At 44.6% G+C, this 72,089-nt stretch overlaps 3 protein-coding genes and 1 long non-coding RNA gene across 8 annotated transcripts in view; 1 reads left to right on the top strand and 3 right to left on the bottom strand.

Annotated features, from left to right (window-relative positions):
- Nucleotides 1–19,136: 19,136 nt before the first annotated feature.
- LOC133118800 (uncharacterized) lies at nucleotides 19,137–19,901 on the bottom strand. Its single transcript, XR_009706444.1, has 3 exons — nucleotides 19,770–19,901; nucleotides 19,643–19,684; nucleotides 19,137–19,226 (listed from the first exon to the last, which is right to left on the bottom strand). It is a non-coding gene; the product is annotated as an uncharacterized LOC133118800 (long non-coding RNA).
- A 1,257-nt stretch (nucleotides 19,902–21,158) lies between these two features.
- On the bottom strand, nucleotides 21,159–38,527 carry LOC133118797 (protein bicaudal D homolog 1-like). Of its 4 annotated transcripts, XR_009706442.1 has the most exons (8): nucleotides 37,632–38,527; nucleotides 30,564–30,776; nucleotides 30,272–30,439; nucleotides 29,615–30,001; nucleotides 26,796–27,881; nucleotides 26,134–26,285; nucleotides 24,984–25,156; nucleotides 24,564–24,695 (listed from the first exon to the last, which is right to left on the bottom strand). XR_009706442.1 is itself a non-coding variant. In XM_061229043.1 (7 exons), exons 1-7 carry the CDS (start codon nucleotides 37,845–37,847, stop codon nucleotides 23,981–23,983), a joined length of 2,877 nt encoding a protein of 958 aa, XP_061085027.1. In that variant the 5' UTR covers nucleotides 37,848–38,514; the 3' UTR covers nucleotides 21,159–23,980. The 4 variants fall into 4 exon arrangements, 3 of the variants coding, with proteins under 3 accessions (XP_061085027.1, XP_061085029.1, XP_061085030.1); XM_061229043.1 differs by lacking the exon at nucleotides 24,984–25,156 and having other exon boundaries at nucleotides 21,159–24,635; nucleotides 37,632–38,514; XM_061229045.1 differs by lacking the exon at nucleotides 24,984–25,156 and having other exon boundaries at nucleotides 21,159–24,635; nucleotides 30,287–30,439; nucleotides 37,632–38,505.
- Nucleotides 38,528–38,961: 434 nt separating this feature from the next.
- Nucleotides 38,962–46,486, bottom strand: LOC133118798 (protein FAM180A-like). 2 transcript variants are annotated; one of them, XM_061229047.1, is made up of 3 exons: nucleotides 46,372–46,486; nucleotides 41,675–41,763; nucleotides 38,962–40,258 (listed from the first exon to the last, which is right to left on the bottom strand). In XM_061229047.1, the coding sequence occupies exons 1-3, from the start codon at nucleotides 46,460–46,462 to the stop codon at nucleotides 39,932–39,934; spliced, it is 507 nt and encodes a 168-aa protein (XP_061085031.1). In that variant the 5' UTR covers nucleotides 46,463–46,486; the 3' UTR covers nucleotides 38,962–39,931. The 2 variants fall into 2 exon arrangements, with proteins under 2 accessions (XP_061085031.1, XP_061085032.1); XM_061229048.1 differs by lacking the exon at nucleotides 46,372–46,486 and adding an exon at nucleotides 43,481–43,756.
- A 16,338-nt stretch (nucleotides 46,487–62,824) lies between these two features.
- LOC133119333 (muscarinic acetylcholine receptor M2-like) overlaps nucleotides 62,825–72,089 on the top strand; it is a 14,030-nt gene continuing 4,765 nt past the window's right edge. Inside the window, exon 1 of the mRNA XM_061229868.1 lies at nucleotides 62,825–62,959. The gene's annotated coding sequence lies outside the window, so the exon portion shown is untranslated. The remainder of the gene's footprint in view (nucleotides 62,960–72,089) is intronic.

Here is a 72,089-nt window from a genome sequence, read left to right on the forward strand (position 1 = left end):
GTTCAATCATTCTTTGTGTGTGTTTCGTGTGGGTGTTCAATCATTCTTTGTGTGTTGGTTCAGTTGTGTTTCGTGTGTGTGTGTGTGTGTTCAATCATTCTTTGTGTGTTTTGTGTGTGTGTGTGTGTTGGTTCAGTTGAGTGTTGCGTGTTGGTTCAGTTGAGTGTTGCGTGTGTGTGTGTGTTGGTTCAGTTGTGCGTTTCGTGTGTGTGTGTAATCATTCTTTGTGTGTTGGTTCAGTTGTGTGTTTCGTGTGTGTTCAGTCATTCTTTGTGTGTTGGTTCAGTTGTGCGTTTCGTGTGTGTTCAGTCATTCTTTGTGTGTTGGTTCAGTTGAGTGTTTCGTGTGCGTGTGTGTGTTCAGTTGAGTGTTTCGTGTTTCGTATTTGTTTGAGTGTTGGTTCAATCATTCTTTGAGTGTTTCGTGTGTTCAATCATTCTTTTTGTGTGTTTCGTGTGGGTGTTCAATCATTCTTTGTGTGTTGGTTCAGTTGTGTTTCGTGTGTGTGTGTGTGTGTGTTCAATCATTCTTTGTGTGTTGGTTCAGTTGAGTGTTGCGTGTGTGTGTTGGTTCAGTTGTGTGTTTCGTGTGTGTTCAGTCATTCTTTGTGTGTTGGTTCAGTTGAGTGTTTCGCGCGCGCGTGTGTGTGTGTGTGTGTGGGTGTTCAGTCATTCTTTGTGTGTTCGTTCAGTTGAGTGTTTCGTGTTTCGTATTTGTTTGAGTGTTGGTTCAATCATTCTTTGTGTGTGTGTGTGTGTGTGTGTGTGTGTGTGTGTTCAATCATTCTTTGAGTGTTTCGTGTGTTCAATCATTCTTTTTGTGTGTTTCGTGTGGGTGTTCAATCATTCTTTGTGTGTTGGTTCAGTTGTGTTTCGTGTGTGTGTGTTCAATCATTCTTTGTGTGTTGGTTCAGTTGAGTGTTTCGCGTGTGTGTGTGTGTTTTCAGTCATTCTTTGTGTGTTGGTTCAGTTGAGTGTTGCGTGTGTGTGTTGGTTCAGTTGTGCGTTTCGTGTGTGTGTTGGTTCAGTTGAGTGTTTCGTGTTTTGGTTTGAGTGTTTCGTGTGGGTGTTCAATCATTCTTTGAGTGTTTCGTGTGTGTGTGTGTGTGTAGTCATTCTTTGTGTGTTGGTTCAGTTGTGCGTAGTCATTCTTTGTGTGTGTGTGTTTGTTGGTTCAGTTGAGTGTTGCGTGTGTGTGTTCAGTTGTGCGTTTCGTGTTTGAGTGTTTCGTGTGTGTGTGTGTGTGTGTGTGTGTGTGTGTGTGTGTGTGTGTGTGTGTGTGTTGGTTCAGTTTAGTGTTTCGTGTGGGTGTTCAGTCATTCTTTGTGTGTTGGTTCAGTTGAGTGTTGCGTGTGTGTGTTGGTTCAGTTGTGCGTTTCGTGTGTGTTCAATCATTCTTTGAGTGTTGGTTCAGTTGTGCGTTTCGTGTGTGTGTAATCATTCTTTGTGTGTTGGTTCAGTTGAGTGTTGCGTGTGTGTGTTGGTTCGTGTGTGTTCAGTCATTCTTTGTGTGTTGGTTCAGTTGAGTGTTTCGCGTGTGTGTGTGTTTTCAGTCATTCTTTGTGTGTTGGTTCAGTTGAGTGTTTCGTGTGTGTTCAATCATTCTTTTTGTGTGTCGTTGTGGGTGTTCAGTCATTCTTTGTGTGTTCGTTCAGTTCAGTGTTGCGTGTGTGTGTGTGTTGGTTCAGTTGTGCGTTTCGTGTGTGTTCAATCATTCTTTGTGTGTTCGTTCAGTTCAGTGTTTCGTGTGCGTGCGTGTGTGTGTTCAGTTGAGTGTTGGTTCAATCATTCTTTGAGTGTTTCGTGTGTTCAATCATTCTTTTTGTGTGTTTCGTGTGGGTGTTCAATCATTCTTTGTGTGTTTTGTGTGTGTGTGTGTGTGTTTTCAGTCATTCTTTGTGTGTTGGTTCAGTTGAGTGTTGCGTGTGTGTGTTGGTTCAGTTGTGCGTTTCGTGTGTGTGTGTGTGTGTAATCATTCTTTGAGTGTTGGTTCAGTTGAGTGTTTCGCGTGTGTGTGTGTGTTTTCAGTCATTCTTTGTGTGTTGGTTCAGTTCAGTGTTTCGTGTGCGTGCGTGTGTGTGTTCAGTTGAGTGTTTCGTATTTGTTTGAGTGTTGGTTCAATCATTCTTTGTGTGTGTGTGTTCAATCATTCTTTTTGTGTGTTTCGTGTGGGTGTTCAATCATTCTTTGTGTGTTGGTTCAGTTGAGTGTTTCGCGTGTGTGTGTGTGTGTTCAGTTGAGTGTTTCGTGTTTGTTCAATCATTCTTTGTGTGTGTGTGTGTTGGTTCAGTTGTGCGTTTCGTGTGTGTGTGTAATCATTCTTTGTGTGTTGGTTCAGTCATTCTTTGTGTGTGTGTTCAGTTGAGTGTTTCGTGTTTGTTCAATCATTCTTTGTGTGTGTGTGTGTTCAATCATTCTTTGAGTGTTTCGTGTGGGTGTTCAATCATTCTTTGTGTGTTGGTTCAGTTGAGTGTTTCGCGTGTGTGTGTGTGTGTGTGTGTGTTTTCAGTCATTCTTTGTGTGTTGGTTCAGTTGAGTGTTGCGTGTGTGTGTGTAATCATTCTTTGTGTGTTGGTTCAGTCATTCTTTGAGTGTTGGTTCAGTTGTGCGTTTCGTGTGTGTGTGTGTGTGTAATCATTCTTTGAGTGTTGGTTCAGTTGAGTGTTTCGCGTGTGTGTGTGTGTTTTCAGTCATTCTTTGTGTGTTGGTTCAGTTCAGTGTTTCGTGTGCGTGCGTGTGTGTGTTCAGTTGAGTGTTTCGTATTTGTTTGAGTGTTGGTTCAATCATTCTTTGTGTGTGTGTGTGTGTGTGTGTGTGTGTTCAATCATTCTTTTTGTGTGTTTCGTGTGGGTGTTCAATCATTCTTTGTGTGTTGGTTCAGTTGAGTGTTTCGCGTGTGTGTGTGTGTGTTCAGTTGAGTGTTTCGTGTTTGTTCAATCATTCTTTGTGTGTGTGTGTGTTGGTTCAGTTGTGCGTTTCGTGTGTGTGTGTAATCATTCTTTGTGTGTTGGTTCAGTCATTCTTTGTGTGTGTGTTCAGTTGAGTGTTTCGTGTTTGTTCAATCATTCTTTGTGTGTGTGTGTGTTCAATCATTCTTTGAGTGTTTCGTGTGGGTGTTCAATCATTCTTTGTGTGTTGGTTCAGTTGAGTGTTTCGCGTGTGTGTGTGTGTGTGTGTGTGTGTTTTCAGTCATTCTTTGTGTGTTGGTTCAGTTGAGTGTTGCGTGTGTGTGTGTAATCATTCTTTGTGTGTTGGTTCAGTCATTCTTTGTGTGTTGGTTCAGTTGTGCGTTTCGTGTGTGTTGGTTCAGTTGAGTGTTTCGTGTGGGTGTTCAATCATTCTTTGTGTGTGTGTGTTCAGTTGTGCGTAGTCATTCTTTGTGTGTTTCGTGTGTGTTCAATCATTCTTTGTGTGTTGGTTCAGTTGTGTTTCGTGTGTGTGTGTGTTTGTTGGTTCAGTTGAGTGTTGCGTGTGTGTGTTCAATCATTCTTTGTGTGTGTGTGTTCAGTTGTGCGTTTCGTGTTTGAGTGTTTCGTGTGTGTGTGTGTGTGTGTGTGTGTGTGTGTGTGTGTGTGTGTGTGTGTGTGTGTGTGTGTGTGTGTGTGTGTGTGTGTGTGTAGTCATTCTTTGTGTGTTGGTTCAGTTGTGCGTTTCGTGTGTTTGAGTGTTGGTTCAGTTGTGTGTTTCGTGTGGGTGTTCAATCATTCTTTGTGTGTTGGTTCAGTTGAGTGTTCAATCATTCTTTGTGTGTTGGTTCATTTGTGCGTTTCGTGTGTGTGTTCAATCATTCTTTGTGTGTTGGTTCAGTTGTGCATTCAATCATTCTTTGAGTGTTGGTTCATCATGGTCTTTTATTGTACACAGTCCTGAAAGCACCAAAACACAAAATAGACATTTTATACAAATTAGGAATATCTTCTTTTGGAGTCAGACAACACGCATGTGTACTACATCACTACTCTATATGCATATGTTCTACATTCACAATGCCACGTGTATTAAATCACTACTATATAGGCTTACTGTACATTCACAATGCCGCAAGTGTACTACATCACTACTCTCCAGGCATACTGTACATTCACAATGCCACATGTACTACATCACTACTCTATATGCTTATTGTACATTCACAATGCCACATGTACTAAATCACTACTCTCCAGGCATACTGTACATTCACAATGCCACATGTACTACATCACTACTTTATATGCTTATTGTACATTCACAATGCCACATGTACTACGTCACTACTCTATAGGCATACTGTACATTCACAATGCCGCATGTGTACTGCATCACTACTCTCCAGGCATACTGTACATTCACAATGCCACATGTACTACATCACTACTCTATATGCTTATTGTACATTCACAATGCCACATGTACTACGTCACTACTCTATATGCTTACTGTACATTCACAATGCCACATGTATTAAATCACTACTCTATATGCTTACTGTACATTCACAATGCCGCAAGTGTACTACATCACTACTCTCCAGGCATACTGTACATTCACAATGCCGCAAGTGTACTACATCACTACTCTCCAGGCATACTGTACATTCACAATGCCACATGTACTACATCACTACTCTATATGCTTATTGTACATTCACAATGCCACATGTACTACTCTATAGGCATACTGTACATTCACAATGCCACATGTACTACATCACTACTCTATATGCTTATTGTACATTCACAATGCCACATGTACTACTCTATAGGCATACTGTACATTCACAATGCCACATGTACTACATCACTACTCTTTATGCATATTGTACATTCACAATGCCGCATGTGTACTACATCACTACTTTCCAGGCATACTGTACATTCACAATGCCACATGTACTACATCACTACTCTATATGCATATTGTACATTCACAATGCCGCATGTACTACATCACTACTCTATATGCATATTGTACATTCACAATGCCACATCTATTACATCACTACTTTCCAGGCATACTGTACATTCACAATGCCACATGTACTACGTCACTACTCTATAGGCATACTGTACATTCACAATGCCACATGTACTACATCACTACTCTATATGCATATTGTACATTCACAATGCCACATGTATTAAATCACTACTCTATAGACTTACTGTACATTCACAATGCCGCAAGTGTACTACATCACTACTCTCCAGGCATACTGTACATTCACAATGCCACATGTACTACATCACTACTCTATATGCATATTGTACATTCACAATGCCGCATGTGTACTGCATCACTACTCTATATGCTTATTGTACATTCACAATGCCACATGTACTACTCTATAGGCATACTGTACATTCACAATGCCACATGTACTACGTCACTACTCTATATGCTTATTGTACATTCACAATGTCACATGTACTACATCACTACTCTATAGACTTACTGTACATTCACAATGCCGCATCTTTTACATCACTACTTTCCAGGCATACTGTACATTCACAATGCCACATGTACTACATCACTACTCTATATGCATGTATTGCATCACTACCCTATAGGCATAGTGTTCATTCACAATGCTACATGTGTACTACATCACGACTCCAGGCATACTGTACATTCACAATGCCACGTGTACTACATCACTACTCTATTTGCATATTGTACATTCACAATGCCGCATGTGTACTGCATCACTACTCTATATGCATATTGTACATTCACATTTGCTTTCGAGGTTATTATGATTATTGATTCAGAATGACAGTAATTATGATTTCTTATGGTATTTACCCTTTAAGAGACCTTACCTGATCTAGTGACGTCATGCTTACCTGTGTATATGAATGGCTACTGACGTGGGCGCAGGAAGAGACCCGGGAAGCAAAAAAGTTTTCTACCGCACAAACGCATGAACGCATGGCAGCAAGAGTATATGTTTGTTTTAAATGGAAGAAAGGAATACATGATTGTTGCATTCATCCTCGAATCAAGAACTCTTATTTGGAAATGCGAGTACACTTTTAATATCCCAGGTCCAGAGTGACTATCATCTTTTTGACACTGTACAATGACTGTACATTCACAATGCCGCATGTGTACAACATCACTACTCTATATGCATATTGTACAGTCACAATGTCACGTGTACTACATCAATACTCTGTAGGCATACTGTACATTCACAATGCCACATGTACTACATCACTACTCTATATGCTTATTGTACATTCACAATGCCACATGTACTACGTCACTACTCTATATGCATATTGTACAGTCACAATGCCACGAGTATTACATCACTACTCTTTGTGCATATTGTACATTCACAATGCCGCATCTGTTACATCACTACTTTCCAGGCATACTGTACATTCACAATGCCACATGTACTACATCACTACTCTATATGCATATTGTACATTCACAATGGCGCATGTATTGCATCACTACCCTATAGGCATAGTGTTCATTCACAATGCTACATGTGTACTACATCACAACTACAGGCATACTGTACATTCACAATGCCACGTGTACTGCATCACTACTCTATATGCATATTGTACATTCACATTTGCTTTCGAGGTTATTATGATTATTGATTCAGAATGACAGTAATTATGATTTCTTATGGTACTTACCTTTTAAGAGACCTTACCTGATCTAGTGACGTCACGCTTACCTGTGTATATGAATGGCTACTGACGTGGGCGCAGGAAGAGACCCGGGAAGCAAAAAAGTTTTCTACCGCACAAACGCATGAACGCATGGCAGCAAGAGTATATGTTTGTTTTAAATGGAAGAAAGGAATACATGATTGTTGCATTCATCCTCGAATCAAGAACTCTTATTTGGAAATGCGAGTACACTTTTAATATCCCAGGTCCAGAGTGACTATCATCTTTTTGACACTGTACAATGACTGTACATTCACAATGCCGCATGTGTACAACATCACTACTCTATATGCATATTGTACAGTCACAATGTCACGTGTACTACATCAATACTCTGTAGGCATACTGTACATTCACAATGCCACATGTACTACATCACTACTCTATATGCTTATTGTACATTCACAATGCCACATGTACTACGTCACTACTCTATATGCATATTGTACAGTCACAATGCCACGAGTATTACATCACTACTCTTTGTGCATATTGTACATTCACAATGCCGCATCTGTTACATCACTACTTTCCAGGCATACTGTACATTCACAATGCCACATGTACTACATCACTACTCTATATGCATATTGTACATTCACAATGGCGCATGTATTGCATCACTACCCTATAGGCATAGTGTTCATTCACAATGCTACATGTGTACTACATCACAACTACAGGCATACTGTACATTCACAATGCCACGTGTACTGCATCACTACTCTATATGCATATTGTACATTCACATTTGCTTTCGAGGTTATTATGATTATTGATTCAGAATGACAGTAATTATGATTTCTTATGGTACTTACCTTTTAAGAGACCTTACCTGATCTAGTGACGTCACGCTTACCTGTGTATATGAATGGCTACTGACGTGGGCGCAGGAAGAGACCCGGGAAGCAAAAAAGTTTTCTACCGCACAAACGCATGAACGCATGGCAGCAAGAGTATATGTTTGTTTTAAATGGAAGAAAGGAATACATGATTGTTGCATTCATCCTCGAATCAAGAACTCTTATTTGGAAATGCGAGTACACTTTTAATATCCCAGGTCCAGAGTGACTATCATCTTTTTGAAACTGTACAATGACTGTACATTCACAATGCCGCATGTGTACAACATCACTACTCTATATGCATATTGTACATTCACAATGCCGCATGTGTACAACATCACTACTCTATATGCATATTGTACAGTCACAATGTCACGTGTACTACATCACTACTCTGTAGGCATACTGTACATTCACAATGCCACATGTACTACATCACTACTCTATATGCATATTGTACAGTCACAATGCCACGAGTATTACATCACTACTCTTTGTGCATACTGTACATTCACAATGCCACGTGTACTACATCACTACTCTATAGGCATACTGTACATTCACAATGCCGCATGTGTACTACATCACTACTCTACAGGCATACTGTACCTTCACAATGTCACGTGTACTACATCACTACTCTGTAGGCATACTGTACATTCACAATGCCACATCTATTACATCACTACTTTCCAGGCATACTGTACATTCACAATGCCACATGTACTACGTCACTACTCTATAGGCATACTGTACATTCACAATGCCACATGTACTACATCACTACTCTATATGCATATTGTACATTCACAATGCCACATGTATTAAATCACTACTCTATAGACTTACTGTACATTCACAATGCCGCAAGTGTACTACATCACTACTCTCCAGGCATACTGTACATTCACAATGCCACATGTACTACATCACTACTCTATATGCATATTGTACATTCACAATGCCGCATGTGTACTGCATCACTACTCTATATGCTTATTGTACATTCACAATGCCACATGTACTACTCTATAGGCATACTGTACATTCACAATGCCACATGTACTACGTCACTACTCTATATGCTTATTGTACATTCACAATGTCACATGTACTACATCACTACTCTATAGACTTACTGTACATTCACAATGCCGCATCTTTTACATCACTACTTTCCAGGCATACTGTACATTCACAATGCCACATGTACTACATCACTACTCTATATGCATGTATTGCATCACTACCCTATAGGCATACTGTACATTCACAATGCCACGTGTACTACATCACTACTCTATTTGCATATTGTACATTCACAATGCCGCATGTGTACTGCATCACTACTCTATATGCATATTGTACATTCACATTTGCTTTCGAGGTTATTATGATTATTGATTCAGAATGACAGTAATTATGATTTCTTATGGTATTTACCCTTTAAGAGACCTTACCTGATCTAGTGACGTCATGCTTACCTGTGTATATGAATGGCTACTGACGTGGGCGCAGGAAGAGACCCGGGAAGCAAAAAAGTTTTCTACCGCACAAACGCATGAACGCATGGCAGCAAGAGTATATGTTTGTTTTAAATGGAAGAAAGGAATACATGATTGTTGCATTCATCCTCGAATCAAGAACTCTTATTTGGAAATGCGAGTACACTTTTAATATCCCAGGTCCAGAGTGACTATCATCTTTTTGACACTGTACAATGACTGTACATTCACAATGCCGCATGTGTACAACATCACTACTCTATATGCATATTGTACAGTCACAATGTCACGTGTACTACATCAATACTCTGTAGGCATACTGTACATTCACAATGCCACATGTACTACATCACTACTCTATATGCTTATTGTACATTCACAATGCCACATGTACTACGTCACTACTCTATATGCATATTGTACAGTCACAATGCCACGAGTATTACATCACTACTCTTTGTGCATATTGTACATTCACAATGCCGCATCTGTTACATCACTACTTTCCAGGCATACTGTACATTCACAATGCCACATGTACTACATCACTACTCTATATGCATATTGTACATTCACAATGGCGCATGTATTGCATCACTACCCTATAGGCATAGTGTTCATTCACAATGCTACATGTGTACTACATCACAACTACAGGCATACTGTACATTCACAATGCCACGTGTACTGCATCACTACTCTATATGCATATTGTACATTCACATTTGCTTTCGAGGTTATTATGATTATTGATTCAGAATGACAGTAATTATGATTTCTTATGGTACTTACCTTTTAAGAGACCTTACCTGATCTAGTGACGTCACGCTTACCTGTGTATATGAATGGCTACTGACGTGGGCGCAGGAAGAGACCCGGGAAGCAAAAAAGTTTTCTACCGCACAAACGCATGAACGCATGGCAGCAAGAGTATATGTTTGTTTTAAATGGAAGAAAGGAATACATGATTGTTGCATTCATCCTCGAATCAAGAACTCTTATTTGGAAATGCGAGTACACTTTTAATATCCCAGGTCCAGAGTGACTATCATCTTTTTGAAACTGTACAATGACTGTACATTCACAATGCCGCATGTGTACAACATCACTACTCTATATGCATATTGTACATTCACAATGCCGCATGTGTACAACATCACTACTCTTTGTGCATACTGTACATTCACAATGCCACGTGTACTACATCACTACTCTATAGGCATACTGTACATTCACAATGCCGCATGTGTACTACATCACTACTCTACAGGCATACTGTACCTTCACAATGTCACGTGTACTACATCACTACTCTGTAGGCATACTGTACATTCACAATGCCACATGTACTACATCACTACTCTTTATGCATATTGTACATTCACAATCCCACGTGTATTACATCACTGCTCTATATGCATATTGTACATTCACAATGGCGCATGTATTGCATCACTACCCTATAGGCATAGTGTTCATTCACAATGCTACATGTGTACTACATCACTACTTTCCAGGCATACTGTACATTCACAATGCCACATGTACTACATCACTACTCTATATGCATATTGTACATTCACAATGCCACATTTACTACGTCACTACTCTATATGCATATTGTACAGTCACAATGCCACGAGTATTACATCACTACTCTTTGTGCATACTGTACATTCACAATGCCGCATGTGTACTACATCACTACTCTACAGGCATACTGTACATTCACAATGCCACATGTACTACATCACTACTCTATATGCTTATTGTACATTCACAATGCCGCATCTATTACATCACTACTTTCCAGGCATACTGTACATTCACAATGCCACATGTACTACATCACTACTCTATATGCATATTGTACATTCACAATGGCGCATGTATTGCATCACTACCCTATAGGCATAGTGTTCATTCACAATGCTACATGTGTACTACATCACTACTCTGTAGGCATACTGTACATTCACAATGCCGCATCTATTACATCACTACTCTATAGGCATACTGTACATTCACAATGCCGCATCTATTACATCACTACTTTCCAGGCATACTGTACATTCACAATGCCACATGTACTACATCACTACTCTATATGCATATTGTACATTCACAATGGCGCATGTATTGCATCACTACCCTATAGGCATAGTGTTCATTCACAATGCTACATGTGTACTACATCACTACTCTGTAGGCATACTGTACATTCACAATGCCACATGTACTACATCACTACTCTATATGCTTATTGTACATTCACAATGCCACGTGTATTACATCACTACTCTTTATGCATATTGTACAGTCACAATGCCACGAGTATTACATCACTACTCTTTGTGCATACTGTACATTCACAATGCCACGTGTACTACATCACTACTCTATAGGCATACTGTACATTCACAATGCCGCATGTGTACTACATCACTACTCTACAGGCATACTGTACATTCACAATGTCACGTGTACTACATCACTACTCTGTAGGCATACTGTACATTCACAATGCCACATGTACTACATCACTACTCTATATGCTTATTGTACATTCACAATGCCGCATGTGTACTACATCACTACTCTCCAGCCATACTGTACATTCACAATGCCACATGTACTACATCACTACTCTATATGCTTATTGTACATTCACAATGCCACATGTACTACGTCACTACTCTATATGCATATTGTACATTCACAATGCCGCATGTGTACTGCATCACTACTCTATATGTATATTGCACAGTCACAATGCCACGAGTATTACATCACTACTCTTTATGCATATTGTACATTCACAATGCTACATGTGTACTACATCACTACTCTACAGGCATATTGTACATTCACAATGCCGCTTGTATTACATCACTACTCTATATGCATTTTGTACATTAACAATGCCGCATGTGTACTGCATCACTACTCTATATGTATATTGTACATTCACAATGCCATATGTATTAAATCACTACTATATAGGCTTACTGTACATTCACAATGCCACATGTATTACATCACTACTCTATATGCATTTTGTACATTCACAATGCCGCATATGTACTGCATCACTGCTCTATATGCATATTGTACATTCACAATGCCACGTGTATTAAATCACTCCTGTATAGGCTCACTGTACATTCACAATGCCGCATGTGTACTACATCACTACTCTATATGCATATTGTACATTCACAATACCGCATGTACTACATCACTACTCTCCAGGCATACTGTACATTCACAATGCCACGTGTACTACATCACTACTCTATATGCATATTGTACATTCACAATGCCGCATCTATTACATCACTACTCTATAGGCATACTGTACATTCACAATTCCGCAGCTATTACATCACTACTTTCCAGGCATACTGTACATCCACAATGCCACATGTACTACATCACTACTCTATATGCATATTGTACATTCACAATGGCGCATGTATTGCATCACTACCCCATAGGCATAGTGTTCATTCACAATGCTACATGTGTACTACATCACGACTACAGGCATACTGTACATTCACAATGCCACGTGTACTACATCACTACTCTATTTGCATATTGTACATTCACAATGCCGCATGTGTACTGCATCACTACTCTATATGCATATTGTACATTCACATTTGCTTTCGAGGTTATTATGATTATTGATTCAGAATGACAGTAATTATGATTTCTTATGGTATTTACCCTTTAAGAGACCTTACCTGATCTAGTGACATCATGCTTACCTGTGTATATGAATGGCTACTGAGGTGGGCGCGGGAAGAGACCCGGGAAGCAAAAAAGTTTTCTACCGCACAAACGCATGAACGCATGGCAGCAAGAGTATATGTTTGTTTTAAATGGAAGAAAGGAATACATGATTGTTGCATTCATCCTCGAATCAAGAACTCTTATTTGGAAATGCGAGTACACTTTTAATATCCCAGGTCCAGAGTGACTATCATCTTTTTGACACTGTACAATGACTGTACATTCACAATGCCGCATGTGTACAACATCACTACTCTATATGCATATTGTACAGTCACAATGCCACGTGTATTACATCACTACTCTATAGGCATACTGTACATTCACAATGCCACGTGTACTACATCACTACTCTATATGCATATTGTACATTCACAATGCCGCATGTGTACTACATCACTACTCTAGACTTACTGTACGTTCACAATGCTACATGTGTTTTGTGTGTTCATTCAATCATTGTTTGTGTGTGGGGGTGTTAAAATCATTGTGTGTGTGTGTTCATTCAATCATTGTGTGTGTGTTGTTTTCAATCATTGTTTGTGTTCAATCATTGTTGTTGTGTTGGAGTGTTCAATCATTGTGTTTGTGCTGTGTGTTTGAGTGTTCAATCATTGTTCAACATTTAAAAAAGGTACTAAATATAAAACTGAGGTATGATTATTACTATACTAAAATATCTGGCATCTTGGACATTTTAGCTTCTAGTGGATATAAGGTCCTGCTGCACTTTTACTCTTTTGCAAAATCTCTTGAAGTATGATTGTAATCAAATCAGTGCTGCCATCATTTTATTTCATAGCCAGGGGTGGTTTAATGGAAACGACAGCCTATATTTGGCCCCATGGCCAGAAGACGGGAGAATGGTTGAGAGAGAAGGTACGGTCAGACCTTCTCTCTCAACCTCTAATACCAATTAATTAAATGTTTAATCTAAACCCCTTTTTATTTCATTGATATAACTGATGGTAAAATCAATGTATGATCTTTGCTCTTAGTAAGAGCAAACAAGTTTTCTGCGTTTTTTCTGAATTCAGCAGACGCCTTTTTGGCGAAACTTTTTAAAACAAACGAAGACATCGACAAACTCCTACGGTCTCAAATATTAAACATTTGATTGAAAATGTGAAAGTCAAATTATAATCTTTCATAGCATCTAAATTAAAACTTATGGTCAGCATGCTGAAGCTTAACTTTTACTGACAAAAGTAAAAAAAATTATCAACAGGAAGTAAATACTGTAGTTATATTCATTTAAATGGAATAGCCTAATTACAAGGTTTGTTGAAACCAAATTATTTTATTTCATTTTACGCACACAATATCGGCTCAGAGTTCCTACTTCTTCATTCAGCCGTCTGCTAAATCAATAAACAATTTTCCAGCCCCTAGTTCTTATCGTTTTAACCGGCACATATATATAAAAAATAAAATACACTTACCACAGAATGAAACGTGCGTCTTTCCCGCTTGCTTCGTCCAGCCATTGCTAAGGGAAGGTGCGCGCCTGGGAGACGCGCTTTATAGCACGTGTGTGTGAAATTCACTCGAGACGTTTTTGAAAGACGAGAACACGTTTAGTGTTCAATTAATTACGTTCTTTGTCATTAACACTAATTGTAGGCCTCATCATCATCTCCTGTTCAAATAATACCAAACAAAAAATATATATATATAATATGATGCCGTAATGTCGTCGTTCGGCCTACGTAGCTTTGGCAGTGAAATGTGAATATTGGCTAGTTAGTTCGGGAGGAAGAGTGGATCTGTAGAGAAACCGGACCAGCAGAAAAGGTAGCTCAGTTGTCACATTAAGACTCCACCCTGGTAAAACGTCTCTGTGACCTGCTCCAGGGTGCCCTTCAAATTGCTTTTCACGGGGATTGGTGTTGCCGCTGGTATAGCCTTTTGACTTGGAATCCAAAACTGTAAATAGGGTGACTGAGGGTGTGTTTAATCGGCCACGTCAGATTTATGATATTTCTGCATTTCTTTTTAATAATATCAAACATTCTAGGATTGCATGAACCAATAAAACTTATGGTCAACATGTGACTGACAAAAGCAAACTCATTTTAAATAACCACAGGCTTCGAACAAACCCACAGCTATACAAGTTCAATGACGCTACACATCACCAGCACAAGTGATCCAGGATTTTAAAAATTATTATTATTTGTCCATGCAATGCAATCACTGTGCTCTACACTAAATACCAGGTCACATAAAATCTAATTACACAAATAAAACTTATCAGCCATGGATACTGCTTTAAGTTATGTATAACAGGTTTAGCTACTTTTCAAATCATTTTCAATCCCTTCAAAATGCGCACATGCAGAAATGCACGATTTGTACCTACACAGAATAATAAAATAAACTACACATTCCAAGAAAACGAGAAGGGATTCTTGTCAGAAACGTAGTGTTGGCCTCATTCATTCATCTACAAAATACTTGGCGACAGATACAGTTGTTCTGGAAAAGATTACTTTGATTTTTCACAACCGCTCATTTCTATTGAAAATAATTTAATTTAACATAACCTGTCCGCTTCCCCAGTGAATGATCGTGAAAAATGTTAGCCAAATTAAATGTCAAAATAAACGAATAAACTGCTCACGTTTTGGCTAGCGAGTAGCCAACTAACGCCAAGCTAGCTAATTCGCTTATCTGAAATTCAAAGATGCAGTTAGCTAACATTAATGTCATGAACCTATTATAGCTAGCGAACACCATTCACGTCAGTAACTAGCAAACGTTATATGATTAAGGTTAACCTTAATCTGACATTTAGACAAGTACGAATATTGTTACCGAGCTAACGTTTGTTTTACTCAGCAAAAGTAAGAGCAGACCTAGGCAGGATTTTTGGTTATTGTCGTTTTCCAAATGTTAGAACGTTCTTACCTCGGAAGATGAGGTAAGAACGTAACGCTCACTTAAGCGATCAGTCAAGGTGACTGCCGTTGGGGTGGGAGGCAGCCGTTAGCGACATCTTGGTGCTTTCCCGTAACTTAGTAGCTTGAAGTTGAGCCGCCTCCATAACTGTTTGTTTAGCACATATCGTTTGCTGGCTAGATGTGAAGATCACATTCGCATTTTAACACTAGAAAAGTATATATCCATTATATTCTATTCGCATTCTTTAATAAGCTTACGTAGGTAACTTACAAGGTTTTATTGATCTTGGCCATATCCTAATAATTCTTACCACTTGTGGTATAATCTAGCTAACACTCAATATGCGAAACTGTTAACTTACTGGGAATCGCAGTTCGCAGAAATGTCCTTGGTTACCGTGACGTGACACCTGTAGATGGTGCTATTCCATCGTATGTGATGTTTTCACGCGGAACAAAATGGCATTTCTCTCCGACTGAATCAAGACCTCCCACAATTATTTCGTTCTCATGAATATATCAGCCTCCTGTGGATAGATTGAGATTATGATTATTCATATTGAGTTTAATTGTCATGAGCAAGACCAATTTGCTTTGTACATTTACTGGTTATAGAATTCAATTTGCAATGTTATTTTCTAGATGCATTAGTTGGCTACATGACCGTTCAAGTAATGTTATTTGAGAAGTTAAGATCCTCATTTCAATAGCCATCGTCTTCCTAGCTGTGTCAGGGCTCTACACTGCCCTATTTTACACGAGGGAGCCCCGATCTCGGAGAGCCATGCTGGCAAGGGCTGCAGAGCCAAGCGACTCTGAAGATGAGGCATGGAACCCTCGTCTGGAGAGAAAGCCTGGTACACAAACAGCCGCAACACACACACACACACACACACACACACACACGTAATCATTAAGCTCACAAGCAAATATCTGTTTTTCCACTTCCACAAATGTATGGTTGTAAAATAGCAACTACACACAGCACAGCAGACATCTTCATTAACAGCAATTCCTCTGGGGTATTTGAGTGGTTACAAACATGAAACTACGGGTCAAAACAAAACAGCAAGAGGAATAAAGGCTAAAGCAAGAGGCAGAAGTCTAAATCAGAACAGGTCGTAACAGAAATGTGATGCGAGTGTGGTCAGGACACAATAACACAAAAATACTCTATATGCATACTGTACATTCACAATGCCGCATGTGTACTACATCACTACTCTATAGGCATACTGTACATTCACAATGCCGCATGTGTATTACATCACTCCTCTATAGGCCTACTGTACATTCACAATGCTACATGTGTACTTCATTTCACCTGCCCAGCCAACCACCAACTCCTACAGACACTGTGCACCCTCTCAGACTGTCCCAGATAGTCAGTCTCCTCAGCCCAAAACAGGTGGACACCAGCAGCAAGAACGTGCATACCTACCGCTCGTGTGGGAAGAGTTTCAGTGTGGAGGGAAACCTTAAGCAACACCAGTGAACTCACACTGTGGGGAGGCCGTACCACTGCGCCCAGTGTGGGAAGAGTTTCAGTCAGGAGGGAACCCTGAAACGGCACTAGCGAACTCACACTGGGGAGTAATGTACAGATAGCTACAGTCACTCTAAAAAATATTTTGGTGAAAATCCATTTTCACCGTCACTGAGCACCATTACCGTCACTTGAACTTCCATCAAACAAACGACATTGTTTTAGAATGCGGGGAAAGGCCTACCGACATTTCGTAAGCAACGAATATTCCGTTCATAAGTTTTGCCTGGAATCAACAAATGCAAACATTCACTCCGGTTGTAAAAAATACTAATTTCACATGGGTTAAAACTTCATTACAACTCTGTATAGTTTCACTCACCACCGTTCCACCATGCGTACGCTACCTGGTTCTCCTGGGAAATCGCGCGGCCATACCACCGCGTGACAGGAGTGGTTTAATGGAAACGACAAACACCGAGTGGTCTGCAAACTTTCAAAGCATCTAGCATCTAAATTAAAACTTATGGTCAGCATGCTGAACCCACAGCAGTCTACAAGTTCAATGACGCGACACATTAGCACAGGAATCAAACCGAGTTTGAAGCGACTGAAAATGATAACTTATCCTGTTGTACATACTTAAAGCCATAGCTCATATTCATTCTACAATATTATATACAATATATATTGGCTTCTGAAAGTATGAAGTAATCAATCAGAAATAACTCAATTTAATGGTTACCATTTTTGAATATTCCTACACTTTACATGATTTATTAAAAACCAAACCTTTGCCAAACTTTTTTTCACGGTTTACAAAACTGATGGTGCAGATTGGGAAACTGAGTACACGGTTTTCAAAACCGAGAATATGGATTTTCACATTAAAATATTTTTTAAAGGGGACTCTTTCCCGAAATGCTGGTGGATGCAGTTTGTTTTGCTGAAAGGTGATTCCTTGAAGCCCTTTGAATGAAAAGTGAAGATTGTTTTGAGAAAGTAATGAACAATCATAAATATTCAACATGGCTAGAATAAAAAAATTTTCGAAATCAAAATATGGCTTTAAAAATCCCAGCAGTTCCAGATGTGGAGATGCCCTCCAGTGTGTGCGCCATCTGATTGGAGATGGAACAGCGATGGAGGCGACCGATTGGTCCAGTTAAATGGGCGGCTAGCATTGGCCTTCTGCACTGCTGATCCTTGCTGGTCGAGGAAACACAATAATTATTATTAGAACTGTCCATTACATGACATAATATTGAATATAACGGACACTTTTCGTGTGTGTCTGTGTGTGTGCGTTTATGTGTTGTATGTATGCGTGTGTGTATGTGTCTGTGTACATGTGTGTGTCTGTGTTCCAACTTTAATATTGTCGTCCCCCTGAAACAAACTCTTGTAATATATTGTCCTCTAGGGTCCTCTTCACACTTGTCCCCGTGTTCGATCTGCACTGTACATCGCTCTGGATAAGAGCGTCTGCTATATGCTTCGTAATGTAATGCAATAAAAGAAAAGTTTTAGACAATAATAATCATGAACAAGGGACAAATATCAAGAATAGATGTATAACTGTGAAAGGGGTTAACTTGTGGAATATTTCTGACAAGGAATTAAAAATGGGTAGTACCCTTTGCAAATGTAACATTTAAATATTAAATATAAAACTGAGGTATCATTATTGCTATACTAAAATATCTGGCATCTTTTATCAAACAAAAAACTGTTAAATCTGTCACTTAGATCTGTCCCTCTTGGAGATTTTTAGCTTCTCCATAACAGCCTCTACATTCTGGAACTCTTTGCCTGTGGATATAAGGTCCTGCTGCACTTATTACTCTTTTGCAAAATCTCTTGAAGTGTGATTGAAATCAAATCAGTGCTGCCAACATTTTATTTCATAGCCATACCGTTTTACTGTTCAAAAAGGTTCGGGATAACCTGCCAGGAGACCACAGCAGAAAATCATCTTGTGCGCAAAACCTGCCACTCCGTGCATTCACGTCCCTTCCATATAAATAAATCATCATGGATGAATAAAACTACACCATTAAAAACACATTCGACAGAATTAAGTGCTGTTCATTTGAAATAATTTGTTTGTAAACTGTGTACAAAATTGATACTTTCAAAGAGCTTCTTCAAAATAATTACCAAAACCGAGATACATTTGATAGGAAAACAGACTCAACCTACTATTATTTCGTTCCTCGGTATTGATTGCAAACCCTAAAAGCACTGCATTCTGTGCAATAGAATATACTTGGACAAATAGTTTTGCTTAGGCAGCATCTCCTTTTTCATTGTCACTACTGTTTTCATCGTGTTTTGCATTACTGGTTCACCGTCATTAAGCACCATTACCGTCACTTTAACTTCCATCAAACAAACGACATTGTTTTAGAATGCGGGGAAAGGCCTACCGGCATTTCGTAAGCAGCGAATATTCCGTTCATAAGTTTTGCCTGGAATCAACAAATGCAAACATTCACTCTGGTTGTAAAAAAAATACTCATTTCACATCGGTTAAAACTCTGTAGTTTCACTCACCACAGTTCCACCATGCGTACGCTACCTGGTTCTCCTGGGAAATCGCGCGGCCATACCACCGCGTGAAAATAGGGGCGTTTCGCGGGCTGCCAATGGACGAGACCACGTAGACAGGGGTGGTTTAATGGAAACGACAAACACGGGAATTTTATCTACACTGAGTGGTCTGCAAAGTGTTGAATATGTTGGTTTGTTTTGAGTTTGCTTATTTGGTTAATTTATGTGGTAAACCATGTGTTGTTCAGTTTATTGAATAGTGCTAAAGTAGGGGTTACCCAGTGGGTGGGGCTACAGCAAACCTTAGCCTATATCAGGTCCCATGGCCAGAATACGGGAGTATGGTTGAGAGAGAAGGTACGGTCAGACCTTCTCTCACAACCTCTCATACCAATGAATGACATGTTTAATCTTTCCCCATTTTATTTCATTTGATATAACTGATGGTAAAATCAATGTATGATCTTTGCTCTTACTAAGCGCAAACAAGTTTGCGGCGTTTTTTTCCCCACCCTTTTTTGGGGAAACTTTTTAAAACGAACGAAGACATCGACAAACACCTACTGTCTCAAATATTAAACATAGAAAAAATGTTTAGCAATCACTCACACATTTAAAAGTCAAATTATAATCTTTCAAGGCATCTAAATTAAAACTTATGGTCAGCATGCTGAAGCTTAACTTTTACTGACAAAAGCAAACCGTCTGATTTGAAATAACCACGAGCTTCCAACAAACTACAAGTTCAATGACGCTACATCAGCACAGGTTATCCAGTCCACGCAGTTATGTTCAAATAAATTCAATTAATTACTTCATATTTAATTGTTAATATTTCGTACCAGGAGAGAAACATTACAAGGTTTGTTAAAACCAAATTATTTTATTTCATTTTATTACGCACACAATATCGGCTCAGAGTTCCTACTTCTTCACTTAGCCGTCTGGCAAATCAATAAACAAATTGTCCAGCCCCTAGTTCTCATTGCTTCTCAAGGTAACTCCGAAAAAGTGGAATTATACATACATTTTAACCGGCATATATAAAAAAATAAACTTACCACACAAAGAAACGTGCGTCTTTCCGCTTGCTTCGTCCAGCCATTGCTAAAGGAAGGTGCGCGCCTCGGAGACGCGCTTTATAGCACGTGTGTGTGAAATTCAATCAAGACGTTTTTCTTAAAGAGAACACGTTTAGTGTTTAATTAATTACGTTCTTTGACAAGCCTACTTTGTGTGTGTGTGTGTGTGTGTGTGTGTGTGAGAGAGAGAGAGAGAGAGAGAGAGAGAGAGAGAGAGAGAGAGAGAGAGAGAGAGAGAGAGAGAGAGAGAATTGAGTATATGTAACACACCCTCACAGACAGAGACAATGAGACAGTGGATCGATACACATTTCACATTCAATAGCCTTTATCCCAAATCGCATATTGCTTAACAACACAGTAGCTTGGTATTCCATACATAATAACTTATCAAATTACATAATATACATGAACACTGTATGACGATGAAAGGTGCCATTCAACTCGTTCCAAACAAACAATGACCAGTGAAACATTCTTCAACATGTATCATGAGTTAAAAAGGAGTTTCAATCTTGAAGGAGACGATACCAAATATGTAATTTGTCAATTCACTGCATCTGAAAGTCTTAATGAATAAATTAATTCATTTTGTGGCATTGTAATCTCACAGACAGTTTGTTGTTCATGATGAGATAACTGGAAGTGAGTCTCCAGTTATCTCAAAGGGCAGCAGAACTCAGTCACACCCACACCCAGAACTGCTGTGGTGGATGAGAAAATCGCTTCACGCTTCAATCGCTTGAGCAGTGTGTGATATTCTGGGATCGTGACAGTTTTGCTTGTGCGTGAGTATAGATGCTCTTCAGTTTGTATATTAGCTTTGAGTGTGTCTAATGGTAGTGCGCGGAGACATTTGTGTCATTTTTCTAATAGTGACAGTGTGATTGATTTCAATGTTTGTGTGTGTGTGTGTGTGTGTGTGTGTGTGTGTGTGAGATATAAATCACATATACCCACCCCCCTCCCCACCACAAACAAAAAAAGGTGAACATATTTCAAGAATTGTGCTGGAGTGTCAGGTTCTCAGGTTGAAGGCAGCCCTCCGCACCGATCAGACTCGACAGGTCAGACCCAGATTTGGCCAAAACGTTTGTCTCGGTTCCCGTTCTCTGCTGCGTGTCCTGAGATTGAACCAAGTGCTGTTGGAAGGTATCTCGCAGAAGGGAAGAGGGGGAATCAGGGAGACGACAACATCATCATTACAATTGGGCGTGCTTTAAAAAGAAAAGAAAATAAACACAAAGTCAAAGTTGTGACCAGCCCAGGACTGATCCAGCATCCAGCGTTCACCTGGAAGGTTTTTGCTCTTTCATGGTCAACTGGTCAACTGAGAGAGAGAGAGAGTCACAACTGAGAAGACGTCTGTGCTTCCTGCTTCATTTCATACGTGCAAAGATACATTTTGAAAGGCCTTTGAATGTACTTTGTGTCTTGCATTGTGTTTTGGTGGTTGCTGCAATTAATGATCGTATCCTTTTTAAATTAAAAAACAAATTCCCGTTCTAACCTATATTATGTTACCAATTCAAACCCTTTTCAATATCCTGCTCCCCTTTGAAACACAATCAAACCCCAAAACCATGTTCAAAAGAATGTACATACTGACGCCATCAGTGTCCAAGAGCATTACTTATATTCAATATTGAAGCTTATTAATCTGAAGCTTCATTAGAAAAAACTTGTTTTGGACAAACATGAGGATATTCAAATATTTCCAACGGGTTAAGAGGCTGAAAAATGAACGTTTTGGTAACGGTTTATTTTGCAGCCCATTAGTATTTACTGGGTAACTACCAGGTACTTATGTGTAATCACAAGGTAACCGTTCTTATTTCAGAGGCAAGTATACAAAACAGGCTCTAAAACTTAGTACTAAAGAACTTTGCATCATGGTACTTTCGTAGGACGTGCCTCAGAAATCAAATTAGTTACCCAACAATTACTCAGCTAGCTGCGTCTTCACCCCGGTAATACTGGGTACATATTTAACCGGCTGTAAAAGCATTGCCTCGGTTTTCTGAAATTCACGACTGCTGGCATAGCATAGCAGGCAGACCGTTCTCCCTGTGCAGTCAATACCACTACAACGCCAACTGCCACAAATCACCAGCAAACAGTGTCCTGCATTCATACCACAATGTCCAATGAAGGCAAAGCACCACTAGGTGGTACTAAACATACAGCATACAAGTCATGAAATCAGTCATAGGCACAGTTATCAAAATAAGTTATTTGGCATAATGTTAATGGGATAAGTAGATGAAATATTTCAAAGAAATCATATACCTCATGAACTCACAGGAAAACAGGAAGAAAATCCTAAATTAAACTTGAATGTGGAATCAGTGTCATATTGAAAATATGGCCTTTTAAAATTAACTACTTCACACAGCATTGTGTAGACAGCATAATAACTGTGAAAAGTGTACACTTTTTTTTGTTATTGTTTTTTTTTTTATTTTTTTAACTATTTTAAAAACATCCCTGGAGACAAGATTGAAAAATCTAAAGATTGAAGGCCTGGCGAGTGGGAGGGGAAATCACAGCTGCATTCCATCTGATGTCACGGGCGTTTCCAACCAATCAGCTGCCCCGATACTGACAGGCCACACCCCCACTCACAAACAGCATAACCCCTGTTCCAGATCTGATCCAGCACAAACAAAGTCCTATTCTCGAAAAACAAAAAGCATTGCAGCCTCCTACAACGTCTTTAGCTTAAATTTGAGGTTCGCTTTATTTGTTCTCTGCATTCAATCCTGTAGGTAAGACTCATCGCCTACAGAAGGGTGGCACAGCATGCAGTAAACGCCACTCTGAGATAACAGGAAAGACTGAAACAAAGTTACATCCAGTAAGAAAACCACGGTACCTGAGAGGATGGGACATCCTGTGGACTGATCAACAGTAACTGCAGGAAGGCACGTTCACAACCAGCACACAAGGGGCCTGAGATACAGGAAACAGGGAAACAGGAAACAGGAAGCAGGGAGCCAGGAACTAGCCTGTTCTCCTGCATTTGCATTACATGTACGCGTTTGGCAGAAGCTCTTTCGCAAAACAACTTTCAAAAGTGCACACTGCTCCTCTGTATCGCAGGCCCCTCCCCCCCCAACGCCACGGTAACAGTCAGTGCTGGGCACGATGGGAATTGTAGGCATAGGGGCTAGGCGGGCTGGGCCTCGGGGAAGGGGGAGCCGCAGTGCCCGAGCGTGCGGCGTCGGTGAGGCTGTGCGTCCGGGGGGCACTTTGGGGTGGGAACCGTGCCCTCAGGGGGGAGGTGGGGGCAGAAGTTGGGGGGAAAAGGCCGGCGGGGTGAGAGTCTGACGGGGACTGGCGGGCGGACGGGGAGGCGTCTGCGCCGAAGAGCTGGGTGTCCACGGTGAAGGCCTGGACTCCCAGGGTCCAGTGCGGGTGGCCCAGCTGGAAGCAGGGCGCCGGCGTTGCCCAGGGCGACGACGAGGAGGGCGGGGCCTCCAGGGCGGGCGGGCTACCCGGCGCGGAGGGGGCGAGGGAGGGGTGGTGGGAGAGAGCGGGGGCTCTGTGCGTGACGGACGGTGCCTTTCCGCACTGTTTGGGAGGGCTGCTCTTGAGCTTGGCCACCTTGCTGGCGCGGCTGCGGTGCGTCTGCTCGCTGTCACACTCCAGGTCCTCCAGCCGCTGCGTCAGGGCCAGCTTCTGCTGGATGGCCATGCGCAGCAGGGAGTTCAGCGTCTTCTTCTCGTCCTCCGCCGCTGCCAGCTGCCTCTGCATCTCGTCCAGCTGAGTCATGTACTCGTCACACCTGAGAGAGAGAGTCACGTACTCGTCACACCTGAGAGAGAGAGTCAGGTACTCATCACACCTGAGAGAGAGAGAGAGTCACGTACTCATCACACCTGAGCGAGAGAGTCACATACTCATCACACCTGAGAGAGTCACGTACTCATCACACCTGAGAGTCACGTACTCATCACACCTGAGAGAGTCACATACTCAGAAAAGGTGCTTCACGGAGGAGACACAGAGGCCTGGTGTTAAGTGGACTACAGCTGATAATCGATTTGGAGACAATCTCTCCATCAGCCTGATCAAAATCTTGGAGCACCTCCAAGGCACAGTAAAGCTAGAGCAGATGGGAGATGTAATTTACCACTATGGGGTTGAATGCTTTGGAGTATGTGCAGCAATCAACATCAGCACTCAGACTCTCTTCCTGGTGACAGGAAGTGGCATCAAGGTGGGTAAAGGCTGTCTCCCTAGCTACCCAGAGACAGTGGATGCACTGGGGAGTGTGTGGAGGGGCGAAACATCAGCTGGAAGGACCTAGAGGGGATGGAGGCAGGTCAGATGAGCGTCATTTTCAGAGCTACATTCAATGTCTTTCCAACACCAAAGAATCTTCACCAGGCTAGGTAAAGATCCAACATCCCCCCTTTGTCCAATGCCAGGGAAGCTCAGACACAGCCTGACCGGGTGTAAAGTTAGCCTTGCTCAAGGGCGTTATAACTGGCCCTGGGAGGACTGAGAGGATGCAGCTGAAGCACAACACCGTGGCTGAAAAACAGAACTTTGTCCAGTGCAAGTGGGATGAAGAGGTTTTGTAGCCACCACTACCACCAAGCTGCTGAAGGACCTGGTGATCCGTAGCCAGGCCCTGCACAGAACCATCAACGCTGCCTCAGAGGCAACCGAAAGAATGGCTCTGGTTGAGGAGGAACCCCAGCTAGGCTGCAAAATAACCATCCAAGATCAAGGGGGATTCTGGGACACCAGAACTCCCTGTTGAGCCTCTAAAGATGTTGTGGGCTAATCAATGAAAGATCAAGGAAGGAGGGTGCCCACTTAAAAACTCTAATCCATCACACATCTGCCACTCACAAGATAAAGGCAAGTGTCTGCAGTAAGGATTGTAACATTACATCCTGTGTTTCTCAGAATCATCACACCTGAGAGAGAGACAGAGGAATACAGAAAATCTGAAGGAGAGTGACAGGAATAGAGAAAGAGAGTTGGACTTGAACAAAAAAAGGACAGGGAAGTAACCGTAGTCTTCACAGTCAACTGAGGGAGCGATCGTTCATCCCCCGCCTCGACTGTACATTATGTCTCAAGCTAATTTCTTTGATTCATTACGCCACCAGAACATAACTTACATCTTCAAACAATCAGCAGTGCTTGGTGCTGAATTCAATTATTCCTATCTTGAGGAGGAACTGGGAGACTTGGAAAGGTTACAGCAAGGTTAACAAGGTTAGCAAGGTTACAGGAAAAACCGCTCTTGTAATAGATCACCCTCTCACCGGGTGGCGAACATAGCCCTGAGGGAGCAGAAGGTGGCGGCGTCCTCCCTCAGCGCCTTCAGCTCGTTGCGTAGCTTGGACATGGTCTCCGTCACCATGGCCTTCTCCGCGTTGTACTTGCTCTTCAGGTTGGTCAGCGCCACCTCCGCCGTCTGCAGGGCCGACAGAGACGGGTGTCCACAGGCACATACGGGCGTACCCCCTCACGAGACAAACAAACTTATCCCTGCCGCCGTTTCCGGGTTACCCTCGACTTACATCCCTGCCGGCTGTCAAAAAGGCATGGTCGCCTCTCGAGGGTAACCAGAAATGGTGGCAGCGATGAATTTGTCTTGTGAGGCTTCGATGTCATCATCTGAAGACACTGATCATGCAATAAAAGACAACTAAAGAAGAAAGGAAACATTCCATAAAAAGGCACATGTCCACAACTGTCAGCAGAGGTTTTTTCCCCCACTTGAGTACGAAATATTAACTTGTTTTACATTACCGTTTGCTTGGCAAGTGCAATTTTCTTGCCCTATTGCCAAATCTTGACACGAGTCAATCGTCGTTCCCCATTGGCAATATTTTTCCCTACTTATCAAAACGTGTATAGACATACATCCTCAGCCTAAGTATAAAAGACTCGTTGAGACTGACTTATTTTGGTGGTTCTGCACCTGTTTGTTGGCCTTGAGGACCAGCCTGAGCGTGGCGATCTGCTCCCTCTTGGTGCTCAGCAGGGACTTGAGCTTGAGGATCTCCTCCATGCAGGCCTCCCGGTCCTTGTCGAGGCCCGGGGCGAGCTCTCGGGCGGCGTTGCGCTGGCGGGACAGCTGCAGGGCCCGGTGCACGGCCCTCTGCAGGTGCTTCACCTGCTCCCGGATGATGGCCATCAGGGTGCAGAGGTTCAGCGGCTCCCTCCGCAACTCCCCGCCGGGCTCCGGGACGGGAGAGGTGGAGGACGAGGAAGAGGAGGAAGAGGAGGAGAGCGGGGCGCCCGCCTGGCCGGTGCTGGTGGCGGGGGGGTCTTTGGAAGGGGACGGGCAGCGGGGCTCCAGGCCGGCCGAGGAGACCCGGCGGCGGAGGTGGGGCGACAGCAGCGCCCGGACGTCGTCGGAGCCCCGGAGGCAGCCCGCCCAGGGCGCGCGGCCCTGCCGGTAGTAGTCCAGCATCACGCGGCTGGGCGTCTGGTTGTTGCACAGGCAGACGTGGTGGTAGAGCTGGGCCAGCTCCTCGCTGAAGGTGACCAGCTCCTCCTGTGCCGCTCCCAGCATGCTCTGGCTCTCGCTGGCCACGCCCGCCGCCGCCCGCAGCTCCGCCTCCAGCCCTCCGATGGTGTCCCGGCCCTCCTGTCGGCACCTCTCCAGCCGGGCCACGTGCTCGTGGAGCGCCCGGAGCCGCTCCTCGCCCCGCGCCCGCTCGCCCTCCAGGCAGTCCACGCTGCGCCGGTACGTCTCCTGCAGGGCCTTGAGCTCCCCCTGCAGGCCCACCACCTCCGTCACCGCCACCCGGTACTTGCACTGCAGCAGCTCCACGCTGCGCGCCTCCATCTCGCAGTCGCGGCAGGCGGGGGCGGGGCCGGGGCCCTCCTGCGCGGCGGCCCGCTCCGATTGGCCGGGGCCCTGCAGCCGGCGCATGGCCAGCAGGCTCTCGCTGAGGCGGTGCATGCGCCGGTGCTGCTCGCTTAGCGCGCCCTGCATCTGCTGCAGCTGCGTCTGGGACTCCTGCAGCGTGGCCAGCAGGGCCGCCTTCTCCCGCTCCACCTGCAGGGGGCGACGGTGCTCACACTCACTCTGCATTCCGCTAGAGTAACATTACAGTGACACTTCTATCCAAAACGACTTACACTAGCCGGGGGCTAGTCCCATTACGCTAGCGTACATTACATTACATTCATGGCATTTGGCAGATGCTCTCATCCAGAGCGACGTACAGTTGATTAGACTAAGCAGGAGACAATCCTCCCCTGGAGCAATGCAGGGTTAAGGCCTTGCTCAAGGGCCCAATGGCTGTGCGCATCTTATTGTGGCTACACCGGGATTACATTACAGTGATACTTCTATCCAAAACGACTTACACTAGCCAGGGGCTAGATCCCCCCCCGCTACGTGCTTGATTCCAGGTGCCACTTCTTCAACACTGAAACCACACCTGGTTCTAAATAGTTTTTGTTTTGGATTCTAAATACTTTTCTGCATTTTACCGGGCAAGAGGTGTATTGGAACAAATTAAATGATCAATAGAACACAGGCAAGTATTTGAATCCAAAACACACACTATTTGAAACCAGGCCTGGAAGTCACAGGTAGTTTATAGTTGTTCAGTGTGAAACAGCTGTATTTTGGTTGGATACAGTTAGAGCAAGCATTTAAAATAAAACTTGTAACAGGCATTTCCTCTCTCTGGAGATAAGACTAAGCACATTAAACAGCTTCTTGGACATCCTGAGTATGAATTGAAAAACAAATTAACCCTTTGAAGAGTCAATTTTTATGATTTTTTATTTTTTTATGATTTAAGATTGAACTCTATTGCTTTCCATCAACATTACAATATTCAGTTAAGAATATTATAATGACATATTTGTGATCACACCTTCACAGGTTAACAACACAAAGTCGCCTTTGAATTACTCTGAAGTGGACAAGAGTTAATGACATAAAATGCATCTCATATTTTCCTGAAATATTCCATCAAGAAATGCCCTATGAACCTTCAACAACACGGTACTCTCATAATTAGTTTAGAATGCTCTAGAAGTATATTCAATTGTCATATTATACAAGTATAATTTCTCTCATTTTGTTTCAAAGCGCAGCAATGCCAAGACCCAAGCCTAAGAAGGTGTATGGAGAAAGAATATGCCTGTGTGTGCATATGTGTAGTGGTGACTTGATGTGATCTGACAAGCAAGCCGCACCATGCACTGAATAATTCAACCCTTGGAGGGGAAGAAAGAATCGGACCTGGCTGGAGAGGGAGGATGGGGTGGGAGAACGGAGTGACCACTGCTGCACCGCAAACAGTGCGGATAGATGCAGCGCCCACACATTTGTGTACAACACATACTCACACTCACACTCACACCCACACCCACACCCACACCCACACCCACACCCACACATACACATACACATACAGACACACACACTCACACTCACACATTGTGCAAGACTACTTGGTAAATGGTAAACAGCAGGCCTTTCTATAGTGCCTTGATCCAAAGTGCTGTACAATTGATACATCTCATTCACACATTCATACACGCACGCCGATTGGCTGCCATGCAAGGCACCAACAAGCTCGTCAGGAGCATTTTGGGGTTAGGCGTCTTGCACAAGGGACACTTCGACACACCCAGGGCAGGGGATCCGACCGGCAAACCCTCCGACTGCTCTTACCTCCTCAGCCGACGTCGCCCCGACATTCACACAATGTCTGCCCTTTGACCTTTGACACCCCACCCCCCCCACCCCCCCGCCGCGCCCGAGCGTACCTGCAGGAGCTGCTGCTGCAGTTTCTGGATCTCGGTGAGGTTCATTTCGCTGAACAGGTCGGAGACGGGGCGGTGCGCCTCCCCCTCGGAGGCCGGGCTGGTCGCCGCGGCGACGCCGTTCCCGCCCGCGTGGCCGTTGCAGTCGGCGGGCGGGTCGCTGAGGTGGGCGCCGGCCGCGTAGATGCTGTCGGTCAGGATGAGGTAGTGCGCCAGCTCCTTGCGCAGGCTGTTCCTCACCTCCCGCTCGCCGCGCAGGGAGTCCAGGGCCTCCTCCAGCTGCGTCTGAGAGATCTGACGGAGGCGCAGGGCCTCCTCCAGCTGCCCGTTCAGCAGCACCGTCTCCTCCTCCAGGACCTTGATCTCGTGCTTCAGGCCCTCGTACTCCACCTGGGACACAGAGGAGCGTGTGTGAGAGAGTGTGTGTGTGTGTGTGTGTGAGAGAGAGAGAGAGAGTATGAGAGCAAATGAGTGAGAGTGAGAGAGTAAGAGAGAATGAGAAAGTGAATGAGTGAGAGAGTGAGAGTGAGAGAATGAGTGAGAGAATGAGTGAGTGAGAGAGTGAGAGCATGAGAGAGAGAGAGTGAGTGAGTGAGTGGGTATGTGTGTGAGTGAGTGAGTGAGTGAGTGAGAGAGTGCAGAGAATGAATCACTGCGGACCTTTCTCTCACAGACCTGGCTCTGTTTGAGATGAGACACCATCTTCTGCAGGGAGATGTTCTCCTCCTCCAGCTCAGAGTAGTCCTGCAGCAGCCTCGACTCCCTGAACTTGTACTCCTGGATCTCCTCCTTCAGCCTGCTCCTCTGCACCTCCAGCACCTCCTTCCCCTGGGGTGACAGGCAGACAAGCAACCTGGTCATCATCTTAGCATGCACGGGGGCGTGGGTGACAGTACCTGACTCAGATATAAATGTTACTATGCTTTCCCAGCATGCACCGGGGCGCGGGTACCTCTCGGAGCTCCTGCACCACCCCGCCCAGCCGCTCGTTCTCGGCCTGCGTGTTGCTGGTGAGGGAGCGGCTCTGCTTCAGCTCGGCCTGCAGCTCCAGCAGACGGCCCATGTAGTAGGCCTCCTTGGAGGCCGACTCCTGCAGCAGCACCTCCTCGTTGGTCTCCCCGTCCTCCGCCACCTTGCGCTGGGTGGAGTAGGCCTGGCCGAACGCCTGGGGGGAGGGGGGGGAGGGGGAGAGGAGGAGAGGGGGAGAGGGGGAGAGGTGGAGAGGGGGGTAGGAGAACCCACCCCGGAGGTCAGGTCAGAGGAGAGAGCAGTGGAGGGTGTTTTCCCACACAACCCTTTCAGAGTATTCACCTTCCAGACGCCGTTTGACATGGAGATTTAATCACAGAACGAATGGAAGTTTTTTTTTAGTTCATCACTATTTTATGAACCCCAGAGTAATTGTTTTAAACAGACACACAAAGCCCATTCCAAATAACCTCCCCCCCCGACAAGACTGATGCATGTCCTTTAGTATCGCTACTCTACGTGGGTTCCCATTACTTCAGTGATGAAACACTAACACAGTCAACCGATCAAACTTTATTGATATATCGTCCAAATCATGCAAAAGACGAACACTTCTTGACATTAAACAAGTTCATACGCACATTAGAAGGGCATTTAAATGTGCGTCTCGGAACACGCAACCTGTACTTCGGCTCACTTCAATCCGCTGACATTTAAAGGGATTTCGCTTGAGCCGAACAGCGTTGCGCATTAACATTTGAAAAGGTTATATTACATAAGCGCGGCTTTTCAGCGATTCAATCACACAACTAGACAAACAGGGCCGGGAGGGCGTCCAGGAGCAGCGGCGCTCTGTGCTAATTGGCCGTGAGGAGGGACAGTGAGCGCTGATTAATCTGTGGTTCGGGCTGCAGGGGCCTATGAAAGAGGCCCGGTGTGTTTTTAAATGGAGGCTGAGAGTGCTTTACTGAACCCTGTCGCTAATGTACAACTCTGTTCCCTCTGCTCTCTGTCGCTTTCCCTCTCAAACACACACACACACGCAGACACACAGACAGACACTCTTACACACTCTCACACACATACACACACTCTCAGGCACACCTACACTCACTCACACACACACACACACACACACACACACACACACACACTGTCTTTGTCACTCACACACACACACACACACACACACACTCCATTAGTACTCATTAGATTTAAGAATTAAAAATGTATGACCCACCAAAGGGTGACCTGGATTTGAATGAATCATAATACAAATATTTCTCAATTATTAACTCAATTATTTATTTATGGCACTCCACATTAGGAAATTTGTATCATCTCTCAGTTGTGCAGTGGCTACAATGCACAACTAATGTGTGTGTGTGTCTGTGTGTGTGTGTGTCTGTGTGTCTGATGATGCACAGTTCATAGAGAGAAAAAACCCTTTACCAAAACATCTCTGCCACTTCATAGAGATGCCGTTCCTGGCTGTAGCCCTATTGCTGCAGCCCAACCGCTGCAGCTGGATCCAGACACAACAAGCCCTCCCAACATCCCATAATATCGCAGACACAGCCTCCCTGGAGACGGGAGGACGTGGTTCCCATCCTCTGCATTTTATCCAGAACAAACAGAGGTCGGATTTTTCATTAAACACTGTGCAAAGGAACTATGAGATTATGCACTGTCATGCGCACACATTTTTAACGATTTGTATGAAAATGTGCCATGTCTGAATCACGCCCCATTAAAACCTAAACGAACAAATGTACAGTTTGTGCAAATCCAAGTGGCTCCAATTACTCTCCCTCTCAGCCTCTCTCTCTCACACGCTCTGTCTCAAGGTCATTTTGAAATGAATGAAACAAGTTTTCAGGAAGGATCAAATAACCACTGCGCTTCTGCACGTCAGATTCAGTAATACGAGTCCCCGTGCCCAGAGCACAGCACCGAAGAAGCGGACATCTCACCACGGCCACTGCGAGAACCACAGGCACACAGCACAGTAAACTGCCCCATTCAGTCTCCCCTAAATATTACATTCAGATGCCTTCAATTAGCTACTCATTTCTTATTCGTCATCTATTTTTCATGCAAGTCATGCTTTTTAATTCATAAAAGCACGACACGGTTGCATAAGAGAAATGAACTTTCGGTGCTGGTCTCAAGCCCAGACAAATCCTTCAATACACTCCGAAGTACAAGGGCGCATTATGGGGCAACGCCAGACACAGATACTTCCCAGAGTTCCCTGCGCTGCTGCTCCCCACCCCACCCCCCCCGAGCTCAGCGTGAGAGGAGAACCTTCCGGATGGCGGGCGGGCGGTCGGGAGGGGCTCAGACACCGTCTGCCGCTCTCTCAGCTGGGAGCCTGCAGCACAGCCTCACGTCCCAACACTGCCAGTGCAGCGCTGCATTACCGCCGTTTAGCACACGCTCCCGTCCGCAGCCACTTGCATAACGTCCTCATTTTTACACACTCTCCATAGACGGACGCAATTCAGTCAGCACCTCAAGGGTACAAAGGCACTGTCGTAGCCATCCTAGCCATAGAGGTTAGATTACAGTACATTTATTTCGCTGACTCTTTTATCCAAAGTCACTTACAGTTCATTCGGCTAAACAGGGTACAGTCCCCCCTGGAGCAATGTAGGGTTACTTTAAGGGCCTTGCCCAAGGGCCCGACAGCTATGCGGATCTTATCGCGGCTACCCCCGGGCTTGAACCACCAACCTTCCTGTTCCTTAGCCACTATGTTACAGGTCGCCCCCGGTTACAAGCCCAGTTCCTTAGCCATTGGACCAAACTGCAACATTCCTCTGACACAGGCTTGCCTCTAAACTTTACCTGTGTAGCACAACTTCATTTCTACAGAAGACACCCATAGACTATCTTTTACATTACATTACATTACATTATTGGCATTTGGCAGACACACTTATCCAGAGTGACGTACAGTTGATTAGACTAAGCAGGAGACAATCCTCCCCTGGAGCAATACAGGGTTAAGGGCTTTGCTCAAGGGCCCAACGGCTGTGCGGATCTTATTGTGGCTACACTGGGATTCGAACCACCGACCTTGTGTTTCCCAGTCATTTATCTTAACCATTATGCTACAGGCCGACCCTGTATCTTTGCAGCACCATGTGTCCTGCAGTATAGACACTGCTCACTGCCTTGCAGGGGAGTGACTGGAGAGCAGTCCTCCAGCACATCCTTAGATACAGGTGCAGGTGTCTCAGATGTGATTCGAGAGGCACGATCACACAAATTTGGAGAAATATAAATATTTACATGGGGCCCCAGAATTATTGGCAATTGGCTTATATGCACACAAAAATACTGGAAACTAAATAATAGTTATTGACAAACAGTAAGCTTCATTTTCCAACATTTGTAAAGTTGTGTGCGTTATTAATAACGGAATGGAATCAACCAAATATCTGCAGAAAAACTATTATTGGCACTCCTTTGCGCACACACCCCTGACAACACCTTATCAGAAAGAGAGGGATTTTTGACCATTCCTCAATGCAGAATCATTCAAAATCATTGATATCCCTGAGGTTGCACTTATGGACTCCCCTCTTCAGACCAGGCCAAAGGTTTATCATGGGATTTAAGTCTGGAGACCGTTTCTGTGTAGATTTTGATGTATGTTTGGAGTCATTGTCCTGCTGGACAATCAACCTACAACCAAGTCTCAGCTTCCATGCAGAGACAAACACATTCTCTGCCAAGATTTCCTGGTTGTGCCATTGATCTTTAATAGTGCTCCTGGACCACTGGCAGAAAAACGTTTCTAAAACATCAACAACCCACCTCCTTATTTGATAGTAAGCATAAGGTGCTGCTCCTTGTATGCATTCCTCTTTTGCCGCCAAACATGTCGATGTGTATGGCCAAACCCTTCAATTTTGGTCTCCTCTGACCATAGCACTCTCTTCCAGTCATAACTCCAATGAGGTCTGGCAAACAACAGACGCTTGATTTCGTTTCTTGCGGTCAGTAATGGATAGGTGACCCCGAAAGGCAGCTAATCTCTGTAATTTAAACTTTAATCTTTGGATTCTTTATGGTCTCCCTCACCATCCTCCTCACCGTCTGGGTGCAGAACGTGCACTTGCGTCCTCTTCCTGGTAATTTTAAAACCATTCCATATGTTTAAATTTTTTTCTTAACCATTTATGTATTTTTGTACACATTACCAGGCCTGGGACATTCAAGTACCACCTGTTTCTTCTGAATTGACAGTTATTTGGCTTTTCCCATGCATGACATTTTGCATACTTCTGACCTCATTTTTAGTGAAACAGTCATGGAACAAAACAATACTGCATAATACCTTTAGACCAAGATTAACTAAACAAAGCAGACTTCATTTAATACATTTTTAAATAAAAATAAAAAAAATTGAAATTTAAGAATTTCAATGCATTGAAATAAATGTATATAGTTTTCCTATAAGTTTGAATAAAACAGATTATTACCTGCATTGTTTACAAAATAGACTTTTTTCCTCATTTTCATCAAGGGTGGCAATAATTCTGGAGCCCACGGCATATATTTAGATAAATAAATATACTACACAATTCATAAAATATTACAAATGAAAGCTGTAAAATCACAGCTCTGTCTTTTCAGCCTACTGGATAAACTAAAATTATTATTGCTATTATCACACAAGTCATCACTGCATATGAAACAACCTTAATGATAATTTAATTCCATTTAATTATTCATTAATGATTCATTTTTAAACCATAATTCTTATTCATTCCTGAGGGAGGCCGGATGAGAGGCAATAGCAGCTATGTGGTGAAAACTGCACTAAACAATGTGAAGGCACTGTTTAAAGGAGAAGCAGCTCGATGAAGGATGCTGTACTCTGTGAATTGGCATAAACAGAGTGAGTGATGACTCAGATGTAGTAGAGGAGTGAAAAGAATTAGATAATGATTTATGGGAAGGCTGGTCTGCCACACAGGGTGTGTTCTGAGAGAGCATAGCCCTGCATGTTGCCTCAGTAACAACACCCAAACCAACGACTGCATATGGTCATCTTACACAACTCTCTCCCTCTCTCACAAACACAGACACAGACAGACACACATACATACATACACACACACACAGACATACACACACACAGACAGACGCATACAGATGCGCACAGACACAGACGCACAGACAGGCGCACACACACAGACGCACGCACGCAGACGCGCGTGCGCACGCACACACAGACAGACACACATACATACACACACAGACAGACGCACACAGACACAGACAGCCACACACACAGACAAACAGACAGACGCGAACACATACATGTACACAGACACCCGCGCGCACACACACACAGACACACACACAAAAAGAGCAACTGGCACTACACTGTTAAGCCTTTACTTACACAAGAAACAAAATGCCAATGAAATTACAAATGAAATGACATGAAAAATGCAGAAAAAGGTGATTCATATAGGGTCAAATAGTGCTCTCCAAGACTAGGGTTGGCCACCCCTGATATAGAGTGAAATAGAGTACGAAGAGTCACATGACCTCTGCAGTCACTGGCAGACGACGGGGAACCCCCTCCCCTTCCCCAGCCCCAGACACGGGCCTCGCAGACACCGCGAGCTGAAGCATCCGTCTCAAACGGGCGGCACATTCAGAGGGGCTCGGTGCTGAAGAAGTTTCTGGAAGCCTCAGTCGGCACGTGTCAGCAGGTATCCTCCAGCTCCCCAGCACACAGTCCAGGGAGACAGCCACGCCCACTGTGCTACATAGCACGCTAACATTACATTACATGCAGCGGATGCTTTTATCCAAAACGACTTGCAGCTGACTAGACTAAGCAGGGGTCAATCCCCCCCTGGACAATGTAGGTAGGGTTAAGGGCTGAACAGCTGTGCGGATCTTATTGTGGCTACACTGGGGCTTGAACCACAAACCATCCAGATCCCTGCCACTCTTTCCCCTTAGTCAAACTACAGCTCATCTTCCCCCTCCTAGTCCCATTGCATTTCCCCGAAATCACCCATCCCCTTTCCCCTCTCTTCAACTTCCAGTCTTGTACGCTCTTATTATGACATTTCTCTCCAAACTTTGAGATGCAGCGACACCCAAACAGCACTGTACCGTGTATACATGTTGTCACAGATAACCTGGTGATGCATTTGCGAAAACGATGACATAACCAATGCTAAGAAATTACACTATTGATTTCAGGGTAAAAATGAATGAGGCAAGAGCAAGAAGGAGGGAGGAGGGGATGGGATTGGGCTACTTGTGTGTAGTTAAGTTAGTCATTTCTTCAACTTCTGCAAGAGACGATACTTTCATCCCGCCCCAAAAACAGAGTTTGGACGTGAGAGTTGGCTTCGTGATATTATGTGTCACGCTTACTTTATTTAGGGGGTGGGGAGACTAGGATTAGGGAGAAGTGAGGTAACGTTAGAGGCACCCTAGGCAACAGCAAACAGTGAGTGTGATACGTGAACTCAATGGTGCATGGGAAGGACAAACGGAACAGGAAGTGGAGAGATGCACATTTGTTTCTGTCAGATGACTCGGTTTCCATGCTCACAGGGTGTAATTTAATCATCGTCGCTATGCTCCAAAATAATCCAACTCCACAAATATCTGAATAATTGGAAACATATACCCATGAACTAAAATGACATTTGTTCATAGCATAAATCTGACTCGCCATAGTCTCAGGACACTCTATGGATTGCTCTACCTAGTCTACTTTTATGCACCGACACGCAATAATAAAAACAGACCAACATTTATCGACTTGCCGGCAAATTTCTTCCAACAATTGCATTTATTCCGAAAGTATACAAGCATAAACACAACTGTCAGTCTGTCGCAGCAAGCACACGAACCAAAACACAAAGCACATCGGCTTTGTTCTGCTGCTTTCTTTGAGCGCTGCATTTCACGAAGTTGGACCGGCGCCCGGTGTCGGTCACAGTGACAGCCGCGCAAGATAACGGACGGAACGTACTGTGCCCGAGAATTGATCGCACCGTACCTCCTGAAGCTGCTCCAGCTCCTGCTTCAGCGTCTCCTGTTCGGCCTCCAAGTCGGCATACTGCTGCTTCAGAGCCTGGTTCTCCTCCAGTACCACAAGACCACATTCCGCCGCCCGGATCTTCTCTCGGTTGGCCTCGGCAAGGTCCCGGACGAGCCGTTCTATCTCCGTCCGGTACTGATCCACCGCCTCTGCGCCTCCTCCGCCCGCTGCCATCGCCCTTCCGTCTCTCCTGCCCCTCCGCCGTCCAGCGTTAAATGGACGGGGAGGCGGAGGCTAAAACGGCTGCTGAAAACACCAAAATCTGCCAACAGATTGACTTGTCTATGCAGAAAAGCCAATTTCAATCGATTAACCAAGATGCCGTTCCCACACAGCAAGAAAAGATGGCTTGCTTTGGACAAAAAAAGGACAAATATTTCAAGTATTCCCCGCTGAAGTTTTGCTTATAAAATGCAGCGATGATTAGAAAAATGTGCCCTTTGTCGATAATCTTGCTCGCATTGTTGATAGCCCTTTGTTCGGCTTTTTTATTTATTTGTTTATTTTTGCTTAATCATAGGCACCTGGGCGCCATCTCTGCCATCGTCTGTGGAGCAAAGTGCACAGCACTTGTTTCCATCCTTCTGCGGGTGACGTCACTGAACACTGGCGCATCTCCCCGGCGCTGCCCATTTACGCTTAACGGAGCAGACACGAACGCTTTTCAAAGGAGGTTTGGAGGAAAGGCAGTTAGAAAGAAGCCAAAGTCATAAAACGAATTGCAGTGCGGAATGAACTAATAGGAACAACAATAATGCTCTTATTTCCCTTGAGTTTGGAGCCTAGGAAAACAACTAGGCTATTAAAATTAACATAATCCAAAAATCAGCGGTAGGCTACGTTTTGAAATGAGCAAACATGTTCTCTTAAAAAATGTGTAGCATTCGTGCATGACTTTCTGAAAAATAAAAACGCATTAATTATCGCCGCCAGTATCTTTGGAATTTGGATGCAGACCACAGACAGTTATAAAAATATGCAGACAAAAGAATCAATAACTCAATATCTCCATCTGCTGGAGCTTAGGCGTAACATACCACCATGAAATAAGGCGCACCCTGAACTGGATAGCCAATCATAAAATGCTAATTTAGCGTGAAATATTTACACTTCCCATCTTTACTATCCACGTTTCACCCAAATTTAATTAAATTTCATGGACTTCATGTAGCCTAGTTTAGGCTACATGAAGTCTGGTCAGTCCACATATTGTCTTCGTAAGCCTGACTGATAATATGCATTGACTGTTGAGATTTTACCTGCGAATTAACACAAAATCTTTCTATACTTTCAGTATATGCGTTTTTATTACATTTGTAAGTTGTAAATTGATCTCACACATAACAAATGCATAACAATTGTAAAGATGCAATAATATAAAGCAAAATAATTTCAACAATTGTACTGTATGTCTCCAACATCAAGTGTGCGGATGTGCAGGAGGTGTTTTTGTTTTTAAATCTCCCCCTTGTCCCCTTTTGATTCATTAGCTCAGTGTCGTAATGAAGCTACAGTTGGGACTCCCCCATTTAGAAATAATGGCCATCTAATCACAACCGCAAATTCTCCGGCAGTCTATGAATCTTAGAAGAGTGAATTTGTTAGGTGTGCGATCTTGTGACGGGCACATTCTGACTTTCTGCGCTTTCCCTGCATGAGTAATAGTTTTGGTATTCAAATATATTCCGCATGAACCCAAACATTCGAATCAATCAGTTAATTTCCTCAACAGCAGCACACTGTAACCTAATAGGTTATGAGATGTACTAGCGTGAGACGTGTGTTACTGAACACAGCGACCCCATGTGGTATTAAGACGCCACCAATTGAATCAAACGATTGAGGTTTGTTTAGCAGCGCCTGCTTCTATCTAGTGAAAGGTATAGCGATACTGAAATGCAATGCTCTAACTTTCTTAAAATAAGCTATATATGTCACCCGTCCTATCAGCCGTAAGTCACGACAGCCAATTTCACATAAACTTTAATCTATATTTTGTAGAACAATACTTCTGCTTTCATAATCTGCATGCCTTAATGCCAAATTCAGATTTAAAATATAGTTTTTAACCTTTTAAAAGCAAGATGTCAAAGGGAAAGTTGTGCATTATTTGGAGGCTAGCCAGCAGTTACAAACAACCACATCACCCGTGTTCGTGGCTACGTGTGAATATATTTGCTTTCATGGTTTGTATGTCTGAATGTCAAGAGTAAAAATATAGTTTTACATGGTTTATACATATGACGACGAACACGGATTCATTGCACCGTCAGGTCATGTTTTATGGCGCTGAACAGGCTGAGAAAAGACTCGGCCCACCAGTCTCTCTGCTGCCCCGTGGTGTGCGCGAGTTGGTAGGCGGTGTAGACCATGGTCAGCACTGTTCGCTCGAAGTCCGGCCTGCGGAGGTGGCCCTGGTACCGGGACAGCTGGGCGGTGAGGCGGCGGATGTCGGTCAGTTTCCGGGGTAGGACTTCGTCGCAGATGTTGGCGAGCTCCTGTGTCTGGCGCAGGGAGGCCAGTTCCTCGTCCCGCACGGAGAAGGCGCCGCGATCGTCCTCCATCCGGAAGCCCGCCAGCAGGATCTGGAGCGCAGAGAAGGAGGAGGGGCTTTCACGAGCCCCAGCTAAAACTGTCCCTAAAGCAAAACAGTTAACTGGAAACCCACAAAAATTTCAGTGGGGAAAGTCACCAAGAGCTTCCTCAGAACTGGTGATTCCAAAGAAGAACTCTCCTCCACAGGTCGACATGCCAAGAACCTTTATGGGAGGATGAATTCGACTCTGAATGAATTGACTGTACCTTGATGGCCTGAAGCTTCATACACAATTAGTGCTTTCCTCTCCTGACTTCCTTATAGAACTTACACAAGAGAAACAGAAACAAAAACCAAAAATAGCTTGGTACAGCAAGTACATACACTTTCTGACCACTTTATTAGGTATACCTATACACCAGCTTGTTACTGCAAATATGTATTCATGTGGCAGCAACTAAATGCATACAAGCATTTGTAGATACGGTCAAGGGGTTCAGCTGTTTTTCAGGCCAAATATCAGAATGGGGAAAAAATGTGATCTCAGTAACTTCGAGTGTGGAATGATTGTCGGTGCCAGCCAGGGTGTTTGTGTATCTCAGAAACGGCTGAACTCCTAGGATTGTCACATACAACAGTCTCTAGAGTTTGCAGAGAATGGTGCAAAAAACAAAAGAAATCCAGTGAGCAGCAGTTCTGCAGATAGAAACACCGTGTTAATGAGAGACATCAGAGGAGAAGAGTAACCAATTACTATAACACAGCAACTGTGTTATATTCGCTGTAATCTCAGACGTGTTATTTATCTAAAAAACACTTCCTTTTTTTTACGTGACAAATGTTAAATGTTATAAACAAGGAATGAACAACAACATTATATCTGCACAGCAGATGTGAGGACTGTTTACAGAATGTGATATTTTTCATTGGCAGCTGTCCCAGGTTTATTTGCGCAGTCAACTCAATCCTAACTGTTATTAGCAGACAGCCAGTAACAATATCTCTACCACAGTATATACAGTACTGTGTCCAGAGTTAGTATCATATGGCCATAACACACACACACACACACACACACACACACACACACACACAGCCTCTAGTGTTAATTATTCAGCTTCTCAGGCTCAGTGCAGGAAAAACTACTCAGGAGCAAATAGGTGTCAGCATCCTCATCTTGTGGGTTTAGAATCCATAAAAAACCTACAATACAATAAGGCATTGACTAATGTAATTGTTACTAACTACTGTACAACTTGGTTTATGCATTTGTACATCATGAGTTCATGTTATCAACTCAAATGTACCCCCAAGAAAAGTTACCTATAGTACATTTATTTGTGAGCTGAATGATTATGTCTGTAGACCTGTTTGATTGACACGTGCCAAAGCGCGCCACAGGACAGGAAGTGATGCGCAAAACAGGAAGTGAGCCAATGGCACGGTGGCATCTAGGCTCTCTTACCTCAAAGAGCAGTTTGACATCTTCTACTGAGTGCTGGAAGGTGGGGTTAACCAGTCCCCTCTTCACTCTATGAGCTGCAGGGTACAGTACTGAGAGAGAGAGAGAGAGAGAGAGAGGAGTAGAGAGAGGGAGAGAGAGGGAAAGAGTGAGAGAGAGAGTGAGAGAGAGAGGGGGAGAGAGAGAGGGAAAGAGTGAGAGAGAATGAGAGAAAGAGAGAGGGGAGAGTAAGGGAGATGGAGAGAGGGAAGAGTGAGGGAGATGGAGAGAGATGAAGAGAGAGAGAATGAGAGGAGAGAGAGGGGGAAGGGATAGAGATAATTAGAGCAAATTGGATTTGCACAAACAGTTTATTTGCTTGTTCAGGTTCAAATGGTGTGAAATTCAGAGTGAGCTCTCCTGCAACATTTAAACTGACACAACACACAGTTTCATACTAATTGTTAAAAAGTAAACCAAAAATAGCATGTACGTGGTACACATGGCGGTACATGTTCCTTCTCATGGTGTTTAATGAAAAAAGTGAGCTCTGTTTACTGCTGTGGATAAAATGAGGAGGATGTTATTCTGTAAAGAGGAATGAAGGAATTTGGCCTCCGAGGCCCTGACCAGATATCATCAGCGACCCCTCTCCTCCAGTCACAACTTCGATTTCCTGCTCATGGTCTGCTTGGGCTTACTGGCTAGTTCCCAGAGCTGTCGTGCTGTCATTAATTACGGTCACTAATTCCATCCATGCCAAATTACTCATTCCAAATTACAGTAAACAATAAGCAGTAAACAAACCGCATTTCCATAACGCTTTTTACAATCGATGCCTCTCATTCGCTCATTCACACACGTACACATACCTTTTCAAACTCTACCTTAGTCCTCCCTCCTGATTTCCCCTGCCCCTCCTTTCTGATATCCCTATCCTTGTCTAACCCCCCCCAAAAAAAAAAAAAAAAAAAAAAAATTCACTTCTGATGACAACTATGTTTAGAACAGCATTTCCTGTGTATTTTGCTAGTTTCTGGATGTGATGCTCTGACTTATGGTAGAACCTATGCACTTGTAAGTCGCTTTGGATTAAAAGCGTCTGCCAAATGACTAAAATGTAAATGTAAATGTAATACTCCTCGCAATTGGGGGTTCGGTATCTTGCTCAGGGACAAGTCCATACAGCCAGATCGGACCGGCAACCCTCCGACTGCCTAACCTTTGACTGAGGTAATGTCCCTGGTCATTGGACTCTCACAAATAACACTCAACCGTCACACTGATAGTAACAGCATTCTATTAACTCAAGTCCCAAAGCACTCAACCCTCACATCGATAGTAACAGCATTCTATTAACTCAAGTCCCAAAGCACTCAACCCTCACACTGATAGTAACAGCTTTCTATTGACTCCAGTACCAAAGTACTCAACCCTCAAACAATCAAGGCCCACTGATCTCTCTCTCCTTGAACACTAGGGCTGGGCTTTTTTGTACTACAACTGCATACAGTAAATTCCTCAGTAAATCTCCAGCTGAGTAAACAGACAGGGTGTAAAAAGGTCATGTCACTAAAATAAAAAAATTGATAAAATTATACTTAACAGGGTGGCTGCAGGTACTCATAATAATAATAATAATAATAATAATAATAATAACAACAACAATACTAATAATGATAACATCAATACTGCTAATATAAAACAAATATATCAATAATAACAGCCGTATATAAACTGAAAACACAGACCTATATCTGTGCAATTACACAGGCACTGTTTTCCACCGTTTCCCACAATGCACTCATAACTAGAGACCCCAGAGCCTACCTTTGTGGCGGAGGCCGTCCGCACAGGTGTACAGGCCGCAGTGGAGCGCGGCGGCGATCAGGACCGCCCAGCGGAGCATGGCGAGCGGTGGAGAGAAACGTCCCCGCACCGCGACCGGACAACGCACAGAGTGCACGCTAACTGCACCGTCTGCTACCGTATCCCACACTCCACCACCCTGAGACGGTCTTACGCTGGGGAGTCCTGCCGCAGCGTGTCCCGCAATCTACAACTCCCACTGCACACCCACTCTCTCTCTCACTCCATCCCCCTCTCTCTCTCTCCATCCCTCTCTCTCTCTCTCACTCCATCCCTCTCTCTCTCTCTCTCTCTCTCTCTCTATCTCTCCATCCCTCTCTCTCTCTCGCTCCCTCCATCTCTCTCTTGCTCTCTCGCTCTCTCTTTCTCGCTCTCTGCCCTCACACTGCACTCCTCCAGTTTCTGTTCCCGTAACTGCGCATTGGCTGACTCCCAGAATGCAGGCTAGCCGCCTAGTCTGCTACCGTACGCCTCCCCCTCTCCCGTTTGGACCAGTCCCTGCTCCTAACCTCTGTCTGGAAGTCATTAGCACCCCCAGGATAACAACAGAAACAGTTGTGTTGTGTGTGTAGCATGTGATTACTGTTATTATTGATATAACCTTGGCCGGCGTATTTGCTCCGAGGTACTGAAAGGCCGCAGAATGAATTGGCACTGCCCGCGGTTCATCAGGGAGACATGGAAGCCATTCTTCATGCTTTAGGGAATTTAAGAGTGCCGACTGCTTCAAAGCGGGGAAAACCCTCTGATCGCAGTCTCGGTGTGAAGCCTCGAGTCTCACAGGAAGTTCCACTGAAGAGATGCCTTCCCAGCTGTGAAAAAAGAGCTGACAAGCTTGACTTTGACCCCTAATATCAAGCAAAAAAACATTCAAGTGTTTCTGCTTTTCCTGATACGGTTCACTTATCAGGAAAAGCAGAAAAGTGAACGCAGACTGCAATACCCTCAGCAACCAGGCTGTACCTGCCACACTTGATCAGCACTGCAGTAAAATGAAGTTACATTACGTTACGTTTCGTTTCGTTTCGTTTCGTTTCGTTTCGTTTCGTTACATTACATTACGTTACGTTACATTACATTACATTACGTTACATTACATTACATTACATTACGTTACATTACATGACTGGGATTTGGCAGACGCGCTCGACGTACAGTTGATTAGACTAAGCAGGAGACAATCCGCACAGCCGTTCAGGGCTCAAGCTTGTCAGCTCTTTTTTCACAGCTGGGAAGGCATCTCTTCAGTGGAACTTCCTTCCTTGGATCTTATTGTGGCTACACTGGGGATCAAACCGCCGACCTTGCGGGTCCCAGTGATGCACATTAACCACTATGTTCACTGCAGTAAAACGAAGTTCTATCAGACGGGGGCCACACTCGATCAGCACTGCAGTAAAATTAAGTTCTGTCAGACTGTCACTGATAGCAGGGAGTGTGACTTCCGAGATAAATCAGTGGTTGTAGCTGAACTGTGCATGCCACACAGCCGTAAAAATCCCTACTGGTGTGAGAAACACCCCACCAGATCAGTCCTTTTGACACCTGCAAACCCGTACTTCAGTTCAGTGCTTTGTTTTCCCTCGTTCAGAAACTTGGCAGGCAGCAATAAAAAAAATAAAAAATAAAAAAGCAGTAAAACACAATACAACAACGAAGCACACAATCTCCAAATGGAATTTAAAAAACCCGGAAGTTGAATGAAATAACCAAAAGTTGAATAAAAGACCGAAAAGGAAGCGGAATAAAAGAACAGAAACTGAAACGGAACTGGAATAAAAGAAACGGACGGGGAATAAAAGAACGGAAACTGAAACGAAAACGGAATAAAAGAACGGAAACTGAAATGGAAACGGAATAAAAGAACGGAAACTGAAACGGAAGCGGAATAAAAGAACGGAAACTGAAACGGAAGCGGAATAAAAGAACGGAAACTGAAACAGAACCGGAAAAAAAGAAGAGATGATTTAGCCGGCCTCATGTGAACTAAATGATCTGTGAATTATATGTGCCATTCCATGTCAACTCCAGCAGGTTGCACCACAGCACCTCTTAGACTTTTTTCATTTTTCTGTGCGTTGGTAGACAATGATGATATAAAACTCCGAAACATTTGAGCTTCATAATCTAATACAGTACCAGATCATTTTGCCAGTACAGCCCTTTGAAGTGAGTTGGATGTCGTGACTAAAAAGATCTTGCGCCGCAACATATTTTCAAAGAATTTCTAAAGGTCGATAACTTTGTAAGTAAAAACACTTTGTAAATTTGTATCAAGGTGTAATTTTGTGTGTAGAAGTAATTTCACAGAAACCATTAATCTACTTTCCTTACTGCAGTAAAATGGAGTTACATTACACTACATTACATGACTGGGATTTGGCAGACGCGCTTATCCACAGCGACATACAGTTGATTAGACTAAGCAGGAGACAATCCGCCCAACGGTTGTGCGGAACTTATTGTGGCTACACTGGGGATCAAACCGCCGACCTTGCGGGTCCCAGTGATGCACATTAACCACTATGTTCACTGCAGTAAAAAGTTCTATCAGACGGGGGCCACACTCGATCAGCACTGCAGCAAAATGAAGTTCTGTCAGGCAGGGGCACTGATAGCAGGGAGTGTGACGTCTGAGATAAATCAGTGGTTGTAGCTGAACTGTTACTAAGCAGAATCGCAGCGAACGCAAAACATTCTCACAGCGTTGCTGCCACATTCGAAAAACATTGTGAGGACATTTTGTGTTTCCATGGTTTCGTGCCACTTGAACAGGGTGGGGATGTGGACAGAATGATTTATTATCAATTTCCATCGTTACAACCCAGAAACTGTTTAAAGTGATAACTCACTCCTTTGACTGTTTGTTTCCGACATCAGGGAGAAAAACATCGAAGCAAGAGAGACCCAGCGAAGGTTGTGCTGTGACAGAACCCACACCATGTCACGCCAGAATGTTCTGAGAATACTGGGAAAATGGAGACAAAACAAATATTATTTATCCCTTCGTGACCGTTGTGGACTTCGCCCCAGAGAGCTTAAAGTAACGGCTGTATGTAGAAACTATGGCTCCGGCTTCTACTGCGTGTAAAGGATCTGTGCACATTCCCGCCTCTCAGTGAGGCTGGAAACATTCCTGAGAAAAGCGCATCTCTCCTTGCCAAAGTAAAGCAGGAGAGACCCCCATGTGACTCGGACTCCACCGACTGACCAATCACTGCAGCTGGGGACTCCGAATTCTGATTGGACTGCTTCAGAAAACAAGTAAATTCTATGTCTTACCTGTCCTACTTAATTAATGGGGGTTAGGTGCTCAGGGACACTTCAAACAACACTGAGAACAGATACTGATTCTGCTTTTCCCACTGAATCCACTAATACCAGATCTCCTCGGGCCGAGAACTGCTGGTTTTCCACCCTCCCTTTACCTGGGAGTCGGGTGTGAGGACAGTCACTGATCCTGACCCATTCTAAACTCATCCAGGTTCTGGGCGTCTCCTGGCTGTCATTATGCACATCAACACAGTAATTCACCTGAGATAACCCCCTCGACTCCAGGGTGAACCTACAGATGGCACACATATACCGCACCAGCTGCACCGAGGTGTCCCTCCTAAATAGATTCCTTCTCTCAAGGGAAGCCGTCTCTCTGGGCACACAGGCATGATTAACACCACTGCAATGGAAAATGCTGTAGTGTCACTCAATGGCATTAAGCCTCAAGGGTTATTATTCAGCCTTATTATACAGCCTAATTATTATACATTATTATACAGTGGGGTTAAGGTACATGACTCTGACACGCAAGGTTGGTGGTTCGATCCCCGGTATAGCGGCAATAAGATCCGCACAGCCGCTGGGCCCTTGAGCAAAGCCCTTAACCCTGCATTGCTCCAGGGGAGGATTGTCTCCTGCTCAGTCTAATCAACTGTAAGTTGCTTTGGATAAAAGCGCCAGTCAAATGACATGCAATGCCTCCCTGGCACACAGTGTTAGGCGAGTCTCTCAGTGTTAATGTTGGCTTTACGGTTGTTGTTTGATAAGCAGCAGAAGTCAAGATCATCTCAAGATACCAACTGTTCGCCCGAGAGGAAGAGTTACTAAGCAGAATCGCAGCGAACGCAAAACATTCTCACAGTGTTGCTGCCACATTCGAAAAACATTGTGAGGACATTTTGTGTTTCCATGGTTTCTTGCCACTTGAACAGGGTGGGGATGTGGACAGAATGATTTATTATCAATTTCCATCGTTACAACCCAGAAACTGTTTAAAGTGATAACTCACTCCTCTGACTGTTTGTTTCCGACATCAGGGAGAAAAACATCGAAGCAAGAGAGACCCAGCGAAGGCTGTGCTGTGACGGAACCCACACCACGTCACGCCAGAATGTTCTGAGAATACTGGGAAAATGGAGACAAAACAAATATTATTTATCCCTTCGTGACCGTTGTGGACTTCGCCCCAGAGAGCTTAAAGTAACGGCTGTATGTAGAAACTATGGCTCCAGCTTCTACTGCGTGTAAAGGATCTGTGCACATTCCCGCCTCTCAGTGAGGCTGGAAACATTCCTGAGAAAAGCGCATCTCTCCTTGCCAAAGTAAAGCAGGAGAGACCCCCATGTGACTCGGACTCCACCGACTGACCAATCACTGCAGCTGGGGACTCCGAATTCTGATTGGACTGCTTCAGAAATCAAGTAAATTCCATGTCTTACCTGTCCTACTTGCTGTTGCACTGTTGTTCTCTCAGACACCTTATCTTATGCATCTTCATTCTTTGCATAAGATAAGACTGAAAGGATCATCAAATCACGGTCCTCCACCTCCAAGAACTGCTGGCTTCCCACCCTCCCTTTACCTGGGAGTCAGGTGTGAAGGCAGTCTGGCCAATCAGCAGCACTAATTGTTCAGCCTATTACATGGGAGGAAAGTAAGCCAGGGCTGGATTTGGATTCGAGGTCCAGATTTGATGAGTGCTTCATTAGACTGTTCAGCTCTCAGCTTTACCCTTCATGTTGTAGAACACTTGAGTTCACCGTTTTATACATGGAATTCCACAAACTCACACAATTCAATTCACTTGTATGGGGCTTTTCACAGAAGCCTGTCACAAAGATGATTTGCAGGTTAACAGAAGGGCAAACACTAGGCCTGAACCCCCAAATAGCAAACACAAAAAACCCAACAAGGAGAAAAACCCACAATCCACGGTGAGAAAATAACTTTTTTAATCAAATCAAACTCTTGATAAAGTTCATACATAAGCGCACCACTGCTGTCTGCTCCTCATCTATATATTGTAAACAAAGTTCAGTGTGGACTTTGGCTCAGACCCCGATTGGACACATCACTGCTTCTCCAAGCCTCAGGCCTGGAAACAGACCTGCGTGCCGAACCCTTCATCCCGGGATACGGCTCTGGTTCTGTGCTATTTGGCCTGGAATTCCCAAACACAAGAATTCCCGCTTCTGGAATGTGTGTTTAAACAGAAAACACAAACGTCAAAAATTAAGCCCACTTTCCACTGCCGGGGTGCTGTGCCGGTTCCAGAAAAGAGCCAAGTTTCTGACAGCGCAGCAGAGGCCTTTGTTCAAAGTGAACGTTCACAGCCCCCTTCACTGTGCACGGCTTGCGTCTATTCCCCCACCAAATGGCAGCCTCCATACGTCTTACGGGAAAGACATTTCTATTTGAAACGCCGCAGAATTAAACGCTGGGTTTTGCCTATAAAGAAGGCAGGTGTCAAAACAGCCTGCTGTGCGGGGACTCGGCAAGTAAGCAGCACAGTGTGGATTTTCTGTCAAAACGCAGACCGCCCCAGTCAGGCGGTCTGCGTTTTGTGTCTGATTGCAGGCCTCTTCTCATTGTGCCCAGTGGGGGGACCAGCCTTCCCAAACCCAATCAGGGAAGAAGGAAAATACATTATGGTGCAGTGTTAATCAGGGCATTAAGGGCCAAAACCTGACTGGGCTTACTTCCACAGACGGCCGACCGGTAAAAATATATACACTACTGACATATGCTGAATATTTACCCACAAATGCAACATGCGAATACTAGTTTTAAAATTTTATCGCTGAGGCCTAAAAACACATTTTTAACACTAAAGGTGCTACGCAGGCACAGACATTAGCATACTCCGAAACGTGTGTATGCATTTACAATTGTGCCATTATAAATTAAAGCACTGACGCATGTGTGTGTATAGGTTTAGTTACATTTACATTTTAGTCATTCGGCAGACGCTTTTAATCCAAAGCGATTTACAAGTGCATAGGTTCTTCCACAAGTTAAAGCATCACATCCATAACTAGTAAAACACACATTAAGTGTTGTTCTAAACATATAGTCATCATAAGTGTGAGTGTGTGTGCACTGCACTGGTGCTACTGCCATCATAGTATCATAAGAAGGGAAGGTTTACTTGTGAAAAAGATTAATCTCGATCATATGAGACTGATGGATGTCACTGTGGACCGGCCACACACACAGGGTTTTTTTAATGAATCCTTCAGCGTTGCAGCTGAGAAAACATTCGCTCTCACTCACATTTTTACATTTACATTTTAGTCATTTGGCAGATGCTTTTAATCCAAAGCGACTTACAAGTGCATAGGTTCTTCCACAAGTAAAAGCATCACATCCATAACTAGGAAAATACACATGGAATGCTAAGGTAGGACTAAGGTAGAGTTTGAAAAGGTGTGTTTTCAGTCTGCGTCGAAATAGCGGGAGGGATTCTGCTGTCCAGACAGTGGTAGGCAAGTCATTCCACCACTGAGGAACCAGAACAGAAAATAGGCATGAACGTGCAGCTCGACCGGCAGGTGCACGTAGAGAGGGAACCGTAAGGCGACCAGAGCTGGCAGACCGGAGTGGTCTAGCTGGGGAGTAGGGAGTGGTCAAGGATTGTATGTGAGGTGGGGCAGTCCCCTTAGCAGCCTGAAATGCCAACACTAGGGCCTTGAATCAGATGCGTGCGGCAATAGGAAGCCAGTGGAGGCCAATGAGAAGCGGGGTGACATGAGCCAACCTGGGCTGACTGGTGATCAGGCGGGCTGCAGCATTCTGGACCAGCTGGAGCGGCTTGATGGCACACGCTGGGAGACCGGTTAGGAGGGAGTGGCAGTAATCCACCCTATGACACCCATCCCAGACAGCGATGAGAGCAGAATCTCATGGTTGATTGTATCGAAGGCGGCCGACAGGTGAGGACAGAGGAGAGGGATTTGGCTTGAGCAGAGTGCCTCAGTGACCGCGAGCAGGGCGGTCTCAGTGGAGTGGCCACTCTTGAAGCCGGACTGGTTGGGGTCATGGAGATTGTTGTGAAGAAGATAAGTGGACAGTTGGGAGCAGACCGGCCGTTCCAGAGTTTTGGCGAGAAAGGGAAGAAGAGAGACAAGCCGGTAGTTACTCAGAGCAGAGGGGTCAAGAGTAGGTTTTTTGAGCAGGGGAGTGACTCTGGCCCTCTTCAGGGAAGACGGCATGGTGCCAGAAGAGAGGGGGGTGTTGATTAGAGAGGAAAGAAAAGGGAGAATATCATTGGATATAGATTGTAGAAGGGGAGAGGGGATGGGGTCAAGAGGGCAGGTGGTTGGGCGGTGGGTGAGGGGACACAGAGAGTCAAAGGAAGATGAGAGGGAGGACATGAGAGTTGTAGCAGCATCATCGGGAGACAGTCGAGAGAAAGACTCCGCGGATGGTAGGGAGGAGAGGATTGTAGATGAGAGGGTGGAGGAAGACAGGTGGCGTAGGTTCCGCCGACAGGTGACAGTGGATGGTGGGAGAGATGGATGGGTGTTAGAGGATAGTGGAAGAGAAAAAGAGATGAAGGAGTGGTCAGATATATGGAGTGGTGTTACAGAGAGGTTGGTTGTTGTGCAGCTCCTTGTGAAGATGAGGTCAAGAAGGTTGCCTGCTTTGTGGGTGGGAGGGGAAAGAAACACCAGAGACTTGTGTTGGAGTGAGGAGGGCCTTGAGCCGGTCATGGGGAATCCACCACTCCAGCACACCCAGGGCAGGATGACGTTCTCTGGGAACGGTGTCAGACATCACACTTTAAAACCATGGTAAAAGGACACTTCAGTAGTGTCCTAGTAGATCAGCTGCAGGATGTAACTAAGATCGAACTACCGCTCTGTCCCAAAGCTACGAAGCTTGTTGACAAACTTACATTCGGTACTCTTCAGTCATGTTCACTAAATGCTTTGAGCTTGGTTCACTGATACAAATTCAGCTCAGCCCAGGCTTAAATTAAGCTTTGAATGGGGAATCTCCATCTCCATTCGAGATTGAATTTAGTCTAGGACTAGGCTTAATCATAGTCATAGTTCAAAGTCTAGTCCTAGACTAAATACTATTTGAAATGGAGATTCTCAATTTAGTCCAAAGAAATGCAGGTCAGGCTGATTGGAGAGTCTAAATTGAGTGTGTGTGAATGGTGTGTGTGGCCTGCGATGGACTGGCGACCTGTCCAGGGTGTATTCCTGCCATTCGCCCAATGTAAGATGGGTTAGGCTCCAGCCCCCCTGCAACCCTGTTCAGGATAAGCGGGTTAGGATAATGAATGAATGAATTAATTAATGAATTCTCAATTTAGTCCAGGACTAAGCTTAATTACAGGTACCAAGAGTAGAAACTGACCAACACAGTCAAATGTTCAGTGTTGAATCTACTTTTATAGAGTAGGCACGGTCTCATACAGTATGTACTAAGTTAAGAGTTCAATCAACATTGGACATTTTACTGTGTAGGTAGGATGGCTTTCCACTTCCAGGCCTGCTGGTGCAGTGCAGTGCAATGGCTCAGGAACTAGCCGTTACCAGGGAAGTTGCAAAGGTCTACATAACATTAAAGGCATTTGGCAGATGCTTTTACCGTTGATTTTACATAATAATCACAGACACCACACTTGGTTGCAGAAAATCACAAATGACTGTAATCTGTAAACCCAAGGCAAAAATGGTCCAGTAAGTGGCCACACTTACCGCAGTAGCCCACAGCACCACCAGGGGGCCAAGACGTACAGAAAGACATACTCAGTCCTTAACACTACCCGTGAGTAATGCACTTATGCTCAACTGTTTCACTAAAATTACCAGCTGCATGAATGGAGGTTACCGTTTAAACTCACCATTGAAATGTCAATGCAAAGCACTCCTTGCCTGCAAAGCTTTCGTTTATTGAAATTAACATGAATAATTCAGGAAACAATTACGGATGACGACTGGTTTTTTTATTTTGCATCACTGACGTCTGTCATTGCATAACTGAATATATTTATAGCGCGGCCTTCTTGGCCAGGTATCCAGCGGGTCTTTAAAAAGAGATTCTCGCACTTTCGCCGTGTGACATTTCGAATGAAGATCCAACGAGCGGGTCACAGGAAAAAGGAAGAAAAAAAAACACTGAGACCAGTGCTATTTCGGTCGTATGTGAGTCAGTCTCACATAAAACCCACGCACGTCTCAGATGAAGATCAAAGTGTTTTTTAATGGAAAACGGTCAGGCTTTGGTTAATGTCTCCTTCCACGCTAATGGCTGTAATTTCCCGAGAAGATGGCGTGGAGACGCGCAGCCCCATTGGAGAGGCTGACGAAGAGCTGTGAGACATCAAGACACGTAACAGCAATCATGTACCGCACGCAACCGTGAGTTCGGTCGTTTCGCTTCTTTCGAGTTTAATTCAAAGGTTGAACGCGCACACCTAGTGCGTGCCCACAGCGACATCCTCCACACTTTTTAAGCACCTGTTTTTTTTTATATACTTTAAATTGGGACCTGAAACAGGAAAAAATGGATGTACAGATGCCAAGATCACCCTAAATCGAAAATTACTCACATAGACACACACACACACAGGTCAGGATTAATTCCCCATTATATCGGCATAGTTTTAGTAGACTTATTAAAGGATTACTAGTTACAGACAGTACAACTACTAATCATGAAATCTTTCATTATCGGCGTACTATGACAATTATTATTAATAGTTATTCGCTTAGCACATTTGCAAAGCCATGCACAGCACACTTTCATTGAACCTGTCACTGATTTAGAAAGCTGGAGGTTATGCAAACAATCACAGGTTATGCAACTTTCTCAAGGGTTACAACTGCCGGCCTGCACCTGGGACTCAACCCTGCTGCTGTCTGGGGACTCTGATCCGGTCCCTTTACGATCCCGCTCCCTATTTACAGCCCGGCGCCGTTAAAGCTCCCTCCTCTCATTTAGAAGCTTCTAGAAATACCGTGAGGTGCGGTGAACAGCAGGGCTGCACGGAGCTCCAGGTCGGTAGACTTAAACATACAACAGGTAATTTCGGACTTCTAACGGTCAAGAGAGGAATAGCAGCAACAAACACCTTCAAACCCCAACACTGTTTATCCCTCCCCCTGCTCTGACATTGAAATGCAATTGGCTGTGGCAATTAGAACCAATTTTCAACCAATGAGCTTGAATTATTGTACAGCTATATGATGTTTTGTTACAGAGTGCCGGCCGGTCAACTGCATATTTTGAAACCCGAATTTAACGACAATAAACACAGACAGAGGGTGAGTCATGTCAGTGAGCCTTTTTTCAATGATAGGAAGGGATTTACAATGGTCTTTGCAACAATGTTTTCACACAGAAATCTTACATATTGTACCTTGAAGCGAAAGTCCCAACTGAGCGCGTGCGAGCTTCGGCTACGTGGAGGGGCTCCTCCCGCGGTGCTCAGACACACTTCCAGCTGCGGCCGTGATTGGCGGCTCGCGCTTCGAGAGAACGGGCCCCCTCCCGAGGAGTTAATCACGCACGCGTGCCGTGCCAAAGCCCTGCGGTGCTCTCTGCTCCCGGGGTGAGGCTGTATCGGGGCCAGGAAGCTTAACGTTCACCACAGCACCGTGAAAAAGCTAACCAAGCTCGACGAGCCGAAGGCATTTTATGGGTTTAGACCAGGGATGGGCAAGGCGGGCCTTATCCGTTTCTGGATTTCTGACCAACTGCTCTTAATTATTGGTCATTAGCCCAATCATTTACATGATCTGGCATTTATAGCCACTTTATGTGATATAAACAGCAGCTGATAAATGTTCTCGCCTTGTAGCATTTTATTGCGGTCTGATTTACGAGTGAATCGGTCATGGTGCCAGGGAAACTGGCAGCAGCAAAATCCTGCACACACACCGGCCCTCCAGGACTGGAGTTGCCCATCCCTGCTTTAGAGCATAGGCAGGAACACGCAAGGTCGGTGGTTCGACCCCCGGTGTAGCCACAATAAGATCGATAAGCAAGGCCCTGAGCCCTGCATTGCTCCAGGGGAGGATCGTCTCCTGCTTAGACTGATCAACTGTACGTCGCTCTGGATAAGAGCGTCTGCCAAATGGCAATAATGTAATGTAACGTAGCGAAGGTATTTTACGGTTTAGAGCATCGCCAGGGCTTGTTATGCTGAAAGCCCCTGAATGCACAGTTGAAGACGCTGTGCCATATCGCGGTCTATTTGTGTCTGCGCTAGCGTCGCCGCGCGCTAAATTAAAACCCACACGTCTGTGCTGCTATGAGTCAGACTGCAGCCAGCCCATGCCTGTACGAGCCTGAATGTGCCGTTAATACCGCAATACTGTCCGCGTACGCTCCGGATTAGCGACTGTAACAAAGCGACCAAGGGCCTTATTTACCTCAAAGGCTTTCCTCCCTGACCTCAGTGCCCCACGGAAACACCCGGAAGCCCCCTGGTGCCCAGTTAGCCCGAGACCCCCCGCAGGAGCCGAAACACCAACCTGTTCCCTTCAGCAAAATCTCATTACATTACATTACAGGCATTAGGCAGACGCTCTTATCCAGAGCCACGTACAGCAAAGTGCAAAGTGCATACCCATATCCAGGGACAAGTGCGCTGAAAGCCCCGAGAGGGAAGTACAAATTAAGCGCAAAGTGACTTGTTTCGCACAAATACTGCAGAAACAAAAAAAAATTTGCCTTCAATCTTAACTGCTGGGGTGCTCCGACTTAGCAAGTAGCGTTCATTTCTCTACATACGGTATTTTTCACTGATATCGGCGATTGCCCAAACGGAACAATGCCCACGCATTAACAGCACAGTCCGCGGGACCTCCATGGCATCGGTGGTGGTAAAGGACTGGAGCAGGACCGGGGAGACCTGCCCGCTGGCTCTCCCCGAGGCCCAGGACGCCCTGGAACAGGACCGGGGAGACCTGGCCGCTGGCTCTCCCCGAGGCCCAGGACGCCCTGGAGCAGGACCGGGGAGACCTGGCCGCTGGCTCTCCCCGAGGCCCGTGACGCCCTGGAGCAGGACGGCGAGCGGGCCGTCGGACTCGCCTGCAGCCAAGCCCGGCTAATTGCTAATTAGCCCAGCTGCGCTTTCGTCAGGCTGTCGTCAGGAGGCCTCAGGCCTCAGCTAGCCCCCAAACACACGCATCGTTCCCCAGGGGGACCGACACCCGCCAGGAGTCTCTACGGAGGGGAAGGGGTTCCCTTTCACTGTATTCATTTAATTTTCTCATCTGCTCCTCCACTTTAGACACAGAGTCCCGCTGCCGCACGACGGGCTGGGACCCTGCTGTATGGGCCCGGCCCGATCCCCCCGCCTGACTCTCGCTGCAATCTCGCTCTGTGTAACGCAATGAGCAAGAGCTTCGGCCAGGAAAACTACCGAAACCACACAAACACAAAATAATACGCCTCCTCTGGTATTTCCTGTGAGAATCTGGACTTGGACAGAGCTGCTGCTACAGAAAGGAGAGCGTGGCAGTTTGGTGCTTCTGTACCTGCAAGGACAGTCATATATTTGCATGGTCTTAATGCTGTCTCATCTCATCCAATACTGCTGAAAGATGACACATTCTCTTGTTAAGCACGAACAAGAGGAGATGAAAGTGAACCACGCACGTACATTCGCCAGATGAGAGAAGGCAGCGAGAGAGCATCACATCTTATTCTTACACATCGCACATTCCATTTCGCTCCACATGCTCACACACACACACACACACACACACACACACACACACACACACACACGTACACACACAAACGCACCTGAACATAAACACACATGCACACACACACACACAAACACAAACATACGAAGATAAACACACATGCACATACGAATATAAACACACACACACACACGCGCACCCACAAACACACACAGGCACACACACGCACGCACGCACGGCTATAGACGCACAGCGCGGTGGAATGCCTGGACACTTCACAGTCAGTCTCTGTTCCTGGCTCAGCGGGGCTCTTTGGCAGCCGTGGTCCAGCATGTGGCGGAGTGATCAGCTCTGAGGACGTCTGCCCCGCTGGCCAAGCATCTGCCAGACACCTGCAGGTCTCACTGCTCCAACCATGGAGAGCTGTCAGTCAGACCTGGCCAAGCACACCACGTCAAACAACTACTCCAAATACTTTAACTCTTTAGACGGACAAGTTCATTTCTCAACAAAACACAGTTAATAATAATAATAATAAAGAATAAATAATAATAATAATAATGAAAGTAGGCGGCACGGATGGTGCAGTGGGTAGCACTGCCGCCTCACAGCAAGGAGGTCCTGGGTTCGAATCCCCGTCGGCCGGGGCCTCTCTGTGCGGAGTTTGCATGTTCTCCCCGTGTCTGCGTGGGTTTCCTCCGGGTAGTCCGGTTTCTTCCCACAGTTCAAAGACATGCAGGTTAGGCCGATTGGAGAGTCTAAATTGCCCGTAGGCATGAGTGTGTGAGTGAATGGTGTGTGTGCCCTGCGATGGACTGGCGACCTGTCCAGGGTGTATTCCTGCCTTTCGCCCAAAGTATGCTGAGATAGGCTCCAGCCCCCCTGCGACCCTGATCAGGATAAGCGGGTTCAGATAATGGATGGATGGATGGAATAATGAAAGTACTGTATCTGCCCCGTTCCATGAAAAGCACCCAATGGCATTCCCCAACCTGAGGACCTCAGTCCCTGGCACAAGATGGAGGCCATACAGAGCTATGCCGGTGTCAATGAAATACCACTCCACAGCATAGTGAACCAAGAGATGGTGATAGGGCAACAGTGTAACAGTAACCGTGTCCCGGGTGGCATTGTATGTATGTGTATTCCCACTGCGTGAACAAGCCAGGCAGACTTGAATGTAATGTACTGTGCGTGTTACTCTGAGAATTCAGACTGTTCTCTTTCCTCTGCTCTTTCGTGGAGACTAATTGCAGAAATGTGTATTCTTTCTAGCATGTTCCATCGATTCTAATACCCTTTTCCTGGCCTGAATGATACACACACACACACGCACACACATACTATACACACATACACACACAGGTATACCGTACACACACACACACACATATATATACAGTAAATACAAACATACACACACATATACTGTACTGTACACACACACATAAACTGTACACACACGTATACTGTACACACACACACATATATATACTGTGCACACACGTATACTGTACACACACACACACACATATATACTGTACACACACACATATATATATACCGTGCACACACGTATACTGTACACACACACACACATATATACTGTACACACACGTATACTGTACACACACACACACATATATACTGTGCACACACGTATACTGTACACACACACACATATATACTGCACACACACACGTATACTGTACACACACACATATATACTGTACACACACGTATACTGTACACACACACACAGACACATAAACTGTGCACACACGTATACTGTACACACACACACATATGTACTGTACACACACGTATACTGTACACACACACACATATATATACTGCGCACACACACACACATACATATATACTGCTCACACACGCACACACGCACACACACACATATATATACTGCGCACACACACACACACACACATATATATACTGCGCACACATACACACACACATATATACTGCGCACACACACAGACACACACACACACATATATACTGCGCACACATACACACACACATATATACTGCGCACACACACACACACTCTTACACTCACTGCTCCCTCGTCTGTCCCACAGGCTGTGAAGGCGTCAGGACCACGGACAGCAGCCTCCTCACCTACAGTGTTCACCCACACGCCAAAATGGCATCCTCAAACCGGCAAGCGTTTACACGACAGGCCAGCGTTTATACAACAGGCCAGCAGGCGTTTATACGACAGGCCAGCGTTTATACGACAGGCCAGCACACGTTTATACAACCGGCCAGCGTTTATACAACAGGCCAGCGTTTATACAACAGGCCAGCGTTTATACGACAGGCCAGCAGGCGTTTATACGACAGGCCAGTGTTTATACGACAGGCCAGCGTTTATACGACAGGCCAGCGTTTATACGACAGGCCAGCGTTTATACGACAGGCCAGCGTTTATACGACAGGCCAGCGTTTATACGACAGGCCAGCGTTTATACGACAGGCCAGCGTTTATACGACAGGACAGCGAGCGTTTATACGACAGGCCAGTGTTTATACGACAGGCCAGTGTTTATACGACAGGCCAGCGTTTATACGACAGGACAGCGAGCGTTTATACGACAGGCCAGCGTTTATACAACAGGCCAGCGTTTATACAACAGGCCAGCGTTTATACGACAGGACAGCGTTTATACGACAGGAGAGTGTTTATCCAACAGGCCAGCGTTTATACAACAGGCCAGCGCGCGTTTATACGACAGGCGAGCATGCGTATGCTGGTAGCTCTATTGAGAGCATAGCACTGCTAGCCCGTATGCTGGTAGCTCTATTGAGAGCATAGCACTGCTAGCCCGTATGCTGGTAGCTCTATTGAGAGCATAGCACTGCTAGCCTGTATGCTGGTAGCTCCATTGAGAGCATAGCACTGCTAGCCCGTATGCTGGTAGCTCTATTGAGAGCATAGCACTGCTAGCCCGTATGCTGGTAGCTCTATTGAGAGCATAGCACTGCTAGCCCGTATGCTGGTAGCTCTATTGAGAGCATAGCACTGCTAGCCTGTATGCTGGTAGCTCCATTGAGAGCATAGCACTGCTAGCCCGTATGCTGGTAGCTCTATTGAGAGCATAGCACTGCTAGCCTGTATGCTGGTAGCTCTATTGAGAGCATAGCACTGCTAGTCAGCTCAGCGGCACAGCAAACTCAAGACAACACTTGACAGGGTCCTTCTGCTCTGCTTGTCAGATAAGATTAATAGGCTATAACATGAATTAGCTGAAGATGAATCAGCTCATCGCCAAGAAAACCGTTGGCCCTTTCACCAAATCTGTTAAGCACATCCATCACTGAGTTGCTCTGTGCCAAGACATTCGATAACATTGACGGGATTTCAATGAAGTTAGAAATGTTTGAAATCGTATCTCTGGGATTCCTGTAAATCATCTCGCCATATTTGTCCATATTTCATCCCGATCCGAATCTTTGCGGGATTTCATGTTTTTCATATTTCCGCTCCGTGCGATTGCTTGTGATGTATGTTCCACGCCACAATCGCTAGAACCGAGGAAACTGATACTAGACAAACACACGGAGGCTTCAAAACAGGCAGAGCTCGCAAACTACACGCACGAGCTATTCCTCAAAACCGCCCAAACACATACGTGCTCACATTGGCTCACATTAGTGACATGGACAAGAGCGAGAGCAATCGTCTGGCAGTCGGAGGGTTGCCGGTTTGATCCCGCCCTGGGTGTGTCAAAGTGTCCCTGAGCAAGACGCCTAACCCCCAATTGCTCCTGACGAGCTGGTTGGTGCCTTGCGGGGCAGCCAATCGGCGTTGGTGAGTGAGCGCGAGTATAGAAACCTAGGGCTTTGTGAAAGGATAACAAAATGAGCGCTTTTGTTTTCGTCAAAGGACTGTGCGTCTGTCTCTCCTGTCGCTAAGACATGAGGACTTCAGGGATGAGTCATCAGGGGCTGATGAAATGAGTGATGTCTGCAGGGTGATCAGTGAGTGTGTGCGTGTGTGTGTGTGTATGTGTGTGTGTGTGTGTGTGTCCGTATGTGTGTGTGTGTATGTGTGTGTGCGTGTGTCCATCTGTGTGGGTTGTGTGTGTGTGTGTATGCATTTGTGTGAGTGTGGGTTCTGTGTGTGCTCATGTCTGTTTGTGTGTGTGAGAGTGTGTGTGTCCATGTGTCTGTGTGAGTGTGGGTTCTGTGTGTGTGTCCATGTGTCTGTGTGTGTGAGTTTGTGCATGTGTGTGTGTGCATGCACGTGTATGCGTTTGTGTGAGTGTGGGTTCTGTGTGTGTGCGCACGTGTGTGTTTGTGGGTGTGAGTGTGGGTTGTGTGTGTATGTGTGTGCGCACGTTGTGTTTGTGTGGGTGTGGCTTGTGTGTGTGAGAGTGCGTGTCCATGTGTGTGTGTGTGTGTGCGTTTGTGCGTGTGTGTGTGTTTGTGCGTGTGCGTGTGTGTGTCTCTGTCCACATGATATGCAAAATCCTGCTGGCCACAGGTGTCACAAGAACCCAGTTCAGCATAATATTTCAGCCACACATGGTACCACATGCAAAATGCCATTTCAACACGTTATGCATTTGAACCTTCGACATGTAAATATTAACTTAATAATAATTTGTTATTTACCTGACACTTTTACGCAAACCCACTTACAGTTGATTAGACTAAGCAGGGGACAATCCCCCCCAGATCTCATCGTGGCTACAGCCACTAGTTACATAGACACCCACACAGAAAGATGCACTGCAGAGCATGTGTGTTGTGTGTGTGTGTGTGTGTGTGTGTGTGTATGCATTTGTGTGTGCGCGTTTGTGCCTGTGTGTGTGTGCGCATGTGCGTGTATGTGTTTGTGTGAGTGTGGGTTGTGTGCGTGAGTGTGTGTCCGTGTGTGTGTGCATGCACGTGTATGCGTTTGTGTGAGTGTGGGTTCTGTGTGTGTGCGCACGTGTGTGTTTGTGGGTGTGAGTGTGGGTTGTGAGTGTATGTGTGTGCGCGCGTTGTATTTGTGTGAGTGTGGCTTGTGTGTGTGTGTGTGTGTGTGTTTGTGCATGTGTGTTTGTGTGTGTGTGTGTTTGTGCATGTGTGTGTGTGTTTGTGCATGTGTGTGTGTGTCTCCACATCATTTGCCTTCCTGTATGCAAAATCCTGCTGGCCACAGGTGTCACAAGAACCCAGTTCAGCATAATATTTCAGCCACACATGGCACCACATGCAAAATGCCATTTCAACACGTTATGCATTTGAACCTTCGACATGTAAATATTAACTTAATAATAATTCGTTATTTTCCTGACACTTTTACGCAAACCCACTTACAGTTGATTAGCCTAAGCAGGGGACAATCCCCCCTGGATCTCATCGTGGCTACAGCCAGTAGTTACATAGACACCCACACAGAAAGATGCACTGAAGAGCAAAATAGGTAAGACTGAAATAGAGGAAGGAGCGAAAATAAATCAGAGCAACAATGTGTAATGCTGAAGCAAGACAATGCAACAGCTCCTATTCATAATTAGGACAACGTCTTCCGCAACACAACAGTGCCAGGTGCGGACAGCAAGGCCCGCGCACACTACAACACCTGGTTCAACAAATTAACTCACCGCGGTCATGAATTAAGCCCGACCTTAACTGCACGAGGTCTGGCTACTTGGATACGTACAGTATTAATCACCAAACAAGGCTGTCCATCGAGTCAACGCTGGTATAAGCTGGGAAGCTATGAATTTAGGTGGGTTCAAGTGATCAGAAAAATGTATCGTAGTGTTGTTATTATAATGACTTATAATGAATGAAGAACAATAATTGCACTTGAGAGAAGGTAAACGTGTGGAGGTTGCAGAGATCGGTCTCCAGCTCACAGCAACCCTACAGCATAGACTCACGATGCCTCCTCTCTCAAGTCCTGGGATCTTCAGAAGCCCACCTGTCCTACCTGTATTTAGCATTTACGCATGTGCACTGCGCAACAACACTATAAATAATATGACAATTATGACTGGACATGGCGTGCTTTTCCAAAGCTTTCACACCTGACGCAAAAATTTCATGAGGTGAACATATTTTGCAAAAACCCCAGAGAGATTATGATTATGATGCGTGTGCGCTTTGAGAAGGTGTGTGTGTGTGTGTGTGTGTGTGTGTGTGTGTGTGTGTGTGTGTGTGTGTGTGTTGTGTGTGTGCGCACGCAGGGGGTTGTGCCCTCTCAGACTGCCCCTCTTTTAACCTGCTGCTCTGTCTCCCTGTCCCACACACACTCCCTCCTGAATCTCCTTCGCCTCTCTCTCCCTCGCGCTCTCTCTCTCCCTCGCGCTCTCTCTCTCTCTCTCCAGGCAGTAAGGATGCACAGACTCGTCCCTCTGCGCCGCTTCACTCCGCAGGCATGCCATCAGACGGGCGGTGCGGTGACGGGGACCAACTGAAAACTGCGTACCAGTACCGAACGGAGGACAGAAACGAATCTGAAGAACAGGTAATTAAACCAATTAAAACTACAACGCCGATCTCTTCCATGTGTAACGCGCTGTCAGTAGATGCTTACTAAGACTCGCCGTATGACATTGTCGCGACAGCGCAGCGCACCAGTGCGTTGTGATGTACAGTATGACGGAAACTCGCGCACAGTGACCGACAGACACAGTATAACAGCGAATCTGCGGGAATCGACATTTCCCTCTGAAAGTGCCTCTCGTTTGTACGGCTTTATTTAAATAATTACATTACTGGAGGTTCTAGGTTTAAATGTATAATGTTTATTAAACAGAACATTCACGAAAGGATATTGACATTCAGCAGACGTTCTTATCCAGATCATTACATACAATGTTAAATATGCATTTTAAGATAAAGTCACCGACGACTTACTCACTGTTGAAGCAAGTTTTTCAGATGGTTGGATGCAAGATCAGTTCCTATAGGATACTATAGGCCGAGACAAATAACGTGGGTTAACGCACTAATCGTGGGCAGAAAGTCAGAAATTAGTGTTTTAAGGAAAACATGTGTAGACAAAGATTCACGTGGTTTAGAATATCACATGTTCATAACTGGAGTTTGCATGTTCTCCCCGTGTCTGCGTGGGTTTCCTCCGGGTACTCCGGTTTCCTCCCACAGTCCAAAGACATGCACGTTAGGCTGATTGGAGAGTCTAAATTGCCCGTAGGTGTGAGTGTGTGAGTGAATGGTGTGTGTGCCCTGAGATAGACTGGCGACCTGTCCAGGGTGTATTCCTGCCTTTCGCCCAATGTATGCTGGGATAGGCTCCAGCCCCCCTGCGACCCTGATCAGGATAAGCGGGTTCAGATAATGGATGGATGGATGGATGGATGTTCATAACTTTATCACAATCGAAGCCAACAAGTAACGCCGTTAATTCAGTCTTTGGACAGAGACGGCTAGGCATTATGTTCCCGTGCCGGTATAAAATCCTGGGGAGGGCTTTTTGGATGAAAAAGCATGTCGGGTCCTCCTTTAAATCCCCACATTCCACCTGTGGCATATGATTAATAGCAGCTAATTAACCTTGATAACCACACTGTTGGGATTGCGTAGATTAATTTCGTTCGTAATTACATAAAGATGATAGCCATGATTACAAAAACGTTGGATCTTGTCAGGCATCACAAAACTATAAGCGTTGCGCGCTTATTCATTGGGTTCCAAAAGGGATACTTTCAGTTGCAAAAATGTATTTGGCCTATTTCATCTAGTAAATGGTAAAACGGTTAGAAAGTATAATATCGCTAAAGAAACGCAAGCAGCGCAAACATCACTCAGGGTACAGCTATGTGGATGCCAGAACTGCAGACATGCTCGTTCCTGTATGTCCACAAACCGATTCGACAGTCACACAAAGGAGCGCGCATGTTGCTGCAAGTAAAGACCCCTCTGACAATACCTGACCACATATGTAGAAGGAGCGCAACAAGACGATACGAAGTCATCAGGTGGCCGCAAGTAAGCGAAGTCCAAAATTATAGCGTTCTGCAATAATTCAGGTATCGACATGTTACCCAAGTTTAAAATAACGACAATCAAAATTATGGATCATAGTGTTCATCTCTAGCACGTATAACAAACAAAGGATGTCACCTAAAGTTTGGGCGGGAAGATGCAGAAAACGTGGACGAGGCACGGTGGCAACCAAGACCACAAGTCTCTTTGCGCGCCCTGATGTTAGTCCACAACCAAGAGGTTACATAGCCTGGCGCTGCTTCCCTCATCACAACAACTCACCTGTAATCTCACCTAAAAAATTTTCACAAACGCTTGGATACGTCTTGGCCTCATGTCTTCCCGGGCAAAATGTTTTGCTGTTCAGGTGTACTATATGATAAGTTTCGGCGACGACCCATGCTGACCCGTTGAGCACGTTACCTTCACAATACTCAACGTAGTAAATTAATAGTAGGCGTAATTAAACCGTGTTATTTTCTTATTATGCTAATAATGACACATTTCCATGTTCCTATGTGTGTGCCTATTTCCACCAACATTTTCTCTTCGAAATTGCTAAACAGACGCGTATTTTTTGGTGGTGGAGTAAAACTATTCCTGGTTCAGGAAGTTCAGGGTTTATCACGCGAATCATGTCTTGATTTCGCAGCTAGAGCCAGCTGTTAGTGTAAGCGTCCACTCGAAGTTATAAGGAGGCAATCTGTTGCAACGAAGTGCTGTTTCAGAGGAATTCTGACGAATCCGACGCGCGATCATTTCAAGCAAAACCCATTCAGAATAGAACACACTGCGTCACTTCTTGTCACCGTTGAAGGAAGACAAAAAAAAAAAAACGGGACAGAGAACATACACAAGAAAAAAGTAAATATAACGTTAATATTGGAAGTGTGGTATCCATAAAACATCCATTTGATGCTTATTTAGCCTATTTTATGTTACTTTTCTCTCATTGCGAGAGGGCCACTTATTCCACCTTCTGGAATGTTCCCCTGTCTCATGTCCACCCTACACCTCTCCCGTGTTTGACAAGCTCCGACGGCACCACGCGCTGTACTTTTGTTTGCTTTTTTTTTGCGTAGAAACATTTTTAGGCACTGTATCAAATATACTGAGAACAAAGCAAACACCTAATCACGACAACTACGCACAGAAAATGCAGCCAGCTCTTATGAAGTTGGCAAAAAAATGGCTCTGCAAAAGACTACGCGACCGTAGCTGGACTGTGAATAACGTTCTCGGCGATGTTCAGTCGTAGGCGTAATAAAGAGGACACAATGATAAGAAATGAGCCCACAGCAAAAGGAACAGGGAAATCACGATTGAGAGTTCAGTCATGGCTGTCTTTATCTAAAGCAGTCAGCGCGCACAAAGAAGTGCCCCAATGATCTTTCTCTGCCGAGAATCCTTTCTGACTCATCTCCCATATCATTCCTCAATCCCACATGCCTTGTGTGTGTGTATGTGTGCGCATGTGTCCTGTGTGTGTGTGTGAGTGAGTGTGTGTGTGTGTGTGTGTGTGTGTGTGTCCTGCATCCTGTGTGTCTGTTCATACATGTGTCCTGTGTGTGTGTGTCCTGCATCCTGTGTGTGTTTGTGTGTGTTCATGCATGCGTCCTGTGTGTGACAGAGAAACATAGAGAAAGGGGGGAAGATGGGAGAGAGATGCAAGTGAGTGGGAGACCAGAGAAATGGATACTGTGTGTGAGAGAGGTATTGCGCGTGGGCGTGTGCAGACGTGCAAATCTTAAAATTAATTTCAGGTCCCCAAATGATACTTGCAACCATTCAAGGTACCATTTCATACTTTACTTTGTGAACAAGAAGACATTTCAGGCTCAGCTACGTTCGCATACCAGCCGCACACAGTATGTGGAGTCTGCAGATTGGTTTTATAAATACTATGTTAGCATGTGCAGCTTTGGATGCTAGGAGCCTTGTTTTTTTGGAGGTTTTGTTTTTTTTGGCCATGTCAGCACAAATCAGGATAACGACCAAGAACAGGACACAGGAGGGATTAAGTGCGCACAACTCACACTCCAAACACCTTTTGTTGAAATTTCGAAATGCTAAAATAGGAGCAAAATAGGATGCTATTTCACAGGCTAACTACAACCACTTGCTTCAGGAGAGCAAAAGAATGGATCGCAAGTAAGAGTTTAAACAGGCAGTTTGACTTGGAAGAGGAAAAATGTCAAACCTTACAAATGAGTAAAAAGAAAGTTTTTTTGTTTTGAGCTTGCTCTCTGTCCGGGGGCTGAGGCCAGGGGAACAGCCACCTGGAGTGTTCGGCCGCCGCAGAGAGGCGGGGGTGGGGGGGGGAGGGCAAGAGACCACACTCCGTCATGAAGACCGGGAGCCAAGCTGTAAACTATTACATATTTTCCCGACGCCTCGCACCGATGCAACTCCTTACCTAAATTGGTTAAGACCTTGCGCTCCTTAGTGAAAACAAAAAAAAAAAGGTGGATACGGTACCTTGTTCGTAAGCCGACAGCGCGAGAGAGTGGAAATTGTTGGGGGGGAAAGAAAGCTAAACGGGGAGGATAAATGCAAGCGTGGATGCTAGCGATTTTTGTGCCATTACAAGGTATACTCAACTTGAAAATATATTCTAAAACAAACAAATGTTCAGTCATTACTCTGACACTAGCAACCGGTGTCTGCATTCACTTCTGCCCAATACCCTGCTTGTCTACTTGTGTTTGTTATTCGAAAAACCGATCAGGCCTCTTCTGGGCATGGAGATGCAAGAGATTAGCCTGGGTGGCTAACGATTAATCAAGTTTCGGCTAGCCAGTATCAGTTAACATTAGCTAGCTGCCACGTTATCAGCCAACTACATTTTTTATGTTAGCTGGGTCTGCCTGCACCCTTCTAATGTTACTACTGATATTTTCGAGAGGTTATAACAGCGTACTTCTTCTACTGGACAGGGAGCTCATGTCTAAATCCGGCAACAGGATACTGTAGCATAGTAGTTGAGGTACATGACTGGGACCTGCAAGGCCGGTGGTTCGATCCCTGGTGTAGCCACAATAAGATCTGTTGGGCCCTTGAGCAAGGCCCTTAACCCTGCAATGCTCCAGGGGAGGATTGCCTCCTGTTTAGTCTAAGTCGCTTTGGATAAAAGCATCAGCCAAATAGAAGCGTCAGCCCAAAAATAAAAAAAATAAATAAAAAAGAAAACTCTCAGAAGACTTGAGTTTTGATGTCTGATAAAAATTAAAGCGACAATACATTTATGGGTTTGTGAGTTTGCTTATGTTACAGAATTGTGCAATGCTTCCCTCCAGGCGGGCAAAAGCAGACTGAAATCTACTGGTGTTAGCAGTTTTGCAAGGGTACTCAGACAGAGCTTGCTAGTGCATCATAGATACCAAATTAATCCCAGTGGCTTAAATAATTAACCCCAGTTAGGTTCTAATTAATCCCACATGATTCATAACTTTCCTTCTGGCTCTGAAGATAATTACAGGGATTTATATTAAAATACTGCTGTTCGTGTCAGTAATATCACGCGTGGTCTCTCAAGTTTAAGGTCGTGAGAACTGCTATGCATTGCTGAAAGCTACCAGCTGTTCCAAAACATAGCTTGAGCTGGTCACACCATGTCAAATATGGAGCCGGTCTAAACTGGTCAACCAGCAACCAGCCGTTTCAAAATCTAGTTTGAGAGGGGTTTTTTTTTCCAGCAGGGCAGCCCTCTACTTATAAGTATTTTCCCACAATTTCCTCAGGAAATAGTTTCACCCAGTCACAGCAAACCACGTTAATTTGCACAAACTTGCTACAGTAAAAATATTATATAGTAGATGAAAGGGTGCAGGTCCAGAGAAAACAGAGAGAGTGAGTGAAAGAGGGCAGAACTGATGGAGAAAGTCACCGCTTACGCAAAACGTAACTCGAGCTGGTCAAACCATGTTGAGCTGGGAGCAGGTCAACCAGCTACCATCTGTTCCAAAACATAGCTTGAGCTGGTCACTACATTACATTAATGGCATTTGGAAGACGCTCTTATCCAGAGTGACGTACAACAAAGTGCATACCTATAACCAGGGATAAGTACACTGAAAGACCCTAGAGGGAAGTACAACTTCAACTGCTACCAGTACAACAAAGATAAGGACTAGGGCCTATTTGATCATCAAATGCATATGTCCTGTGTGCGTATGTGTGTCCTGTATGTGTGTGTGTGAGTGTGTCCTGTGTGTGTGTGTGTCTATGCATATGTCCTGTGTGTGAGTGTGTGTGTATTAATGTGTCCTGTGTGAGTATTCATGTATCCTGCGTGTGTGTGAATGGTAAATGGTAAATGGTTGGCATTTATATAGCGCCTTTGTCCAAAGTGCGGTACAATTGATGCTTCTCATTCACCCATTCATACACACACTCACACACCGACGGCGATTGGCTGCCATGCAAGGCCCCGACCAGCTCGTCAGGAGCATTTAGGTGTTAGGTGTCTTGCTCAGGGACACTTCGACACAGCCCGGGCGGGGGATCGAACTGGCAACCCTCCGACTGCCAAACGACTGCCCTTACTGCCCTGAGCCATATGTGTGTGTGTATGTGCGTATGTGTGTGTGTGTGAGTGTGTGCACATGTGTGTGTGTATGTGCGTATGTGTGCATATATGTGTGTGTATGTGCGTGTGTGTGTGTGCATATATGTGTGTGTGTGTGTGCATGTGTGTGCATGTGTGTGTGTGTATGTGTGCATATATGTGTGTATGTGCGTGTGTGCATATGTGTGTGTGTATGTGCGTATGTGTATGTGTGTGTGTGTGTATGTGCGTATGTGTGTGTATGTGTGCATAAATGTGTGCGTGTGTGCATGTGTGTGTGTGTGTGTGTATGTGCGTATGTGTGTGTATGTGTGCCTATATGTGTGCGTGTGTGCGTGTGTGCATATGTGTGTGTGTATGTGCGTATGTGTGTGTATATGTGTGTGTGTGTATGTGCGTATGTGTGTGTATGTGTGCATATATGTGTGTGTGTGTGCGTGTGCATGTGTGTGTGTGTATGTGCGTATGTGTGTGTATGTGTGCCTATATGTGTGCGTGTGTGCGTGTGACGCGTTACTCGTTCACCCTTCACAAACCGGAGTGCCACCGCTCTCCGCTCGGAATCCCAAAAGACGCCGTACCCGACGGGACCGCTCCCCATTACGGGCGTCGATTAATCACCGCCGCCGAGACGGGCCCGTTCTCCGCGGTCCATTAGTGCCAGATAATCACGCGGCAGATGTGGTCTTTAAAGCGTCTTTTCTTTTACACCGTGGCAGCTGTTTAACCGCGTGAGTAAATAAGTGATGAAAGGTTATGCACGTCGGGCCGGGCAGAACTGCAGTCTCACTGGTGGGCCTCTCGCTATTGCAGGGGATGTAGTGTGTTCTGTATAATAATAATAATCTCTATATAGCACCTTTCATACATGGAATGGAGCTCAAAGTGCTTTACATTTAAGCCAATTACAAAGAATTAAAGAGACAACGCAAAGAAAAAAAAAAATAAACACTGGAAATATGTTCGCAGAACAAACTCACAAGACAAAGCACAAGCCTTTCCCCTGTGCCTCCCTCAAGTGAGACGATGCATTTATTTATGCAGACATTTATTTCACTGAACACCGAAAGTTCTAAAGAGAACAAAATAAGACAACAATCAAAGTGTCAGACCAACAAACTTTCTAAGACTAAGTGACATTTTAAAAGACATAATTGAGCAATTATCTATTATCTCTTTCAAGAGGTGACCAAAAAGACAAACATTTTGAGGCCTTTCCCCTGTGCCTCCCTCAAGTGTATCTCAGGTACTAGGAGGGAAAGGGCTCTTACCACAGAGAGGCCACAGCCCCACTCCATATATGAGCCACTGAATTTACTACAACATCTGTAATCTGTGCAAAACTGTCAGTTAACTCAAAGAAAGAAAGAAAGAAAAAAAAAACCCTCAAAAAGGAAATGCTTGTGTTATTTCTTATCGTTGTCAAGTAAATTATGCAAGAAGAGATTTCATAATGATATTCTTGAAGACAAGCTAGGCACCCACATCTTGTTGAAATAGCATTTTCTAAACCGGTAGTCTCCGACCCTGGTCCTGGAGAGCCGCAGGGTGCGCTGGTTTTTGTTTTCACCTTAAAATCAGCACCCTGTTCAGACCCAGGTAACCAGGTGAGGTGAATTAACTACAAAACAACTGCTCTAATAGATTAATGTAGTGCAGAATAACAACGTAAACCAGCAGACCCTGTAGCTCTCCAGGACCAGGGCTGGAGACCACTGGTCTAAGCCATTTGCATTATGTGGATTTTGTACTGAGGGGGATATTCCAAACCCTGGACACTGGAACACGCTTCCCCCCATTTCCTTGTTTTTGAAAATAGACCAGTTCATCCCACACAAAATACTCATACCATAGGGATTGCTTGTCATTGTCCCACATAATATAATGAAAATCTCATCTCAATCTAGTCAAAACCAGCCCCTCCTGCTTGTGTTGATTTTGGCTGACTAATTACACTGGATTGAGTGGTTTTCAGCATTAATTTAAAGGCACACTCTGTACATTTGTCCAAAATGTAGTTACAAGACCATTGTAAATCCCTTCCTATCATTGAAAAAGACTGACTGGCAAATTGACCTACCCTCTGCCTGTGTTTATGGTCCTTAATTTCAGAATATACAATTGATGGACTGACAATCTGTACAAAAATTCAAGGTCATTGGTTGAAAACTGGTTCTAATTGCCACAGCCAATGGCGTGGGTGGGGGTGGGTTTCAACATCACGTGTTCACAGGGAAGGGGGAGGGATAAATGGTGTTGTGGTTAGAAGGTGTTTGTTGCTGCGATTCCTCTCTCGAAGTCCAAAATTAAATGTCATTAATTTAAACGCCAATATAGATTTGCGTTCAAAAGTTCACACTTTGTTATGCAGACAGCTCAGAATTACTGTTACAGATATTCAGGCATTGACTTAGGAAATGCCAGGTATTCACAGAGAGAACAAGATCAAGAAAATGAAAAACTTAATAAGCACAATTGAAACTGTCTCACAAGATTAATTCAACAGACACATTAGTGAAATATGTTACATAACAAAATGTGAAATACCCATCACCCCCCCCAACCCGTCTGACAGAAAAACACTACTTCAGCATTAAATCTTAATGTAATAAAAAAAAAACAGCAAGAGTACGATTGTTTCAGTTAATACGACATGTCAAGACATTCAGATAGAGATCGGTACAGAATATGAGAGAGAAAAAAGACAAGCTGGAGAAAAGAAAGATGAAAACAAGTAGAGGAAGATGAGAGAGAAAATATCTTCTTTACATTTTTACCTTGGTTACCGAGAATCCAAAGGCACGCATGGGTGATTTTGGGTTCCGGGACTTTCCATGCCTTCAATTTCCCAGGTGTTTCCTCTCCTTAAATTGAGAACAGATTTTACAGTTACCAGTCTAATAAGAGAAATGAGGGCAGTCACCACCCAGGGAAATGGCAACAATGACAACCGAGTTCTTGTTTGTTCTTATGTCCTTATTACCGGTCCCCTAATCCCCGTTATTAACTCCTACACTCCACTGAGAGTGCTTTCGTTGCCAACACATTTTTTGAAATAAACTAGGAGATAAAATCGGCTTGA

This window comes from Conger conger, chromosome 19, assembly GCF_963514075.1.
Source record: "Conger conger chromosome 19, fConCon1.1, whole genome shotgun sequence".
Taxonomy (NCBI): Eukaryota; Metazoa; Chordata; class Actinopteri; order Anguilliformes; family Congridae; genus Conger; species Conger conger.

Bases quoted from the DNA above. Each gene is read 5' to 3' on its own strand.
- LOC133118797 (XM_061229043.1), bottom strand. From the start codon at position 37,847: ATGGCAGCGGGCGGAGGAGGCGCAGAGGCGGTGGATCAGTACCGGACG. The intron at 26,286-26,795 runs GTGCAGAACCAC...TCGGCCCTGCAG, and splicing joins TCCTCAAGGCCAACAAACAG to ACGGCGGAGGTGGCGCTGAC. The intron at 24,636-26,133 runs GTGAGAGGGTGA...TCTCTCTCTCAG, and splicing joins AGGGCTATGTTCGCCACCCG to GTGTGACGAGTACATGACTC.
- LOC133118798 (XM_061229047.1), bottom strand. From the start codon at position 46,462: ATGGTGTGGGTTCTGTCACAGCACAACCTTCGCTGGGTCTCTCTTGCT. The intron at 41,764-46,371 runs GTGAGTTATCAC...TCTCTCTCTCAG, and splicing joins GGAAACAAACAGTCAAAGGA to TACTGTACCCTGCAGCTCAT. The intron at 40,259-41,674 runs GTAAGAGAGCCT...TCTGCGCTCCAG, and splicing joins ATGTCAAACTGCTCTTTGAG to ATCCTGCTGGCGGGCTTCCG.